This window comes from Scomber scombrus, chromosome 19 (genome assembly GCF_963691925.1).
Source record: "Scomber scombrus chromosome 19, fScoSco1.1, whole genome shotgun sequence".
Lineage (NCBI taxonomy): Eukaryota > Metazoa > Chordata > Actinopteri > Scombriformes > Scombridae > Scomber > Scomber scombrus.
In genome coordinates, this window is record NC_084988.1 from 16,444,837 (window position 1) to 16,516,925 (window position 72,089).

General features: G+C 40.0%; 4 protein-coding genes across 4 annotated transcripts; 3 read left to right on the forward strand and 1 right to left on the reverse strand.

The window, feature by feature from the left end:
* Positions 1–14,926: 14,926 nt before the first annotated feature.
* LOC134000509 (RAS guanyl-releasing protein 1-like) lies at positions 14,927–28,999 on the reverse strand. The gene is made up of 17 exons (XM_062439853.1): positions 28,831–28,999; positions 28,039–28,214; positions 23,356–23,461; positions 21,912–21,974; positions 21,692–21,823; positions 21,332–21,485; positions 20,976–21,149; positions 20,014–20,130; positions 19,601–19,876; positions 19,110–19,190; positions 18,659–18,763; positions 18,373–18,482; positions 17,773–17,917; positions 17,566–17,602; positions 17,014–17,139; positions 15,570–15,895; positions 14,927–15,468 (listed from the first exon to the last, which is right to left on the reverse strand). Exons 1-17 carry the CDS (start codon positions 28,965–28,967, stop codon positions 15,334–15,336), a joined length of 2,400 nt encoding a protein of 799 aa, XP_062295837.1. The 5' UTR covers positions 28,968–28,999; the 3' UTR covers positions 14,927–15,333.
* Positions 29,000–32,061: 3,062 nt separating this feature from the next.
* exd1 (exonuclease 3'-5' domain containing 1) lies at positions 32,062–35,879 on the forward strand. Its single transcript, XM_062439775.1, has 11 exons — positions 32,062–32,191; positions 32,347–32,415; positions 32,566–32,592; positions 32,697–32,777; positions 32,896–32,969; positions 33,089–33,175; positions 33,319–33,423; positions 33,512–33,592; positions 33,629–33,844; positions 33,935–34,126; positions 34,891–35,879. Exons 1-11 carry the CDS (start codon positions 32,062–32,064, stop codon positions 35,521–35,523), a joined length of 1,695 nt encoding a protein of 564 aa, XP_062295759.1. The 3' UTR covers positions 35,524–35,879.
* A 21,145-nt stretch (positions 35,880–57,024) lies between these two features.
* Positions 57,025–64,020, forward strand: LOC134000654 (delta-like protein 4). The gene is made up of 11 exons (XM_062440070.1): positions 57,025–57,439; positions 57,543–57,794; positions 58,437–58,494; positions 58,999–59,262; positions 60,103–60,163; positions 60,562–60,692; positions 60,797–60,966; positions 61,223–61,442; positions 61,574–62,282; positions 62,401–62,509; positions 62,603–64,020. Exons 1-11 carry the CDS (start codon positions 57,386–57,388, stop codon positions 62,606–62,608), a joined length of 2,034 nt encoding a protein of 677 aa, XP_062296054.1. The 5' UTR covers positions 57,025–57,385; the 3' UTR covers positions 62,609–64,020.
* A 1,132-nt stretch (positions 64,021–65,152) lies between these two features.
* LOC134000995 (glutathione-specific gamma-glutamylcyclotransferase 1-like) lies at positions 65,153–67,049 on the forward strand. The gene is made up of 3 exons (XM_062440531.1): positions 65,153–65,545; positions 65,680–65,715; positions 66,250–67,049. The coding sequence occupies exons 1-3, from the start codon at positions 65,375–65,377 to the stop codon at positions 66,667–66,669; spliced, it is 627 nt and encodes a 208-aa protein (XP_062296515.1). The 5' UTR covers positions 65,153–65,374; the 3' UTR covers positions 66,670–67,049.
* The last annotated feature ends 5,040 nt before the right edge of the window (positions 67,050–72,089 follow it).

Sequence of the window (72,089 nt, forward strand, 5' to 3'; positions counted from 1 at the left end):
AAAAAGTTAGTTTCAATTCAATGTCAGTGTGGCTCATTTTGTGACTAGTAAACAACACAAGGTGCACTGGGATTCTTGTAGTGTCAAAAGGTCAGAAAGGACTACTTGTTTGTGTGTGCCATCTTACCTCTAATTTTCAAAAGCCTCTAATGGACCCACAGGACATGTAACTCTTGTTTCCATGGTGAAAGACCAATCTGGATATAATTACAGCCTGCCACAAATCTATGATGTTCTGCTCCACAATCGTTTTCTGCGTCAATGACAGCTCACAACTGCTCCACAGGATATGTGTTGACATGGGCAGCCTTTTAAGAGAATCAATGCTCACATGTGTAACCCCTGGGAGAGAAGCAATCATCAGGATCCAAGATGAAGAGAGATGAATTCTTGTAAAGACTCATCCATTTGAGCATGCTAGTCCAAGGCCCTAAAATGAGCACTCTGCTGTGCCATATTAGTTTGGTCATCTATCCCTTGACAGCTGTCTGCTGCAATAGAGTGATCCTCTAAAAAGCAGTACAGCAGGGGAAGCTGTGGCTGATATTTTGTCATGATCAACATGCTCATCATGTCTTATTTCATGGCAGGAATATTCTCATGATCTTTAAGAAGGATAATGGTTAAGTTGATAGGCAGTGAAATCCATATGACGTTGACACTGTCTAAGAAAATGTGTCCAATGTGAGAATGATTACTGAAAGCTTCTGCTTGAGCTGATCTGACTATGGATGATACTTGACAACACGTACCTTGTTAAGCTGAATAATAGATGCCCTGTTATGCATAATTCATTTGAAATGCAGTATTTGTGGAATTTTTTTCCCTGAATTCAAGGCTGGAGTTGTCACAGCCTCTGTCACTGTGTCAGTTGTTTATTCTCGTCATCAAGAGAGAAACAGAGGCTATCTGCAGGACTTAATGAGAAAAACACAACCACAATTGGAGCAATCAGGTCAAGCGAGGGGTGTCGCGCTTTGTGCAATCTTTGTCTAAATTCTAAACTGATCATTCATGCCTGAATGTAAATTCATGCAATACTGGCCTATGCACCCGCTTAACAAGGCCCATAAAAAAACTAACTGTGACTCCAGAGATGCTGGACGTTAAAAAGTTAGGTCAGTTTAACTCTCGGGACTGCTGGAAGTATACATATTTTATTGGCATATCCATATTTTATTGAAGTGCTCATTATGTTGAGTGATGGCTCAGATGGAGATTTAATCAGTTCCCTTTTAATCTCTCATTCATTTCATAATGACCTATTTCTCACTTGACATTGAGTCAGAGGTGGCTGTGCGTTTTTAATGTGGCAATACGAATTATCAGTGAGAAAGTTCCACGTTAATTTTCCCTTTGGAATAAACAATTATAATGTGAGATACTATGTTTTTTTATTGATAGTTGGAAAATCCAAGGACTTCCCTCTGTCTTCAAGGATTGAAATAAAAAAAAATGAGGCCAAGTTCAGTTTTGCACAATCAGACATGTACTGCAGCGTAACAAAAACTAGATCATATTCTTACATAATACCTAAGATGACGTTATTAAAGATTTAGTTAAAAACAAAATTAAGAGTCTGTGGCCATGCTTGCAACCCTGTGAGGTTGCACTCAGACAAAGCAGTGCTTTAAGCTAAATGCTAACATGAATATATTCACAATGACAATGTCACCAGGCTGATGTTTAGCAGGTATAAAGTTTAACATGTTCACCGTCTCAGTTTAGTGTGTTAGCATTTGATAATCAGTACCAAACAAAACAAAACATACAGCTCACATTGATGGGACTGTCATTGGTTTTGCCTGTATTTGGAAATACTTGAAATTGTAGATGAAAAGTAAGGGAGTAAGTGAGTCATTAAGATGTATCCGGTTGGAAACACTGATGTCAGATTTCCATCCAATAGTTGTTGAGATATTTCAGTCTGGACCAAAGCGGTGGGCTGACTGACAAACCAGCATTGCCAAACCAAAACATATATAGATAAGGGAGTAAAAACAGTTCCATGGATTAAATCTTTACTCATCAGTTTACAAAATGTCAGTCTTCATGAGCAACTTGCACTGTCAACATAACTTGTCTTGGTGCTGTGTTTACACTGCCTGTGCTATAAAGAGATTAGCACAAGTTAAACATTATATAACTGAACAAAGTATCAGCATGACAAATAGAGTAGCTTCCTCCTACAAAGTGTGTGTGTGTGTGTGTGTGTGTGTGTGTGTGTGTGTGTGTGTGTGTGTGTGTGTGTGTGTGTGTGTGTGTGTGTGTGTGTGTGTGTGTGTGTGTGTGTGTGTGTGTGGTACTATATAAGAGTTGATAGTTTCTTAAAATAGGTTGACAAAGTGACACCTGGGGTAGCCTTGGTTACCAGTATGAGGTAGAGGAAGGGGGAGGAGAGATAGAGAGGGCAGACCTGTCAAGGATATACATGGGTTATCTGGGTACATCTAACTCACTAGAGATGCTTCCAATATTATGCGTAGCTATTTAATGTATTTTCCACATATAGAAGAGTGTATGTGTGTGTACATATATTGAGGTTTGAAACAATAAATGAACACAAACTGTTACAGCACAGACTGCTAATATTAATACTAAAGCTACTAAATTGGCATTGCTCCATATCAAAAGGTTCCTAACTATACAGGCTTGCTCACCAAGTTGTACTGGCAAGCAAGGAGGTGAGAAACAGTAAATTACGGAGACAGTCGTGAAGGGAAGATATACATTTCCATCATAAGCATTTGTTGACAAATGTAATGTATAGTTTGAGAAGTAGAGTATCTGTTACTGTTTTTCAGACATTATAAAAAGTGAAAACTCATTAAACACAGACACACAGACACACAGACACACACACACACACACACACACACACACACACACACACACACACACACACACACACACACACACACACACACACACACACACACACACACACAGACAAACAAACAATAAAGCAGATTTAAAACAAATTACAGTGTTGTTAACATATGAGTAAACAGTATTGAAGAGTAAATTATCTTATCTATATTTAAGCTATATTTACTGATGTACTGCATGTATATTCAAAGTGGCTATCTGGTGCTTGCTATTCATTATAACAATTTTTGTAATTTGAACAGTATGTTACCATAATATGCACAGAAGGATGCTCTAAAACATGTATACAGTATATTAATGTAAATAGCAAAGGATTATGGGGAAAATGTCCTTTACTACTGTCATTTTTCTCTGCTGTAAATCAATTTATAGTAGTAAGGCTGCCTGTGACAAACTTACCAATGGCAAAGGAGATTTCTTTTCTTTTCAATATTTTTTTTAAATGTTTTTTTTTGACAAAATACACATGATGGTGGTGATGGGAGGATGTGGGTTGTGCAATAGTAGTTCTTAAACACAGAGGACAGAATTGCAGTGATATTAACAAAGTGGCGAACAGTCTGATTGGCGAGAAGAACATGGCAACAAAGTTCATTGTCACAATTGAGAATAAAGGCATTTTGAAAGCTTGGGAAAGTGGAAGTGACACAAATAGAACAGAAGGAAATAGCAATGTTTACCCATTATGCTTAAAGGAAGATAGAGATCTTCCTTTTTGAACTTAGGCCAATGCTTCAATAAGGGGAGATCAATTGAAAGTGAATAACAATGTTTATTGTGATAAGCAACACAGAGATTTTCACATAAACCTGGTATCCTTTCACATGGCCCAGTGGAGCGTGCTAATGTCACTCTGCTCTCAGGCTCCTCTGACTGACGAGGAAACTGCTGTTCGTAGGTGAGAGAGAGAGGAAAAGGGAGATTGTGGGTGATGGCAGAGTTAAAGGTTATGCATATGCATAGGGGTTGGCAGGATTGCCCATTGGCATTTGCATTTAATTTGAGATACTTTCAGTTTGGAGTTCAGTTTCAGCCTGTTCATTTTATTAATTGAGGAAGTTTTATAGGAAAGGAAGGTATATTATCAGGTATTTTGTAACTATTGTCAATACATATACTACCATTATATTGTTTTACATTATTTGAAATGTAGGATTTACAGCAAGTTGTTTAGTTTTTTTTCAGTGTTTAAATGATACTATGAATTGTGGTGGCTACACTGACCTTGTTTTTGCTCATTATTTCTGTTGTTTCTTTTCTTCCTTTCTACTTCACTCTCCAATTTTATTGTATGTAACTCTTGCAATAAATTGCAACAATGCCCAATACTACCCAACACAACCTAAATTTAGTTTTGTACTGTTAAAATGTCATTGGGCAACTAGACAAAGTACTGGGAATGCACAAGTGTGTTCCTAGCTGTGTGCACTCATGTACGTAAATTGACTCGTCAAAATACCCCCAACTTCGGAGTCGACATGTTTGGTCCTTGAGTTTGTGCAGCATATTGCAGCATTCACTGAATCACACTGAGAGCTTTAGGTATCCTGACATGCCGGGAGAGAGGTTCCCAGGCGATGTGATGTATAAATGAAGAGCTGTGGCTTCACAGGTCTGAACTGTCTACTCACATTATCTTTGGGTTTCCTCCACTCACGCAGTCAGTGAGGCATATGGAAGGTCAGGAGTCAGTTATATTTCTAGACCTTGTGGGTCGATTGAAAAAAAAAAAAAGATTAAACCTTGTGAGTGGCTCCCTGATTCGTGTAGGCATTATCTTGTTGCAGCAATTTCAGATAAAAGATTGATGTGCAGTAGAGTTATGTCTCTGTTTTGTCTGTTGATCCCATTGATTCCAACTTTAAACATAAAGATACAAAGCAGGGCCATCTTTCACTTCCCGTCATCCTGTTCTGAAGGAGGTGGGTACAATGCTAATGGTCACTCTCCAGGGACGCTTGGAGAGAGGAAAGCGTCAAATCACATTAATCAGAACAGTTGGCTGCTCCCTGTGGGTTGGCTCCTCACAGATGGTGGTGAGTTGTGTGTGATGTGTTTAACTTCTCTCAAGTTGACCCGAATTAACTTGTGCCCATCACACAACTGACTGCAGGGATCAGCAAGGTGATACTTGATGATTACAATGAAAAACAAGTAGTGAGGTATTGATGATTGAAAGCAGACTCAGATGATAAAGGTGAATGTCCCGTGTGAATTCAATTCAATTCAATTCAATTCAATTCAATTCAATTCAATTCAATTCAATTCAATTCAATTCAATTCAATTCCATTCCATTCCATTCCATTCCATTCAATTCAATTCAATAGGCTTGATTGTCATGACATTGGCATGTGTTGCCAAAGCACGATTAACATTATAAAATACAATGTTATGGAATTAAGTTATCAAAAACAATGTGAACAGCAACAGACAGTAGTGGTGGTGAGTATAATATACTAAGTACATTTATAAATGTCTGTCTGCCTATTGTCCACTACTAGTTGTATCTTTTGTTTTAGCAGGAAGGGACATATTTAGCAGCCAACACTGCACATTCTTTCTTTTCCACCAGAATGATGGGTAATTTCTCCCTTACTGTCACACTTCAGAATCCGGGATAACTTTTGTCAAATTTTGGAAAGAATTCCTCTATTTTATTTCTGTTGTTTTGACACTCTGTTAGAAATTGTAATTCTGTCCATGCAGTTCCGATATCACAATGACAGTGCAGCCTGTCCTTTCTGGGCAGCCAGGTCTGCCTGTGTCTGCCCTTCTCTATTGGTCATTCAGTCTGAACACAATGTCTGTCAATGAGCTTCTCAGTTTCTCATCAGTTATTGTGGTGAGAAAGTCTGCCAAAGTATACTGTCTGTTTATGGTCAAACATGTTTCTAGTTTGTGTTGTGAGTGTGTAACATCATTCCTCACATAGCTACCTCACTGCCATGCAATTGCAATTAATTCTATAACTGATTTGAACTGAATTCTTGATGGCACAGAGAGCCCTTTTGCCTTCTCTTCGTGTTCATCACAGCAGAGCAGAAGTTTCCCGTGGAAATCATTTGTTAAACTAGTTAAGTATAGGTGTTTGTTTCTCCTATTTGGGTCCAACCTATTTTAAATTTTGGGTCATTTCTGTAATGTTGATCTCTTTTGGAAGATGATGATTTTGGTCTTCTTCCTCTTAACTCTCAGGGCCCAGGTCTGACAGTACTGATGGAGAAGGTCCAGGGTGTGCTGACGACCACATAGGAGACAGTATTACCATGTCATCTGCATAAAAAGGATTGTGTTGGGTACTTATTTCTGCATCTTGAAAAGTGAGATGTATATGAGATGATGGTGAGGTTGACACCTTGCTCACCCATCTACCCTGTGAGAAGAAGTCTGTATGTGTATCTCTAATTTTGACAGCCAATTTGTTTTTTTCTTATATTGATTTAATTACATCAAAGACTTACCCCATCTTTGAAATCAACACAGGATGGATGAACTGTGTCTTTCTGATTTACAATACTCATCAATTTGTGTGTGCAGAGTGAAAGTGTGGTCAGCTGTTCTATAATTTGGAAGGAATCCAATCTGACTTTTGCTTAAGACATTGTGCTCGATGAGGAAGTGTATAATTCATGAATTGAATATACTGCCAAATAACTTCCCCAGGTTAATCCTTACACAGAAGAGATGTCTTCACTGACCAATGCTTTCTGGTATTGTTCCAGGCATTTTGTGGCCTTATGTATTGCTTCATTATTTTGTACAGCTTACAGGGCTGAGAACATGTGTCTGCTCTTTTTTAGGACTGGTCTAGTGGCAACTGGCTCTGGCTGAAAAGAGAGGACAAGAACTGGGTCGCAAAAATGACCATTGCCCAGACGGAGGGGTGAAATTGGAGGTGAGTGCACCTGGGATGCTAGGTGTTACTGTTGGGCCCTCTGGAGGTGTTGTGGGCTCGTTAAAGAAACACCAAGGAAGGAAGGTGCCCACCTAATGACCCCAGTGAAGCTTCTACCCCTGCCCCCACTGCTAGTTATGATAGACAGTCTGCATAAACAAGACTGAATAATTGACAGAAGAAACCTGTTTAAGTTTTGCTGCCTTGTGCTCCAGTAAGCTAGTGTTAGCTTCGGTCCAAGGTAGCGAAGCGTGTTTCCAGAATGCAAAAAGGTAGCACTCCTTATTTGGAAGGTCCTGTAAATGGGTGATGTCACACCTCCCTACTTCCACCTTTATACACAGTGTATGGCTAAACCTGTCAAAATCCAATTGATGCAAGTGCACCCACTTTAAGGAATAAGGGAATACACTTATTTGGTTTCTTGCCAAGAGTTACAGGAGATGATCGATACCACTCTCATGTCTGTCTGTTTAATATGAAGCTACAGCCTAGAAACGGTTGGTTCAGCTAAGCATAGAGAGTGGATATTATGAAAAGAAGCTATCCACAGCAAGGGAGTGAGTTAGCATATTTCCGGAAATGTGTAAGTATTCCTTTTGCTGTCTTATACAAGTCTCCTGTGATCCCCTGAACAGTAACTGCACACAGTGTTTGACAGTAACACGTTTGCTCATGTACATCATTGTAGGAATTTATTACACTTTCAGTACAAATCAATACACACCAGTTGTTTTAAATCTCTGTAGACAAGTGTCCCTCTGTGTGCCTTATCTGCTGCACCAAGGCCACGCAATAAAATAAAACAGAGAAGGTGCAGCATTACAATCTGCTTCTTTCATCATGCAGTGACTATACAGCTTCTACTTCCACTTTCCTCTGAGATCTGACCTTCAAAGAGAGTAGAGAAGACGCCTCGAAGGAATGATAGAACCGTCTCTGCTTCTGACCTTTAAGTGATGTATCAGCAATGAGCAGTAAGTGATATGAATGGTTTTGTGCTGTTATGATGTGCCAGGTACATATGTCACTGTGTCCTGAGGCATTTTTGGTAGACACAGACATGTCCTAAAGTCCAGGATCATTGGAGAAGGCAGCCGAGGGTGGTAGACCAACAGGAGCCAGCAGACTCCTAAACTGCCTGCTGTCCCTCATTTAAGTCTTGTGGCTATTTCAGCCAGCCATGATGGAGAGATGGTGGACTGCTGGTGTGAGTAAATGCGCAGTCTTGCTGCTTTATTGCTGCTTTAAACAATTGACCATTATACACACATGCACTGCAGAGGCAACATGACGCTCCATTTAACAAATGATCACTATTCTGCAGTGACAGCACAGTGATTGTGTTTTTAAAGCTGTCGTCCCTAAAATCTAAGCATTACAATCAGTTTAATTGTAAAGTTAATGCGCTGAGGTGAATATCGCAAGCTCAGTGAAGTTCTTGGGTCAAAATATTAAATCAAAAGCCTGGAAATATTGGCCCACACCAAACTACGGCATAATTAGAGAATGAATCCATCAGAGTGACATAACTGAATATGATATGCAGCTCACTGTCACTGTGTATCAACGTACATCATTTTCACTTTTTCATAGGGGAATATTCAGTATTAATGTGAAAAAAACAAAAAAAACAAGCATTGCTCCCGTTATTAAATTTTCCCCTCAGTTTTTATTTTTTATCTTCTTCTCTGGAGTCCACAATGAATCTGCTCCTACTGTAACGTACATATTGGAACAAACTGATTGTTTTAAGATACACTCTGTCTACAGGGTGGTGTATGCAAATGAGCTGCAGCAACTGTAGAGGTCTTGCCTCAAGGAAAATAATAAAATCTTGCCAGTACAAGAAGAATGTGCGTAGAGGAATTAATTTAAAGTTAATGTTCTCAGTTTTATTGTACCTTGTATGACTTGGCGATAAGTGAAATGGAAAATCTACAAGCTTGTACATAATTTTAAAGTAATGCAAAGCCACCAAAGACAAATCATCATCATGTATGTGTTTTTTTTTTCTCTCAGAGTGCATCATGTATCAGTAATTATATTACATCCTGCATTATACTTTTTAGCATTTCTAATAGTTTTTAGTTTTTTCATTAAGAAAGTCTCCACTGGTTTTCTGGTTTTTAACATGTATATTCTGTTTGGGGTTTCTTGGGGTAATGTTAATGGTGTTGATAGTAGTTGTTATCTGGTACTACATGTAGCAAATTCTAATGAAATTGTTTTGTGTTTGATCTCTCATGAAAAAGTTTGTTCAGTCAGACCTCTCTGGAGTCTAATTGACCCCAAACACATTGTTACTTTAACATACTGTACATTTATTTGTCTATGAATAACTTTATAGCAAACATAAGGATTTTTTATGTATCGCACAAGGAAGGATTAACAATAGGGCAAAGCAGGCAACTGCCCACGGGCCCCATACCACCAGCGGCCCCCAAAGCTCAGATTTAATCCATATCATTTGAGTCTACATATTTAATTTATTAATTAGATTAATCATTAATGTGTTGATGTTTAAAATGTCAGCTATGTCATGTCCTTTATCCTCCATCTTGTAGACCTGGTCCTGAAAAGGGAATCAAAATAAAAAATCTTAAAAAATTAAAAAAATCATCAGTTCTTAAACTAGACTTTAATTGTTTTAGTTCATGTAACATTAATTTGTTATTGTTTCTTTTATCAAACTGCACACAGAAAATGGATGGCAAGGTATAGTATTACTCCATCATTGAATAATAGAAGACCACAACCAATCATTTTCATTATCAATACATCTCACAATTATTTTCTTAATTGATTGATTATCTTTCATTAAAAGGTCAGAAAAATGTGAAAAATGCTGATTATTATTCCCTGAAGTTAACAGATGATGGTCTTATCTGGCCAGCACTCAAAAGCTCAAAAATGTTGAGTTTACTTTCATTGAAAACTGGGGAAACAATCAAATATTCACATTTGATATGTATCAGTGAATTTTGGCCATTTTTGTATTAAAATGACCTGGATGATTAATCAATTATCAAATTGCTTCCAATTAATTTTCTTTTTAAAAAACAACAACATGTGTTTATTGCTTTTTCACAAAAAAGTAAACAAACATTCACAGCAGGGTAAACATTCATACAGTGGCCCTGTAATTTGTAGTTCAAATAAAGTTATTTAACCAACCATACAAAATACCCCCCCACCCTTCCTAATACAATCACTGTCTAACCAAAATTCTCTGTATGTCCAACTGAGTACAAGTGGATTATCAAGGACAAAGGTTCCAATTAATTTTCTGCTAATTGACTAATTGATTGATCATCTTATCACTTCAGCTCTAGAGTACCACCATGTACAGTGGGGGTCCATTGGGGTTTAACAACAAACTTTTGCCCTCGGGGGGCCCATAGAGGGTTAATCCAGCCGTATGCATAACCACATTACATATAAATATTTTCTCATTTGGTGTGACAACAATTCTTTTTCTTTTCTATCTTTTATCACCCTATTGAAATGAGCCAGCCCTGTTTGTAGCAAAGGGAATGTAAAGCCAATATCAAGAAAACACAAGGGATAATGCAGTAATATTAGAATACTGTCTCTTTTCCAGATGATATTTGATCCAAATTAGACTCACAAGAATAAATAAACAAGCTGTCTAGCACATCAACATATCACCATGGCAATTGATTCAGTGATGAGTACCACATGCTCTATTTTCGTGCAGCAGACTGTGGTTCCTATTAGGCAGTTTGAGGAGTCCAAATGTGTCCCACTGCTGGGTAGAAACAGAAGGAGTTCAGAGGGTTCAGATAGAGACCAGCTCAGACGAGCGCTTGGTTTGCTCTGTTTTGCGCACCTTCATAAGCAATTCTCAGTAGGGGAAACTCACTCTTATCCTACTGTTTCTTCCCGTCCTGACTATATATCTGTTCCTTTACGTTGCTTCATTTTCCTTGATCTTGGCAATGTGTTGTTTCAGAGGCTTCTGCAGATTGTCAATAGTGCTCTGTCTGCTCCAGCAGTGCAGCATATGATCTTCTCTCAGCTCCTCATTTTTTCCTTCTTTTTTCCACAAGCTTTCTTCCATTTTTTCATCAGTGCATTTTCCTCTTAAGCCGTCTGTCTTTGCAGTTCTGTTAGATACCGTTGCTCTCAGTTCTTGGCATGGATGAGTACTTTACATCAAACGTCATGATGTAATTTGGCAGATTCATACTGTACAACTTCCTGGCTATATATACCACATAAAACATCAAACGACAATCAGATATTGTAACAATCTTTAATTCAACTCACATGTGATCCAAAGAGCAGCTGTTATCTCAGCGCAGTTGCAACCTATAGAATTTGCATTCTGTTCATTATTTATTTTCATCACTTTCCCCCAAAGGAGCAATAAGAAGTCATGAAAATCCATCACAAACCATTCTCAAAGCTGCACTGGTGAATCGTGTATTTACATAAATCTCATATTACCTGAACAACATGTAACTGCAAGCTGCATCCTGTTTTCTCTCTCATTAGGCGTTATTATTGATGCAATGACTAAAAAGGTCACAGAAACACAGTGTAACTATAACAGGATGAAAAAAAAACCCAAGAAAAACACAGAATGTGTTTCTGGCTTTTTAAATGCATCATCCTGCGAGTGTCGTTAAGTATGTTTTGGTTTGGTTTTTTGTATTTTTTGGATCCAGCCAAATTATGAGCCTGTGCTAAACCCAGCAGGGAGTCATTACTAGAGAAGAAGTTGCATTGTCTGGGATGCCTGCAAGAGAAATACTATTGTATGAAAACACTCCATTGGGTATTTTCAGGATATAAATATCTGGACCCATAGATACTTTATGTGCATTTGCAGCTTAATTTTGTGGAATTCAGAGGCAGGAATGTAGACTCATGTCTCTGTATCAGTACTTTCACAGCCTACTACGTTTCCCATAAATTCATTACCCTTTTATCAGCCTCAGGCTTCACTTCTGTCTCTCTCTCTTCTGCATTTACTGGGAACTGATATGTGAATTTACTCTTGTTATGAAGCTAAAACTACATTATGTTAAAGGCCAAAAAGGGACACAGCTGAGCAATGATGTTCCTCCTGGCAAACTCCTGTGAAGCCCATCTCTTGTTATACTCCTCCGCTTTCATCAAGGTTAATTAAAATTTTCACCATGGCTTCACACAATTTTCAAGCCACCTCCAGAATTCTTTTTGCAAAACGCACATCTTTCTCTCTTCTTTAATCCTCAACACTCTCTCCCTACAGTTTCCAACATTCTCTTTCTGCTCTTCCCTTTCACTTGGGTCCTTTGGCCATCATTAGAACTTAATGAACTCAGTTTAATAATCAAGGGGATCAGTGGAGTTGTGTTCGACAGTGGCTTTGCCGTATCCTACAGGCATTGTGGTGGCTCTCTTTCGTGTTTGAAATGAGCATCGCCTGTGTGTGAAATGTGTTGTGTTCTCATTGGGTTTTCTGCTATCAGGGGGACATAATGGGATGTTCCACATCTTTCCCCTAATTAGTTTCGGAGTGTGTTCAGTGGACTTAACAGATTGAGTTAACTTATGGGTATCTCACAATGCCCCAATTCCCCTAACTACACTGATGTCTGGGTGATAAATCATCTCTGTCTGCCTGCTGTAAATAGGCTGACTTTTGAAGTATCGTATTTTGCTCTCAATGTATGAAGAGTCGTGTAACGCACCGTATCTGTTAGCGAACTTGTATCTTGCAATCTCCTTCAGGCTTAAATGCTTCACAATTAATCATGTTTACATTCTCTGTTGGGTTTGTAAATGGATTTTTGAACTGATTTATTTATCTTTATGATGACTACATTTATTCTCTCAAGCTTGTATTACAGCCTTGATGGAAACAGCAGCTCTTTCAGGTGCATCGTCCCTCAAGTTTAACATGTGTTCCCTCTGTCACTTTCTCTCAGCCAGCCATGATATTGGAAATTATTCTGCATTAGTGTGCATGGAGCCTGGTAGACTTGGGGTGTTACTCTCCCTGCAGCTGGGTGTCACATTCAAATAGAGGTAAATTAGCTGTCACCAATGCTCAGCTTGGGGGTTGCTGCCATGCCTCAGAGACTATCCTTTTACACTGGGTCTCTGCTCCCTGCCCAACCAATGTATGGCAACAAGTCATTACAGCGGCAAGAAATCAAAATGGCCAAATGGTTTTCTTTATCTGTATATTAATTACCACTATAGAAATGTATGTACTGAATCACAGCACCAGTGTAAGAATCACCTGCTGCAGTATTGTTTGAAGAAAGCAGAAGGATTACGGACTTGGTTTGAATCTTTGCTTCTGCTACAGCAGACAGTTGCCCTCTCATTATCTACAGGCCAACATTAACTGTGGAGCTGGACTCATTACCAGCAGCAAAGCCCCTGGGACAGGACAGATTGGCACAGTCTCCAGTGTGACACACAGCCTGTCTTGTCTGATGAATCCATCACCCATCTTTTTTTATTTTTTTTTATTTTTTAGATATTTCCAAAACTATGTAGACAGCTGTAGATATACAATTTTATCTGTTTAAGTCCTCTCCACTCCTTATTATTTTTTCATTTCAATGTTTCAGTCTCATTGTGCAGAATGATGTATGTGCAGGGTGTCTTTTTAAATATATCTTCTGATGGGGGAAAGCTTCTCTGTGCTCACTGAAAATCTGAATCTAAGACATGTACCTACAAGCAAGATGTGAGACAACACAGCTACATACACTACATTGACTTTTTAGTGAAGTAGTAAACATTTTGTGTCCAGCAGTCAAACATTCGAAATGCAAAAAATATTAGCATATTCATAACTTCTTGATTTTTAATGAGTAAGAAGATGTAGGCATCATTTTATGAATTTTCAGTAATAGTTTACTGAACTATTTTGTAGAAAATCCAAACACGGAGACAAGTTATGGGTCCAAGCAGAGCATCTTTATTTATCTTTAAAACATGTCTTGAGGAGATTTTCATTTTTTTCTCATGAAATTCTTCTTTCCTAATCGTCCAAGATATTTTTGAAATGTTAAAAGTTGTTAAAAGTTAAAACACATCTCAATGTTGATTCATTAACCACAGCCAATTATATCAAAATAATCTAATTGTTATGTTTTTGCCTTCTGATTTGACAGAAATTGCTTGAGTTTAACACACAGATACCTAATTAGGGTGTAACATTTATAGAGGTCTATGTGAGCCTTAAAATTGTGGATCATTCGCAAAAAGCTGAAGTAATATTATGAGGCTTTACTGACCCCTAGCGGTCAAAAAGTGTAACACAGGTTTTATACAGAATGTTCAGAATTTATTATCACAATAAGAGAACAATACTGTGAGAAAGGATGAACCTTGAAATAACTATGATGGCACTGCTGTATGATGGCACCATGGATACTCTGTATTTACAGCACATCACACATATTACAAATACATGCAATCATGACTCCCATTCACAGTACAACACTGCTACAGTGGACTACATAACAATACAAAAGACATGAATGCACCATAAAAATAACAAGCATAAATAATTAATTGAAAGTACCAGTATACAAAATGCAATTATATCACTCTTTGTATGAACTGTGTAGTGTTTCAGACAATAAATATTAACAGAAAGCACTCAAAACATTTTATGCATCGATATGAATGGAGACATTGATACAGAGCAACAATAGGTCTGTAAATCTGAGGCCATCCTGTCTGCAGAGAAGTCATCTGTCTGCTGCAGTTATCAGATAAATCTTAGCATTACTACTAATCTTAATTGACCTGTCATATACTCCACAAAAACTATTTTGCTGAATACTGCAGCCTCTGATTTCCATTTTATGTGTAACATAAATATCTAACCTCATTATTGACCAAGGGCTGATCAAGCACATTCTGCTCTTCTTCTCTACTTAAAATACTGAACCCCTTCATTCAATCATCCTTGTTTTTGTATAACTTTAACACAGAAAACTTGAATTAGATTGCATCTACTCTTAATGGTTCAGTAAATTGAGTAATGCTCATATATGTTATATATATGCTACATATACATATATATACATATATATACACACACACACACACACACACACACACACACATATATACGTGTGTGTGTGTGTGTGTATATAAACATATACTTTTTAAGATGTAACACTCCAACTCTAAATTGACTTTCTTAGCATTTCACAATATGAAATAATTTCGATTGTCATTCCTTTTAAAAATCATGTTGTAAAAATCTATTTCTACTGTATTAATAACAGACAAAAGAATTCACTGCTGCTGTTTTACTTCAAATAAATCCATACTCACCTCAAAAAGGACCCTCACTTCATTATTGGTGACACACTGATTGGCTAGTGTGTTGTAACTATAATTACAACACCTTGACTGGCTAGGTGAATTTTATCCCGCCTTAGTAATGCCAAAATGTCTGGGTGTCATTAACCTGATAAAATATTTGCACTGTTCATGAGCAATAAGTTGGATCCAGATTTATACACATGCCATACGGGGCAGCTCCAGCATATGAATGTGTCTAGGAGGAGGAGGAGTCCTCCACACGGTGGAAAGCATGCCTTTTCAGCAATGTCCTTAAAACTTCCACCTCCCGCTCAGTCTCCTTCAGCTTCCTACGTAGTGTCTCGTTGTCTTTACAGAGCCTCTGGTTGTCCTGAGAGAGACACATAAGATTTATATGATGCATTCATGCGCAAAAGTAAAAATATTATCTGCTTTGGTTTAAAAAATAAAAAAACATTAAAAAAAACATACCACTTCCAGAGATTCATAGACAGGTTTGCTCTCTTCATCTGACTCTTTGGGCTTTTGCACAACAGAAGCTCTGTTTTCCCACTTGACACAGTGTCGCACCTTTCTCTGGGGCACCGGGCTGGGACACGAAGAGAGAGCAGGAGACGTTGGGACAAGCAAAGCAGGCTGAGGGCGACAGGCCTCAGGGGCTGTAGAAAATAATTGGGGTCCCTCTGTCTGCGTGCCACTGTGGACCTTCCGTGTCCTCAAATGTGAGATGACTGGGGAGTCTGGGCTCCAGTCTTTGCTGTCATCTGAGGCATAGGTGAAAGGACATTCCTCTGAACCTAGAGAGGGGAACAAAAATCATTCAAATGAGACCAACTGCAAATCCAGATTGTGAGTCATTACGTACATAACTTTCCACTTTTCAGTTAAATTTATTTTTGTATCCTGTCATCACAAGTGTGTCTCAAATGAGAAGAATCTCGCAAGATCTAAGCAACAAATGACCACAAAACAAAATGACTAAGTTAATGCGTATTTAAACACAAACCAGTCAAATAATTTGGAGATGTGTTGTGCAAATAAAGCCCCCATGTTTTTATGATATGTCAATCCATATTTAGTAAAATCGAGAGTTGCAGTAGCTTTCTGACGGCAGGTGGGCAGCCTTAGTATTACTGTAAGTGAAACAGTTCCTGGTGACAACTGGAGGGAAATCACCCAGACAGCAGGCCCTGCACTCTGCAGTTGTTTTCTTGTGTCTACTGCAAACTAAAATGAAATCCTGTAAATACTGACATTTACAGTTTTCTTACAGTGTGGCAGGCAGTGATTACAGGAAATACCATATACAGCATGCCTGCAACATATGCTGCCACCAGATGGCACATTCCATACAGACTTATTGATGACCTTCATCTTTCATGTCACTTGTCTTTATAGCTGTAAGTGTACTTGTGACAGTGTGTGAAATACTGTGACATTTGGGGGGTAGTGCTTCCAAAACAAAATAGATATACAAGAATAAGCTTGGTTGCGTTTGTTCATTGGTCTACTTATGTTTGTTCTGGACTGTTTAAGGACTTTTTTTAATGTTTTCTTTGAGATAAATACATTATTAATAATAATACTTATTATTATATATTTTGTTTTATTATAAAATTATCCAAGATTTCAATAGTTACACAAAAATAAACCTTACTGTGCAGATAAATAGAAAATAACAGACCCTTTGCTGAGACCTAAAATATTATTTGGGGATTTTCAGGGGGTCCAAGCTGTCAATTAATGGGTCACAGACCCCCTGAGCTCCCCTGTATTTCACAAACTGACGTGTAGACACCTGTGTATCTAAGTGCTAGAAGTGAATATTTATCATTACAGATTTGAGTGTGTGAGAGTGTGTCTGTTTCTGTGTGAATGTTTGTGGTGGTGATGAACCTTTGTCAACCCAACCCACCCTCTGAAGTGCCCGTAGTCACAGGCGTGGAGCTCGGTGTTGGACTGTCTGTGGCCATTTTGATGTTCTTCTTGCATTCAAATGCCACCTGGTCCTTGCACAGCTTATGGCAGTTCATCCCGCAGTCTGAGTAGGCCAAAAGAATGCAAAGCATGTCAGAACAGGAGCTCAAGTTAGTCTAACTCCAACAACTGACTTTTCTTTGAACACTAACTGTTCTGCAAGTGCAACTATCAGACCTTTGCATGCTTACTGTCAAGCAAACAAATAGTTCTCAGATCTTTTGAAGGACGGGGGAGGGGGAAAAACTGTGGTTCTGACTGCAGAAACTGTCGTTTTTTTTCATATGCTGCAAGGTTCAGCTCGCAACATGCAACACTGAAAACCACACTACACATTCTTAAGATAGCTTCTCTTTACCTGCTCCCCACAAGACACTGTGTGCACCTCTATGCAGTACCATCTCGTTTGTATAAGCTATGCATAATGCTGACTGACATTTGGCCCAAGATAGACCTACCAAAGTTGCACAAGAAAAAGTGCAATAATTACCTCTGCACCTGTAGCCTTGCTTGATGACACCCCACAACTGTGAAAGACAATATGGAGAAAAACATTCACGTTCACATAACTGAATATCAACAAGCGAAAGCAAAACTAAAAGCAAGATTATTGTAGATTTTACAGACAGTGACAGTAATAAATCAGTATCCAGATTTCATCATACACCCTCATCTTTCAGTTTGTGTGATGACGTACAAATCCTGAGCAGTTGTCACAGAAGGTGGGTTTCATGTATGTGGTCTCCTGGAAGTTATGGACAAAGCCCAGACCCAGTTTGGAGCAGATGACACTGGCCCGCATAAAATAGGCTGTGATCTCCTCTCTGCTGACAAGGCCTTCCCTGGATAACCAAAGCACATATACAGTATAATTTAAGAGAGAAAATAGAGCTGTAAATGATACAGAAAACATGCAAAATCAACAGGCTATTACAGAACTTGATATTTTTATGTTTAGTATAGTAGGGCTGATTTATTTCTGACTGCACCCACTTAACTGCCCAATATGTTAAATACACTTCCCAAGAGTATAATGTAAAAAATTTGGAAACATCAATTGTGGTTTACATGTTTAGGCCTGATTGAAGGATCACATGCTTTTCTATGGTCTGTGAGCTTTATGCATCACTGGACGTGCATGAGAAATAAAAGTGTGAATATTTTGTGGTGTGCTTATGGTTAGTAGTGCAGCTATTTTATGTTTCCTGTTCCTACGCTTGTCACTACATATACCACTTTTACTTCCTGTCCTCTGAAGTCACAAATGAACTCGGCCTGTGACCTGTCAAACACTCACTTCTCTTTGTCCATGACACAGAAGGAAAAAGGAAAGCTAGCAGCAATTTTCTCAAAGTCCTCTTGAGAAATGAAGCCGTTCTCGTCGTGATCGTAGTTTTTAAACACGGACTGTGGGAAACAAGAGACAAACCCCATTGTTGTTTGACTATTAGTGAACAATAGTTGCCTGAGCAGGCTGTCAGAATGGCAGCATCCTGAAGAATAGTTCAAACAAATGATTATGGTTATATAACAGCATTACTGAGTAGCTATGCAGAGGATACACTTAAATAGGAAGCACTTACATCCACCATTCTCTGCACATGTTTGCTGATGGTTCGGGGGTCAGGTTTAGGAGCCACTCCTGGTGCCCAGTCCACAACCACTGGAGGTCTAGAGGGCGTGGCTGGCTGATATAAAATGAATTACACATTCAAAAAAACAAGCCTGCACAGGCAGATAAACATGTAAAATATTATATAGCACACAAAACCCATGCACAAATGTCTCTTCAGATGCTACTGAGGGGTCAAATAACATTAAAATGATTATTAACATCCCCCCTGTTTCCAGTCTTTTTGCTAATCTAAGCTAACTGGCTGCAGGCTGAAGTTTCATATTTAGCATAAAGACATGCGAGTGGTATCACTCTTCTCACCTAACTTGAAAAATAAGCATAGTTCCCTTTATGTCAAACTATTGCTTGCATACAAAAGGGTAAACAGGTGTTAACTTGTGTCTGCTTATATCACTCACAGGAGCTTTACAGTTCTTGGGTTCCCGAGTGTAAGACAGTTCATAGATCTCATCCTCAGTGTAGTAAAGGTCCAATGACAGCTGTAAGGAAAAAGAGAACAGTATTGGTACATGGGAGGGAAACAAGAAGAGAAAGAGCTCTCTGTATCCCTAAACATCTCCTTGAAACATGTTCCTGATGAGGGAAAAATGAGGTCACAGGGTAACTATTTTCTCTTCATGGGCATTCTGTCGTTCAAGTACAAACACCATACACAGATAACGCAACAATACAGCAATCTGAACTCACTCTCATTCACACTCAGTTCATCACCCACACACTCATAGATCATAGACTCTCATCACACCCACACAAGCGCAGACAATCCACATGCTGTAACATGCTCATTTGCATCTGTGCTTGTGTTCAAAACAATCTCAATGAATCACACGAGGCTACATGACAATTGAAAAGGTGTCGACATAAAGAGTTGCACTGAAAGGTGCACTACCGTCAGCAGATGGACCAAGTCCTTGTTAGCATCCAGCCTGGGTGGGATCTGCTGGAGCTGGATCAGCTCATTAATGTGGCTGTAGAGTGACTGGAGCTTCTGGACATTCACTTTGTTGTCCTCCACATAGTCTGACATGGCCTCATTGACTGAAATCAGGTCTTTTAGGTGGACGCCAAGGATAGGGATTTTAAAACCTGTACACCTGTTGTAAGCTTGTCTATAGTTGTCATAGTTTCTGCAGGAGGACAGCAGGTCTGTCATCTCATTCAGTACCTGAGGAATCAGAAGGACAGCTTTCACTTAGTTTTCATAGAAATAAAATATTTTGTTCTTTCCTGTAATAATTCATGTGATAACATCTTTAGCTCTGGCTCTAAAATCAGCACATTATGGCGCTGGTTGTCTGTTACCTTGGTGACCTCACTGGGCACATGTGAGGTGGTATCCTTCAGTCTAGAGATGGAGCTGTGACAAAGGCCTCCCACCACAGCCATTAGCGTGTTGTAGTTGTGCATAAGATGTAGACTCTGGTGGATGCACACAAAAAGCACACGTATCAGTACATCCACACACACACACACACACACACATATAAACACACACAATTAAACTTGTTTCAGGTAACCCTGGTTATATAATCCACAACACTGCAGTTACATAAGCCACTTATATTGTTGGCTTTTTCTTACAGCTGATATGTCACTCTTTTTTGGAAGTGCCTTTCCCTCTCTTTTCAGTTTTGTAATTCAATCTGTTACTGGAGCATTATGGTGTGAAATTCGTTTCCACACCCATGGGTTTTGAGGTTGACAGCAGTGAGCAGCAGCAGACTGGTGCATTTGTGTTACAGTGCAAGAGGTCCTCTAGAGTAAAAGCCCGCCTAACGGCTCCCTGAAGCCGGCACATCACTTCCCAGCAGGCTGCATGCAGCTTCACAATGGTTTGGTTTAACAAGCAAAGTCTTATCAGCAACTGCACTCACGAGTCATTTCTCTCTTTTCCACTTCCACAAACTCCTCAAAATATAAGTGTGTTCAACTTGATACCTCCATTAGCTTCATTCAGTTAATATTTTTTCTATTGGTAAAATCTTTTAATGTGCTAAAAGCCTGCAGCGGAGCTCTTGAGAATCCCAACCTGCTCTCTGTGAATATGCATTATGCAACTGACAATTATGCAGCATCTATAGTGTTGTTCAGAGTGTGACAATAGAATGTCATTAGTTGAATAAGGTGTGTGAACAATAGCACGTACATGCAAGGAAAGAGGAAATGTGCTAAATATGGTTCCTTTTTCTTCTTTTTTTTAAGCTTATCATTGAACTGAAAGGTTAAGGTTAAAGATAGAAGCAAGAGGTTATTTAAACCACTACCTTTGCCACGTGGATAAACTTGGTAAAAACTTCAGCTCTCAGCTGAGCTGTGGGTCTGCTCAGCACCATCAACTGAACCCACTGGGAGATACCATTACACAGGGCGATGGAACGCTCCATAACAGGGATGTCCTTCATGCAGCAGCTGCGAATGTAATTTTGATAGTCTGCAAACTGGTGGTGAAAGCAGAGAGAGTAGCGTAAATAGATGCATGGAAACTGCGAGGTATTTCCCTTGGGGAGGAAATAACCTAATAGTTCTTCAAAGTTCATGAGGAAGCTTGTCAAATAAACAAATCATCATTGTGCAAAAGATTTAAACCTTCTTTTATATTGACATGACTATGTGTACTCACTGTTATCCTGCAAAAGGATTTAAACTCCAAGAAGGTGAGATGCTCAGCCAACTCGATGGGCTCCAGGTGGTCAAAAAGAAGAGAGACTTTCCTCTTTTTACTGGTTTTAGCTTTGATCTTCTGGCTGGCTTTCCACGACCAGTCCCGCTCATTTCTAAAGTATAATATGACCACATTCACTATCAGCAATGTAAAATGTTACGAGTGATATAGTAGTAGTAAATTACTACTGCTTTAAAGTTATGTATTTCAAAGTTATGTATTCTTGATCATGACTACTGAGTAGTTTCCATGACTGAACTGAAAGTCGTGTGTAGGCCTAATGTCTCAGTTGACAGCTGGTCAGAGATTAACACTTACATCCATTTGGTCTCTAGCAGAGAGCAGAGATGCTCCTGTCCCTGCTCTCTGATCAGCTCCCGGAACTCCTCCAGGCTGTCTGACAAGCTGTGGTGCAACCGGAACATCATCCAGAATTCCTGGATCCAATGCCTGGAAATCAGAGATGAGACCACATCAATGATGCAAAACATACAACTGAAGTGAGACTCTAAAACGATATGCAATGTGTTGAACTGACTTGATGAGGTAGCATATCCTCTGGCACTCTGTTGGCTGCTCGTTGTCCATTGCTGTTTTAAATGTAAGCACTTTAGTTAAGGAACTGATTGCAATTTGGTTTTGGTGGCAACAAATTGTCAGTAAATGTGCTGATCTACAATATTATCTAGGAGAGGTATGTTTTAAGTAAAAAAAAAAGAAAAATGAACATATGGTTGATTTGACCGCAGAGTTTCTTTCGTACACTCATAAATAAAAAGCCTCCAGCAACTAAACTAAAAGGCAAACAGAAGTGACATTTGGTAATGTGGGAGGAGGCGGGTGCATGAAGCAAAACTATGATGAGTATCACTGAATGAATCATTCTGGTGTACAGAAGTAAGTGAATAACAAATATACTGCAGAACAACTGTTTAATTTAATCAGTGTTATAAGACCAAAAGATTCATATTTATTTATTATTACTATGGTTTGCACGTTGACCACAAATCACTGGCCTGTGAATACAGTACATCCAAAAGCATTTCCTTGTTATATGTAGCAGATTTTATAAACAGACTGACACTATGGCTGTCCATGGGCAGAAATCACTTTAAATGATGCAGATAAAAAAGGCTAATTGCGTCATGGGAGCAGAAGAGGTGCCCACGCAATCCTAAAGCCAGACTGTGATGAAGGCTGTTAATGGCCCCCGTCTCTTCCCCTGATCCTTACCGACACATTGAATTTATGTGATGTATCCTATTGGGTCTTAGGCTCAGAATGAGAGAGATAAAAATAGCAGAGGGGCATTCGGCGTTGTGTGAACTCTGACGTGGGTTTGTGTGAGCAGGGGCCTCTTTAAGCAATAGAGGGTCTGTGTTTATATATAGTTGAAGAGGACTTGTATGTGAATGAGGCAGAGGTAATTAACACCTGAAGCCCCAAGGCTGCTCACCAGGCCAGTGAGCTCCTCTGAGAGGCTTCATGACGCCACTGCTGTTTCCTGAATGGAAGCCTAGATTACAGGCCCTCCAGTCAAGTCACAAGACACCAGAAAAATACATGCTTTTTTGGGGGGAAAATGAAAGAGATGGAATAAAACATTTGGAAAGAGACCCGATACACAATGGTAATAGACTCCCTGTTATGATACACCGGGTCCAGAGAAAAAAAAAATATACAGCTAAAAATGGCCGAGATGTAGATGTAGATGTAAAAGATCTACAGCAACTGACAGCATTAGTAAACACGAACTGCCACTTGCCTATCACATTTTACATGGACAGCTACAGGCTGCATGTAAGCCAAGTATCAGCTTGATTGCCCGTTGCTGTTGACAACCAAACAAAAGTAGCATACAGCAGATCCAGTGATCTGAATCCATGTTACAATGCACTGGCCAACTGTAAACACCAAGTATCCAATGCATTGTTGAATCATTGGGCTGTATTAGATCTTTATGCTGGACTATTGAAGGATATAGAGTGATCAGTCTATCCAGCAGATCACTGGAGGAGACGAGGAGACGGTGCATGGTCAGGGTGATGTTCAACAAATGGCTGTTCCCACATACACAACCATCTGAGTCTGCAAGAAAAAAAAATGGACAGACATGTTGAGTGTACCATCATCGCTATAAAGTGGAGAGACATTGCTTATTACAAGACATGTCATGCCCTTAAAATAATACTTGCAGTGACATGTGGTTTCCCTTGTAGGTGTTTTGTTTTTTGTATTTTATACAAGGACAAAGGGGTACACTTACATGAAAAGGAAAATATTAAGTGTCACTGACAAATTCATACCAAGATAGAAAAAGAAGATAAAGTTAAAATATCTGTATATGTGGTTTTATCATACCAGACATTCAATATTTTGTATTTTTTTGTATATATTTTTTTAAACGAGTATGTTTAAAGATCCCCTCCAGACATGTGTGAAGACATCAAATACTCTTTTTGGAACTATAATGATTTTTCCACAAAAAAGTATAATTACCATATTAAAATAAAATGGCATAAACTTCTCTCTAATTAAAAATGACATCATCTATAAATATGCAAATATAGAAGTTTAAATGCTGGACACAAGATGTCTCCTTCACTGTAAAGTCTATTCTTGGTATCAGTGAACTGGAGGCTAATTGGTCTTAATTTGGACCAGAACAGATAGATCGAGAAAGGGATTGATTTACTGCGATGGACAGACTGTTCTTTACAAACACTCTAATGTTTATGTACATAGTGCTTCGTTTACAGTATACTGAGGAAAACAAGAAGAGTAAAGAACGACATAGTTGTTTAAAAACCTCAGTGCTGTCTGTGCAAACCATAATATAGATATTTCCAATCAATAGACAGAGGAGTAAGTTGACAAGGTCAAACACCAACTTATGTATACACTCAAGTAATAGTAATATTATCCACAGACCCCATCTCTACAGATCTGCCTTTTCCTCTGAGTGTGTGAACCTCTGCGGCTTGCTTGTCTCACTACCTTATTCACTTCCTTTTTCCTTGCATATATATCGCTTCCTCTCTTTGTGACCAGACCACCTTTCCTACTAATACAACTGACATCTTTAGACCCACACAGTTTACTTTAGAAAAAAGAACTACAGTACATAAAATATTACATAATGTCACAATGCCAGTGCTGACCTGTAATTGCAGAAAATGTATTTTTCTGCCCACTTAAATTAAGTAAAATAATTTTCCTCTTCTGTAAAACTAATACCACTGCTGGATGAAGTGAAGGAGTGGGTGACATAAAGAGGAAGGGAGTCTGATTGCGTGTTTGAGACTATTATTTATATGCCATGGGAATATGTAGGCTCTTTACCTCTTCCTTCCAAGGCCACAGACAATCTGTAGAGAATGAACACTGAGGAGACTGCGCTTGAGGAGACTGAGTGTTCACACATTGTTCAATTCACACTGAAGAAGAGCACGTATGAATTCTGAAGTCTGAATTTGCCTTCAAGGTTTCTTAACACCATGAAGGACATCAGGCATCTGTGGACCCACTTTTAAACCATATCACCTTGGAAATACCTCAGATGCCATGGCAACATGCTTTCTAATCTTTGTTATCTGTAAGCAATTGCCCGCTCCAGCTGCAGCTGACTAATCCAGCCCTCATATCCTGCATGGGGTGTGTTTCTGTTTGAAACACACAGCCACTACCAGCTAAACCCAGCGAATGTCAATGATCTCATCAGTCAAGTCAATGAGAGAGTAAAAGAGACAAGTGAAACAATATGTGGTATATTCAAAATAACACAGCTGCTAAAGTATCAAAGCTTCTGTGTAGTTACAACACATTTATACAAAGCATTACTCATTTTATCTTCTAAATCCAGTTATTAGCTTGTTAAGTAAGCCAAAGTGAGACCTATGGCAAATGCACGACAGGAAGTCATGACTCCATCAGGTAAACAATTGCTCAATCCTTTTTTTCACAACTTTCCAACCACTAACCCTCCCTGTGGCGGGTTAATTGCAGAAGGAAATCCCCTCTGGACTGTCTGTTACTGACTGGAAAATTAGGAAAGCCGTGTACTGCTACACTGGTACTCTACAATACTGGATGATGATAAACACTGCCGCGGGCACGCAGCGCCTGGCCTATATCAGAGGTTATCTCAGACATTCATCAGTTGCTCCAAGCGTGCGTTTCGCTTTTCCTTGTTTTGACAGAGGCCATCAGACTGGATGGTTCCTTTGTTTAAGAGGAATCCAAGTCAGATACAGGATGATGGTTATCGCTCTGTACTCAAAACAAACTTCTCTATAATAACTCAGGACTCACTGAAATTTTATGATTAACACTGTTTGCATCCACATTTTAAAGCAGTAGTGCCACATCAGGGATACTTCTGCAGTTAGGGATACATGGGAAAATTGTAGCTCAACTAATTTTAAATTTAAATTTAAATTTGATTTAAAAAATATATATATGTCCACATGTCGAATCAGCTGTAGCACACAATACACAGGCTGCGAGGAAACTACTAGCAAGTGAGCAGAGATGTTGAAAATGCTAAAAGTAATATATAAGCTAATTAAATATAATGTATATAGACCATATAATGGAAATGGTTCAAATAGATAGCTAAACATAATGGATAATAATTTAAACAGCTAGTTAAGAGTAGCAATCAAATCAAATGTTAGCAAAAATGAATGGATAAACAGTTGAAACTGTTAGCTATAAGTAATATACTGTTGTAACTGTTGATAAAAGTAATGAATAAACTGTTTAAATAGTTAGCTAAAAACATAAACAGCTGAAACCGTTAGCTAAATGTAATAAACAGTTGATGAAAGTAATCGATTAACAGTTGAAACTGTTAGCTAAAAGCAATGAATAAACTGTTGAAACAGTTAACTTACAGTAATATTTACATTGTTTAAATAGCTAAAAGGAATGGATAAATGGTTGACATAGTTAGCTTCAAGAGTTGGATAAACTTATTGAATCTTCTGGCTTTTAGCTGCCATTCCATGTAGCCTAGTAGTTGTATCAAATTCTAATATCTTTAATTGTTAAACAATGGTCTAAAATCCATTCAAATGAACACATCTGGACATGGCAGGTGTTGAAGGTGTACTTGAGTCTGCAGAGATGTGGGTAAACAGCTGCTTTAGAGGCAGAGTGTTTTCTATTTGGTCAATAGAAAAACTTTTCACTATAAAGAAGTATTTATATTTAGAAGCGCAATGCTACAACTTACATAGGCCTACTTTTTGTTTTAAATGTAATCACATAATTACAGTTGACACTGAGCACATTGCAACAGTGCCGAGCAGCCCAGTGCAGTGTGGTCTAGGGAGAGGGATGACGTCAACAGCAATTGATCCACACCTCATAGTGCTCTGCATTTCAAAGGCTGGTCAGCATCTAAGGACCACTGTTCGGGGAGCTGACCTTTCAGTGCAGCCATGCTTGAAGCTGCCATCAGGTAATCCTTCAAATAGCTCTTACGTGCACTGTCACATTTGAAAAGGTGGCAGGACTTGTGGACCTTAGGGGTTCGCCTGTGATGTGGGCCAGGAGGAGCTAGAGTGTGCTCCTTTTTATCAGGACAAGCCATTCAAGGAAAATCTGACAGTCACCTGGAGCATGTGGACACTGATCTCATATTTTGCATAGTGACACTAAAATTACTTTTTTAAACCAAGTGTTCAGAGCATTGTATGATATTGCCTGCATTATACACATTTTTAGCTCTTCTTCTGGTGAATTCTATTCCCCTCATTTTATCACAATGACTCGTGCATCTGAAATGAGCAGCAGGCTGTCATTTCTAGCTCTCTACTGATAAATGTAGTTATGGGATGTCATTTTATGTGCAGCCCATTGTAACACCTCTCCATTGCTCCATTTGTGTAACCAGGCAACTGCAATTTGAAAGCTTCTCTCTTCAGAGACGCAATCACCATAACTCTGAGAGCACTCCAGACAACTTGATGAAGCCAATGATCTTTGCTTGATTGATACAGCTACAGCCTACTTGATCACTGCTGTTCTTTTTTTTCTTCTTAAAAAACACCCTCCACAATATGACAAAATTATTACAGCTTGCATGCAGTGAAATATTATTGCATTGATTGACATATTTGGTGCACCATATGATTGTGGAAACAATTATAAAATAAGCAATCCTCAAAGAAATCCTCCACATTTTTAAATCATATGAAGCAAAATTACAAAACCAGAGTGGCAAGCATTAATGGAATCGATTTCATCTTTAAATCACAAAATACATTAAACATTAAACGAAAACCAAAGCAGCTACTGCATTAAGACTATCCATTTTACTTTCAAATGCAAAATCCATTTTTTAAGAGGCCTGTGCAAACTAGCCAGAGATTTGCAGGAAAATACCAAGAAAAGGGGAAAAACCAGAGACTTCTGAGAAATTACAACAGAATTATATGATCTTATATAAACTAAGGTTTGGCTTTTCCTTTTATAATCTTATTGTTTCCCAGACAGATTAGTAGCAAAAGTCTATTTTAAAAAATCAATTCACATCCATAACATTCCAAGATTTCAACAGGCAGCATCAGTACAAACATATCTGTGCTCCTACTGTGTACTTCAGTATTTCACCTTTTCAAACTGAACTGTGGTGCCAAGGCAGGTCAGCGTGGACTTACCGAAGACCTGTAAACAGGCCTGGATGAGCTCCTCCCAGCTTGCCCCCTTGGTGAGGGGTCCCAGGGACATCATGGATTTACCAGGGATGGTCTGGGCTGAACTGGGTTTGTGGAACCTGTGAGGACGGCCTGGTGGAGAAACTCTAGACCTGGAGCTGCATCCTGGAGTCACCCTCCTTAAGAAAACACCAACACAAGAAGAGTGAGGGGGAGGAGGGACTGACAGGAGGGCTTGTTCTTAATGAAAGTGTGTTATTCTCAGTTTGTGTATAATGATGTATCTTTTATGCTTTCTTTTGCGTTTCAGGCCATTTTCTCAAGACAACATATTACATTTTTACACATGTCAATGTATTTGTTAAATAGTCATTAAAAAAAGTAGCGCTATTGTTTGAATTTAAGAAACCCCCCTTGGATTGTAGTATTCATTGTTCTCATTTCCTTCCTTTAATTTAAGGAAATAGCGGATGATTGCGGACATCCAGTTTATTCTGTTGAGTGACCAGTAAACAGTTTGTTTTAAACATATGCAGTTAAGTGTAGCAGGTTAGAAACTAACGACAAATTAGGTTACGTAGCTTATTTTGTTGTGCGTAAAATAGCACCAGTTCACTTTTACCGTTTTGGCACGAATTCAGACAAACACCTGTATAATTTCTGCTAAATACAAAATAACACAACTCTGACAGCTGAAACATCCAAGTTACTGTTCAGCAGCCCGTGTATGCGCGTGTTTCCTATAACCAAAGCAGAAACTCCCCAGTAAAAAAACATGAAGAAATTGTTACTTACGCATCGTCCTTTCCCTTTTCGTCAGTCGCTACACTTTCATTTTGGCTGTTTTCTTTTGATTGGCATCCCATGGCGAGGTACTGGGCGACGAGCGGCTGAACTAAGCTGTCCATCTGTGTTCTCCTCGATGGGAGCATTTCATCGTTCTGCTTTGCTCGGTGCGCCTCCGCGGTCTCAGCAGCATTGTGCTGACTCGTCAATGAACATTACACAATTAAGATTTACCCAGTTTGTCCGTGAGTGGGCGGCCGCGCTGTCGGGCTTGTCACTCACTCAGAATGGGCTATGTACTTCACCAGCAGTCACCTTTTTCTTCTCAAATCATGTTCTTACATGTTCTTACACCTGTAATCAGGAATGTGATTTGGTCTCTCTTAGGGGGGAGGGCGATCTAACAAAATGAGAGGCAGTTAAAAGTATAACTATTATCATCATTTTACCCACTTTGGATTATTAGTTTGATCACATTTCTAACTCCCTACTCCACATCTTAACGTTTATGTTGTCCCATATCAAATCATATTCACCAAATATTCCATTAAATTCACTAAAAATCATGCAGGGTCTCTTGGGGGTGTTAAACTTTGAGATGTGATTCATCCTGTAGTTTACTTTTTTCTGTTCAGTTTGCCGAACAGGAAAAGGGTGGACCTTCCTCTGAAGATGTAGTTTCCATTATGAGAGATAAACTGTACCATAGGTGGTCCACATAGGGTGCTTTTGAAGTCTTTCAATTACTTTATGGAATCTGCTGAGCCTTTTGCGTATATATCTGAGGATGGAAAGGTGCCCAAACACACACAATTTTAGAAATAATATTTTTTGATTATATGATGGGATTTAGATGATTTTTCTTCTTCTTCTTTGTGTGTGTGTGTGTGTGTGTGTGTGTGTGTGTGTGTGTGTGTGTGTGTGTGTGTGTGTGTGTGTGTGTGTGTGTGTGTGTGTGTGTGTGTGTGTTTAGTTTGAACCTCTTTCTCCACAATAATCTCTCCTTAATGCAGCCCTGTAGCTAATTGCTGCAATAGATGTAAAAACCCATAAAACCGTAAAAACCCATCATTGGAACTGGAATTACAGCTTTTCTTTGGCCATTAAAGATCCAGTTTATCCGAAGGGAAATTTTGTGAAATTAGTTCTGGAGCTTTATGTTTGCCCTTTTCCATTATTCTACTGAGTATAACCTCAGGGAGAGCAATACCCACCGAAGGACAAAGCATATAAGGTGCATACAGTCAGAAATAAAATTCCACAGTGCACTCCTTTGATTGGGTGTTGGCCACACATGAACAGCAGTTTGGGTGCATCTGTTTCCAGGCAGAGTAAAGTCATGAGAACATGTATTTGTTGCTGTCTAGTTCTGATAAGATGTCTGCTCCCTTCTCTGTGTCACTGTTGTTATCAGGCCTGACAGTGATGCCTTAAGCCTGCCCCCATGTGGCTACAGGCACATCTAAATCTGAGATCATGTTTTTTTGTCATGACATTGAGCCCCAGCCCAGGAGGCTAACAGAAATCTACTGCTGAAGTCAAAATAAAGATTGACACATTTTGTATGAGTTTTCAAAAGATACAGTAAAACAGTATTACCACTTTGGGTTTGTTTACCTCTGACCATTCCCTCTTGTGACGAGTGAGTTTCCACCGCACCTTTAACCAACAACAAACCAAGTCTGATAAAGAACATTTAAAGGTAGATTAGCAGAAAGGACTTTTACTTATGTTCGAGGAGTGAGTTAATTCAACATATTCCAATCTTGTTAACCTTATCTCTCTTATGTAATATCACTCTGTAACTCCTATTCAGCATTTCATGCAGACCTTTGTGCAAAGTCAATCATCCATGTGTGAGTGAAAGAGTTTTAATTTACATTTATATTCTAAGTCTGATTATTTAACATAATCATCTTTAAGTCATTGTCTTTTATTTTGCATTCAGACATCTACAGTCAAAGTATACTGATAGGAATGTACTACAGACATACACACATAGAGCAGTGACAACACCCACAGGCTCACAATAAGCACACACACAGAAATACAGGCTGTGTATGGTTGGATGTTCACAGCTGTGGAATAGAGTTAATGGGCATGTTATGTGGATCGTTATCATCAGATGAATACTGTAAGAAAACTGTCATTTTCATTTTCATGACATTCAAGTTCTAGCTAAAAGAATGAAAAACCTGGGGTTGTGGCCTCACCTGTGGATATTTTGAGTTATCTACTGACCACCTGGGAACATATGGCCTTTAGCCTCAACACCATGACAGCTATATGGACATTTTCAGCATTAAGAAATAAAGCAACTTGCTGGAAACCAGAAACATTGGGCTACTGTTTACAGGTGAATCTACATGCAGCAATCATCTTTGCATTTCCAAAATCTTATTTTCTACCATGTCGATTTTGATAGATAGATAGATTTGATCCATCAGCTCTGGCTAGTTTCCCTCTTGGGAAAATAACCATTGAGGCACCAAAACACATTAATCTTCTCTCTACCACTGCACTGTCGAGACATCCTGACTGTCTGCTTCAGAGGTTCATATAGTCGAAACTCCCCTTTCTTACCTCAGGCAGTCAGACTGATTACCAGGTCACACACATGTTCTACACTGATGTAATATGATCTAGTGTCCATGTAAGAAGCATACGGAGTACACTGTTAAGCACAATCTTTACAGATCTAACAAAATCAAATCTTATAGATTCAAATCTATCATAACATAATAATGTTAATAATCTAAATTGATATCATCTATTCTAATAAATTATTTCAAATTCAGATTAGAGTAGTTAGAAGAGAAAGAATACTATTTTTCCCCCAATGAGTGGAGTGGAGGTTTAAATAAAAAAAGGGGAGAAAAATGACAAAATAACAATAGTTTGTGTTGTCCAACACATAAGGGAACATAAGGCTTGGGGAACATAGGGCTGTGAGAACATAGATGACCCCCCCCCCCCCCCCCCCCCCAAAAAAAAAAAAAAAACTAACTAACGAGATGGCTAGTTACAGTTTTGTTAAACTTGTTCAGATGTTTTAAAATGCATGTAATTTTAATTACGTCATGACGTCATATCTAACCTAGGCCACTTCCCTGACTGACGTGACAGGCCTCGGTAGAGACTGCTGTGGCCAACGGACGAGTGTTGACTGGTGAATGTTACTATCAAAGCTAGCACTTTAACTGTTTGTTTTGTTGTTGTTGGGTTTTGTTTTATTGAAAAATGGTTGTGAGCGACGTCGAGTTCCTGAATATCCTGAAAGGGAAACGCATCAAACTGACCCTTAAGAATTCATCTTACCTCGGCGTCCTCCAACGTATCAACCACAACAAAACGCTGATATTGTCTGACGGTTAGATACATTTATTATCTTAATGTATATGGTTTAACCATTCTTTTAAAATGTAAAACTGAGCAGTACATGTTTGGGACTGTCAAAAGGCTTTATTAAAAAACATCCTACTGATGCTAGGTGTCCTTCTCTTCACGCTACATGTGTTGTTTCAGTTGTAAGTGGCAGTAATGGGTGCAGATGTCCTGGATCCAAAATGTTCTTTGGGCATGAGATTCTCAATGGTGAGCTCACTCATTAGACGTTATGGCTGCATCTAAAAATTCAGCTGTACCACACTGTACTGTATATTTATACTGTATATTTAGAAAATATAATTATTACATATAATGTTTTGGTATGAGAAATAACTTTATCTCTTACTTAATTTACAGTGGAATTTACCAATGAAGCTAACTCTGCCAGTGGGTAAGTTATCAAACTATTTATAGTGTCTGTTGTCAGCTATTAGCAACAACACAATGGGCCAGCTTTGACTCACTAACTGTAAGATGTAATATATTGCACAGAAATATTCATGAGAACAAACTTGAAGACCACTTGACTGTGAAAAAGTTTCAGCCATACAGGAACCCAATCACACTGGGTGAGTCATCATGGGATATATTTTCATAGTTCTTCTCCATAATGCTCTAACAGCTACAAATTCATGTATTCCAAAGAGAAATCACTAATAATTGTTGAAATTATCTCTCTTTTTGTAGATGAGGATGAGGATGATGAGGAGTTTATCAATTTTGTAGTCATCGACGAGTTTCATGAGAAATTTGGACCTGCTGTAAGTTAGAGTTCATATTGGCACACATGCTTGGAATATATTTTTGAGTAAGGCGAAGACAGGCGTGTACAGAGACATGTAGTCTTAAAAACTGTAATGCTGGAACTCCTGTCCTTTAGGTGATGCACATCAAGAGGCAGCATGTGATTGGTGTTGGAGTTGATGGAGTTGAGGTGTATCAGCATGGGAGACTGTGTTGGCTGCAGGTGAGAAACAGCTGTGAAACACACACTTAAGTTAAATTCCTACTTTGTTGGTTTCTTTCTTCTGACCTCCTTTACTTCCCTCTTCCTCTCTTCCTTCCTTCCATTATCTAAAAAATTACTTTGACTTATTTTCATTAATGCAGATTGCCACTAAAAACAAGGTATACCTATTTGATATCCTGTTACTTGGAGCTCGAGCCTTTAAGAACGGTCTCTCCATGATCCTGGAAAGTAAGCACATACTAAAGGTGAGCAGCGCAAATAGATTTTAAATTCTGTTAAGTCACACAGATGGTTATTACCATTATGTCTTTGTTCACTTTACATTTGGTGCAGGTCATTCATGATTGCAGAGCAATTGCTGGATGTCTGATTACTCAGTTTGGAGTAAAGTTAACCAACGTCTTTGACACACAGGTACATGTTTGCATAGTAGCCTACACATTTCAAAAGTTACAATCGCTCATGTCATATGCCTCACTTACAGTTTTCATGTGTTCTTTCTCTATCTGTGCACATGTTAAGGTGGCAGATGTCATGTGCTTCTACTCAGAGACGGGAGGTTTCCTCCCCGATAGAGTCAGTACTCTGCAGGAGGTGGTGAGTCTCCATCTGAAGGTACCCTCCTCCCAGCTCTTATCCCTGCAGATGAAGTCACAGCTCACCAAGGTACTGTTCAAGTTCTTCCTCGGGGGGATAATGGGATTGGTTTTTAATCGTATACTTGTATCTGTGATGTGGTGTGATACGGTTTTGCAGGAGGAAATGGAGATGTGGTACAAACGTCCGTGTCCCATACCCCTGCTGAAGGTGATGGCTTTATCAGTGATCCACCTGCAGCCACTCAGACTGGTGCTGTTGGATGCTCTGATGATTGACTACATGGCGCTGGTGGATTCCTACCTCAACAGCAGCCACTACACGCCTGATGAATTGGGGCACGTACGCATGGTGGGTTCGCTTACAAGTTAGCCGTTGAGACGTGAACAAAAATATGTCATATTGACATATTGTGACACATACAAATGCACACATTCCCTGAATTTGTAATCCTCACCCCATAAATGTTAATCCTGGCAAAATGGCTGTTTGTTGGACACTGACAAACTAAAAATGCTTCACAGTGTTTTTTACAAAAGAGAAAAGATAAATCTGATCTTGTTGTTTTATTACTTATTTTAGAAAGCTATGTTAAAGTACAAAATAAAATCAGTCAATTAATCAAATTTGTCAGTCCCTTTTAGGTGAACAAAAAGTTAGTTTTAACACTGCTTCATAAGAGGGCTGCAACTAATTTATATTTTCATTTTTGATTTTAATTAATTGATTAGTTGTTTGGTCAACTGAAAAATTGTTATCATAGAGTTTAAAAACCAACAGAAAATATTGACATTTCAGAAGGTGGGATGAGATTTTTTTAAACAATGACTTAAAACAATGAATCGATTATCAAAATATTTGGTGATTCATTTTTTATTGATTGAATAATTTATTATTCGTTGCAGCTCTAATTTATAATAAGGCCTTCAATGTAAGTGTTAACTCACTATGATTACAAATGGCATATGCTTTCATAAAAATCTTGCTGAAGCTCATTTAAGTACATTTAAGTATCTTCTCATTTTTGGTTCATATTCAATTAAATTGTTTTATGGTCAGTCTGAAATAATACACAGTAGTTCTGAAGCATCATGTCCACCTTTTTGGATCCACAGGAAAGTGTGTTGGAGTTGCCCAGAGAGCTCCGGCAGCTGGAGCAGATGCGTTGTGAGCGCCAGGAGTGGGCTGCCGACCAATACCCTGTCACTGAGAAGGGTTTGCTGGCTCGCTTCCATCCCAGAACCACTAAGATTCCATCTCACACCTCGCCTGCAGGAGATGCACAGCCAGAATCTTTTGAACCTGCAACTGTGAAGTCACCTTCATCAACACAAGTGGACTCTCTCCTTCAACAGCCACACACGAGGCCCTCAAGAGTCACTGATGTTTCCTCCGCCCAGTCTGTGGATGCCCCAACAACTCAGGATCCAGTCCCTGCCACTGTGTCAGACCTCAGTAAAGAAGTGTCTGGCCTGTGTCTGGGTGTAGGCAGAGGACGCACAGAGGTACTGATGGAAACAGTAGGTAGAGGAAGGTCCTTTGGGAAAGAGCAGTCATCCATTCAGACCTTGCCTGCCATAGGAAGAGGCTTTCTTCTCCAAATACCACCAGCTCAGATCCCCATAGAGCGAATGAAAATTCCTGGTAGGATGGAGGTGGGTCCTTCATGCCATAGCCTCAAGCCCTCCCAAGTAGGAATGCCCCAGCCTGACACTAGTGCTACTAACTTACCTGAGGACATTTTGTAGCTTGAGAGGAGACAGTTCCTCAGAAAGTTCCAAGTTGCTCTTATCCTCATTCAGGTCTTTCAGATAGGGGAAGTTGCCCTAAACCTATGAGGACATGCCTTATTAATGTTTGCTGTTCCACACTTTGTGATTTCCTAAAGTGACCAGTAGATGGCAGTAAATATTGTGTTTTGTACAAAGGTTTGTTTGATACCAGCTGTTTAACAAAAGTCATTTATGTTTGAAAAAAATATTCTGTTGTTTGGACTTTGGACAGTTTACTTATGCAGTTTGGACAGTTTATATATTTGCATTGTTTGCAACTAAAAGCATTCCTGTCTGTTCCTGTATTTGTATTATGTTACTTCTATGACATTAAACCCTACTCACTTTTGTTTTGATTGAGTGGTAATTGATTGTATACTCAATCTAGATAATTAAAACGTATTATCAACTCAAATCATATTCTGAGATGAAAAAGAAGCATCCATTTTGACATGGAAATTATTTTGATTATTTTTATCATACAGAGTACATTCTGATAGCTTATCACATTGCCTCTGAGTGCCAAGAAGTAATAAGCTTTGACTGTTGGAACACAAACTATAACCAAAAACAGCACCACATGCCCATTAAACCTTAATGTGCTAAGCTTAGCGTGATTGATTACCTGTACAGCTTGACTTCTGTGTTGCAGTTAATTGATTGTGAAAAGCAGAGATGACCCTTGATGGATCTGCTGGTAATTGAGCAAAAACATGGCTAGCTGACACTTCTTTTTTATTATTGATGACCAAAAAAAACAACCCAAAAAAACATTTGACTTGGCACAGGCAGAACAGTGAAACTGAACAGCTTCAGTCATCGCTGTAGTTCAGTGATCACAGGTGGCCAACACCTGCCATGTCCTACATAGGCACAAAAAGCAAATCCATCTAATTTGCTGCTTGAGGTGCCTTGCAGAATTTGCAGGGTAAAAGGGGGTGGGGGGGGGGGTTACTGCACAGCCATTTTGCCTGGATCATCAGAGGTGGTGTCTGGGATCAAAACAAGGCATGGACACAACAGCAGGGCATTGCTGCAGCCTGCAGCGCAAATGGGCCTCCTGTATTAATCACATCTTATTGCTATGGTTATCTACATGCAGAGGCTTGGGCCCTTTCCAGAGCTTTCTAATTGAAAGCATGAAACAGATAAAGTAGGATTTTAATTAACTGGGAGGCAACCCGGCACAAAGCCTTGCATCTCTCTTAGCAACCAGCTCCTCCTCAGCTTCTGCTAAACACAAGCAGGATGGATCCTACCCATATGCCTCCTTTAGCCCTTTTGACAGTCTGTATGTGGGTGGGTTCAGTGTGGAACAAAGGTTTTTACACATCATCTTAAAGCTGATTCTCTTCATGCTCTTTTTGAGCGGCTGCACACAAATCTCCCCAAAGTCAATGCCTTGAGAGTGACTTTATGTGTAGACTCAATAGCATTGGCTTGTGTTGTGTGTATTGTTTTTTGCAATTCGTCACATGCACATTTCCTGTATGGGTCTTGTTTTTTTAATATTTATATCTGCGTCACTCAACAGTGACGTGGTGAAGGGGGGCGATGTGTGTGGGATACAGGTCTCTATAGGGCTGTGGAGGACAGGCCCCTGTCATTGACAACCAGATTGAGGCTCTTATTTTAGAGGACCTTGCATTTCCTGTCCGTCACAATAATGCCTTATGTGCAGCACTTCCTGTTTCTCAGGCCTGGGAGGAAGGAACAGGGCGCTTGTCACACGGTAGTCACCGCTTCCTTCTTCCCTCCCTGCTCCCAAACTTCAGACACTGTTGTGTCCTTCAGGGGGAAAGATGACTGCACCTTCAGCATCACAGCAGGATGCTGCCGAGCTATTTTTAGAGGCAAGTCGGAAAGGTAGTGTACAGACATAAACACAAACTTTAGGATGTCCAGCTGTGTTGATTTAGCATCTGAAAATGGAGGTTTGACTGTGTAAGGCCAATTATTGTTTTGACTGAACAGTGGGAACGAGGAGACCTGCTGTTTGCTCAAGGTGTAATGAAAATAGGTTACATATAAACAATTATTATCACTTTAAAATGACTCACAGGTTTTCCTATTGACAGTTTTAAACTACACACAAACACAGATATTTTTATCAATCAAAAGTTTAAATTCTGTACCATTATCAAACCACATACAAGCATGTCAGTAGCACTATACAAAAAACTGCATTATTGATCACATGGATTTGTGGCACCCATGTGACAGCATCCAAAACAAAAGTATTGTGTCCCCCTACTCCACCACCTTATTTACTTTCCGCCATATTACTGTCATACTGCAGGGTCTCCAGTTACCAACAACACCAAAGCGACAAGGTATTGAGAACAGGCCAATGCTCCTAGGCAACCATCCCTCCTCTTGATGAGTGTTAGGCTACAGATTTGTTCATAATTGATAGGCTTTCGTTAATTATTAAGAACTGAGGGATGATGTACCTGAAAACCGGCCCCTTTTAATGGCACCTTGTCAGAGTTGTTGTGTTGTTTGCTGGTTTGCACAGCGAAGCATATCATTAAAATGAATTGCTGAGTTTGCAGACCATGTGTGCACATTCAGATCACGGTGCATTTCTCTATTAGGGAAGGAAAAGCTGAGCACAGTTTCGACCACTGGACCATCAATAATCACATTGTTTGTGAGCTTTTTTAATTTGTACTCATGAGTCCTTTGAGCCCTGCCACATCGACATTTCTCAGTTAATTAAACGCTTTGTTTCATCTGGGAGTTGCTCTGGCCTTAGGTGGCAGACTTGGCCAGAGGTGACTTATTTGATTGGCTTGTTGGAAGAACATGATCTTACCTGAGTAGTGCGGTACAAAGAGACAGAGTGATGGGCAGTATTCAGCAATTCACAACTTTGGCACAACAAATTAGGCGTGTGTCAACAAAATAATCTCAATTTCATTATTCATGTAACCACATGTAATCCCTTTGTATTTATGAGGTGGGAGAAATATAATCAGATATCAGGTTCTTCTGTGACACTGAACTATATCCCTGCAGCCAATCTTCCATCTGTTCGGAAAAACCCATTGTTGAATCCCACTCAGCACCCCCACCTTCACCACCTCCCCCCAATTTCTTTTCTCACATTACAAAATGACCTTCTTTACTCTCCCCTGGTCATATTCAACAGGAGAATGAATATTTAACATGAGAAAGGCCGACCTATCCAGATGGCCTTTCAAGTACAGCAAAAATGAAAACAAAACACAGCATCCATATTTCAGCCGGCCTTTACTAACAGTATGTATGTATGTATGTATGTATGTATCCCTGCAGTCAGGAAACCCCACTCAGGAAGACCCCCAAAAATGTGCACATGCATCCAAACAGATGCGGGTGCACAATAGCATCTTTATGAACTGCTGTGCCATGTTTACTCAGGCAGCATGGAGCATCGGGACCTAGAGGGCCTCTCCAAAGGAATCAACCATATTGTGACCTTCAGCTGGAACAGATGAGCTCAGATAGAGGATGAGTGACATGGGAGGGAGGAGATGAGAATGTGTAAAAGGCGGAGAGAGCAGTTCTTAGGAATGTCAGGCTTTCAGCTGGCCTGAGACACCAGAGTGTTTTAATCCATCCTTTTTATGTTTTTTTTTAAAAGAAAAAGTTTGTCCTTGTAACCACAAGCTTAGCTCACGGCAGAAGTGTGAGGACACAGCAGGATTTAACCACTGAAACTCTCTATCACATCAGAATAGCAGCTGAACGCTTCTGAGCATGTTGGCTATCACTTAACCAACCACAGAGTAACTGGCTCGGCCTTAGTCCCTGGGGCTGTGCAACTACACTCTCATTCATGGGAGATAATGATAAAACGAGCGGGATGTTAATGATTTGTGCAATGAACATGGACATGTTTCAAATTAATGATCCAAACCCACCCCGGAAAGCTAATGTTCAGAAATAATGCTGATTCCAATTTTTATAACAGTTTGGGGTTTAAACTATTGTCTATATGGTAACTTTGGATATCTAAAAAATTGTCCGTGTGGCTATAATTAATCTTCTGCAACAGCATCAGTACAAAATCTGTCTTTTTTTTCATCGCTGATTTTGAGAGATTTTCAGGCTTTGCTTGATTGAGAAAGGCCACTGTTGGTCAAAGGAAAACGTGTTTATTCACCAGAATTTCTGGTAATTAGTTATTAGAATATTGGCAGTCTCCTCACCTATAAATGTCTTTGATTAAAAAGATGGGAGATTAGCTTTTGGCAAGTTTGTCATAATTACAGCCTGCATTGTGATAAGTGTGTGTGTGTGTGCATGCACGGATGAGGGGTAGTTGTAGCCACAGGGAGGGCCTAGAAAGTGAAGCGGTGGAGGGGGCTCCCTGTGGCTGGCTGAATTAGTGCCCGCTGGTTTTGCCTGGCAGCTGCTCTCTGGGCCTGGCACGCTGGCAGCCTGGCACTATGGCACGGTGTTGTCAGGGCCGACCAGCAGACTGTTATGGAAGCGGCAACGCCAGACACACCAAACACAAACTCTTTCACCATAGCAGGCTTTGTCTTGCAACCAGCTTGCCATACTTGCATTGCTTGTTATGTCAATATCACTGGATTAGTATGAGATTAAATTGAGTAATTAAAAAGGGCAAATTACATTCATGTCATCAGGGAATGTATAATGTCATTCTAAAATAAGCCGGTTATGACATTTAACCATAATGAAAAATCTGACCATGTGTTTATTTTAAGAAGCTATTGGTGGGGTATTACATTCACTCCGCCCTGTCCCATTGTTGGTTGAAGTAAAGTGCCTGTCTGTATGATTGAGTAAAATGAAATTCAATTTCAACTACTTTTCTTTGTCAAGTGTGCTCAACAAAAGCCCTAAATGGTAAATTAAATGCGATACACAAAGAAATGCCATCTGTTTCAACACCTGCTTTTAACAGCAGTTATATGAAAACCATGTTGCCAACCATATGCAGAGTCTTACTGAACTGTAAGCTTGATATGATGTTGGTGCCATATATCTATCTACTTCATCACCATAGTTGGGAAGTAATGAAAATGTCATCATGTATCTGTGGCAGGCTGCTAACGGTGTTTATAGTGTCTTTGACCACTCTTGAGTAGTGGGTGTCGCTGGCGGGATTTGGGGAGATTCTGGGCCTGGGCTGGCCTGCCAGGGCCGGCTGGGCCTGCTTTTGGCCCAGATGCAGCGGCTTCTGTCCAGGCATGGCACTGGGATATCTGTGGGGCCCAAGCACACCAGCTGCTATCTCCATGTCACAGACAGCTGTGTCTGAATATTCATACAAAGTGCAGATTAATGTGTGTTTGTTTGGCCCCACACGCTATGCCATCAAACAGGCCAAAGTGTGAACCTGCCTAAAGAAGTCGTAGGCATCTACGTCTACATCTACTCCTGAATGTAACCTGTCTGAAAGGGAGGAGATGAGAGTTAGATTAGATTAACTTTATTATCCCAAAGGAAATTTGTCTTGGGCTAAAAGTGCCAGGCGCAGCTGCACATATACAACAAATACATAATAAGCACAGAAAAACAAACATACATGACAACACAAAATAACACTGTATAGCAGTAGAATGGAGTTGTACTATGTACTATACTAACTAGATTTTATATGTTGTAGCATGCTACCACCTTAACTGTATATATACTGTATATTTGCTGTATTTTGGCTATTTCATGTCTGGCTGAGAGAGGACAGGGGAGCAGCTGCCCATCTGTTTTACCAGTGGCTATTCCCGTGGCTGTCATGCTTCAACTCTTGGTCCGTCCAACTCCTCATTTGGTGGATGCCATTCATCTCCCGCCAGTAGGAGACAAGCAAAGACTCACACAATCACATTCATCCGTGGCTTGATCAACCTTGGCCTTCTTTGAGATGTGTTTTGGAGGGAGTTTGAGTGGGTGTTTGGTCAAATAATCTGCTGGCTAATGGCAATGGAAGCAGTGAATGTGCATTAGTGAGTGTTTTGAGACCAGTGTTCTATAAAATGAGCAGATGGTCTTTACTTCCCTGCCTGAATAAGTGGAGTGAACCAGTGGGCACACAGAGGGAGATTTGTGGGTAAACTGTTTTACCTCCCCTCTCTTTGTGTTGTAATGGGGAAGGCAAAATGGTTGCTAACTGCTGACAGACAATAGCTCGGCCCTAATGATACCAAAGTGTTCTGGTGCTGCTGGTATAATGAGGATGAAGTGGGGAAGCTAATTATTGCAACCATCTGAAAGTATCAGTGCCAGACGAGTCTACATTTAATTTTTATAATAACATGATACAAATGTTCCTCCAGTAAAATGTGTATGATCAAATCAATAATTGTCTTATCTGATTTAACAGGAAATACTGTGAATCAGACAGGAGTATCTTATCACTAAAATGAGCAGTCTACTGTATGTTAATCCATCACAGGATAGTAAAACCATAAGTTGATTCGTAATATAGTATATTTGCTCAGGTAGGTGTGTTATAGCCCTTATCTGCTGTCTGCTTCTGACCCTGAGAACTTGTAAGCCTGACACAAACACAAGCTGTAAAACCCTCAGGTCCTCAATGCTAGGGTACATTGATTCTTACTGGTAGGAAGGTGGTGTAGCAGTCATGTTTGTCTGGTGGGTGTCTTGTTGATTTATGGAAGAAATTGTCTGTGGGTTTTTGTCTCCCATTCCACCCAGTGTCCTTTACAACTGGGTGCCTTTCCTGGGTGTCTGACAAGGACACTAAAATTATTAGTGCACTCATTTTACAATCACCTTTTTACTGTGTTAAAGCCCTGATCTCTGCCAGTTGTGTTGTCCAGAAAAACTTGTTTTCTGTCCATGATGCATTACATCACTCCACTGTAATCACTCAGTAGCGATCTCTCGTAATGAGCTGGTTTATTACTGACTTTACTTGACTATTGGTTGATTACAGAGTGGGTGATATCCTTGGATACGTAGAGTACACTCATCAACAAGTTTGGAGTGATTGCTGTCCCAGCGCCCAGGCAGAATCAAACTGAATGGTGATGATTAGCCTTGCAGAGTGGGCACAACACATAAATAAACAGCTCATTTTATTTACAAAAAAAGACCTTCTAATTGACTTGTTGGCAATTAAAGTGCAGAGTCATGATAGACACTTAAATTGTAAGGCAGCAAAGCAAAATCACATTTTTATCCTGTATGTTATGCTTTTAAATTTCAAATCTAATGTACATTTATTTAATTCATGCTAATTACTCTAAAATACTCATAACGTGTTTGTACATGATAATGCTGCAGCAACAAGCACCTATTTGTTTCAGTGAGACAGTGAATGCAGAAATCTGTCATTTTTCACTGTATGAAAAGAGTCATCTTTGCCATAGGTGCTATTGCGAGACAGTGACAAATCATTTTATAGAAGTAGATCAAGTCGACTTCCTCCATGAGAAGTTAGGGCTCTAGATCCCTTTTTTTCATTCTCCCTTAAGTAGAGAAAATACTTTATATTGTGTAAATAAAGATAAGAGCCACATGCTATTTCATCTTTTGAAATTTATGGTTGCAGAGTGTGGGTGTAACAGAAACTTACAGAGCCCTAAAAGGACGCATTTTTGCTGAGACTTACAGTTTCCCATCAAGCCTCTGCCTATGCTCTCTGTGGCAGCGAGGCAGCAAGGCCACTTTCCTGTCATTATGAGGGCTGCGCCTGAAAAAGCGAAGCAAATGGTTTCCAGGTTTTACTTTAATCTGAGGAGGGAGGGGTGATACAGGGTGGGGGCTCGGTCACAGGTAGCTCTGTCAACGGAGGAGATACTGAGCTGTGGGAAACAAGAAGGAGCTGGGACACCATAGTAGTGTGTCACAGTGACATGACATGACACAGAAATGCCTTTTTTTGCTTTATCCTGCACAAACACACATGCATACACATTTGTGCAAAAAAAAAAGAATGGGAACCTTTGTACACATTTACTGTATTTTACAGTAACCAAACATATTTCACTACTGGAGTTATCAGTGCATTAGTCTTTCATGCATTATTCTCTGGTTGTCAATTGAGGCAGCCGACAGAACAATGCACATTGTGTGTCTGACAGTGACAAACCCCTACAATTCTGTGAGTTACACTGGGGGATGACACCCATACGGGGGGGGGGGGGGATGGGTGTAGATTAGTAAAGGAAATGACACAACTTCCAAATTTAATTGTGTCACAGACAAAACTACAGCAGGGGTCCTAACTGTCTGTAAGCTTCATGTCAGCGAGTTTCAATAGCAACGTTTCAATAGCAACATGACATCATTGACGATTACGTTGAACTGTGTAAGGAAATATAATCTCTGAGGATACAGCTATTGCACACATTTCTTAAAAATGTTCACAGTTTTTTGACATATTAATGGAAAGAGCTTCAGACTTCAAGCCTCTGTGTGGACATTTTACTGCCAACAATGGAGCTGCAACAATTATTCGATCTACAGAAAACGAATCATTACATTACATCCAGAGAGAGAACCTAGTTATCTTATTGCTACATTAGCACTGACACCCAATCAACGTTAGTTTTTGTTCATATTATTACAAATGAACTGTAGCCTAAATGAAAAGCTTAATTTGCTGTTTGGATTTATTGTTGTCTCTTTTCAAGTTTTCAAGCTAAAGAATAAAGACACATTTCTGTGCACTGTTGTGTTAATGGCTACATCAAAGGAAATAAATGCTTCTAAATCTTCTAAAACTTTCATTCAGCACACTCAGCAAGAAAAGAGGGTTATCCTCCTGCAGGATTCCCTCATTTTCCAGTGTCCAAAGGAGAGCCTTATTGTCTTAGGAGGAGCCATGTTGTCTACAAACAGTCCTGTTCTCCTTTGTGCCCTGATAGGTTTACCAGCAGCAGCACGGAATAAGGAGTCACTCTCTCCCATAGGACAAACAGGAACCGGCTTCAATGTGGCCCTGATGCTTATCTTTTTCTCACATGACTACTGTCTCTGCCTTGGAAATTAAATGTCATGTATGGTATTTTGACAGTCCTTCGAGCCAGACAATGAAGCCTCCTGTGTACAGCACTGAAGTACTGTGAAGTTAAGGTTTTTAAGTTTATGGAATCCACAAATACTACAGACCATATTCATTTAACTAAATCTCCCAATTAGACTATCTTAAAGAAACAAAGTTAAATTCAACAAGAGTTAGATGAGAAAATCAATGCTGTACTCATATCAATGTAAATATATAATAATAGCTAGAGTCTGCAGCCTGTTAGCTTAGCTTAGCATAACAGCAAGAAAGTACCCTGACTGTGTACTGTAATTTTCGCATGGATTAAAGGAACAAGATACAATGTATTGATTAGTGATTGTAAGAGGTGATTGAGGGCTGATTTTGTTAACTTTAGACGGTGCCAGTGTAGCTGTTTCCCCAGTTTCTTGTCTGTGCTAAGCTATCTGATCTCTGCCTGTAGCTTTAGTTTAGTTACTATACAAACATTACAGTGTTATCCATTTTTTTCAACTGTCTCTCGGTTAGAAAGTGAAATGTCTTTCCAAAAATGTAAAACTATTTTTTAACCTTTTGTTGAACACTCAGTAGATGAAATCTAGAAATATAACCTCAAAATCACAAACTGAAACTAATCAACGTAGTTCCATTAATATCTTTTGTTGATTTTACTTTTTCACCTTAATTAACAGCCTTGAATCATGTTCTCTATCTAGATTTTGCATCTGCAGTGCTCCTGATACGTCGCCAGGTCTGAGGCTAAAAAACATTTACCTCACACACTTAGGATGTCCAAAGAGCACTGAGCCAAACGAGCAGTCCCACACCATTTGAATCTGTTTGTTCTCCAACAGACACCTGCAGCAAAAGGGAACAGAAAGCCAACAACATGTTTTTGGGCTTCCACTGTTTTCCAGCATCACACAAAACATCACCCTCTTTCATGTTGTCATCCTGCCATCTTCCCCTGCGGAATACGGGGTGCCATGGTAACAGCTTTTTAAGGAGATTGATGATGGGACAAAACAGGCCTGGCACACAGGAGCAGGAGGAGGCCATCTTCTTTACTGTGCCGAAACCCACATGGGACATTCCAGTTCTTGTAGTAAGAGCTGGATTTGTCTGGACCAAATTAATATGTGTAATTAGCCTACTTCCAGACCAAGATAATACATTTTAAGTTATTTTTGTGGCATTTTGCCTGTACATGACAGCTAACAGGAGAGAATGATAGAGATCATGGGAGAGAGACTTGAAGCAAGGACATTGCAGTTAAATAGTGCATGTCGTAAACTGTTGTCCCAAGAGATTTGATCAGAATTAAGAGATGTCGAAAACACTGCTAAGACAAATAAGGAGCCAAAATATACTGAATCTAAAATATAGTGTGTCAATTGTTGTGTTCATGTGTGCTTCAATTTGAAACCTTTTTCAAGACCCCAGGGGTTAATCTTTGCTGATAAGGAAACCAAGAGATGCCGAGCTAAACAAATGCACGCTCATTCCAAATGAGGCATGCAGTATTTGTTCCTGTACAAAACTAGAAGCACTCTTGTGATACATTGTAACATAATTTAAAGCAAACATGCTTAGCTTTGCATAAACAATCAAAGCCAGAGAACAATCCACTCTCCTATAAGGGAGGAACTTCCTTTTGATTTCCCCTACACTTGCAGGAATACTGTTATTTTACAGTGGGGGAAGTTGTTTTCCTACTGAATTGCGGCCATTTTTCATGTGCGTGATGACTGCCAGGGTCCCCTTTCCCTTGCCTTGCAACATTTCCTTATCAAAGCAATTTCGTAAAACGGTTACTTATTTGGCTTAATGTCAAATTCTGTGTGAGGTTCTGTGTGTATCGAGAGCTAATCTCATGGTTTTTAGTTGGTTCCCAGCATAATTCAGCCTGGCATGAGGCAGCAAGGAGTGATCCAGCTGCAGAGAGGGCCTCATGTGTGACCTGCCCCTGCCGTCCAGGGGGGAATGACTACAGGCATAGTTTGGGGTGGGGGTTTCCCATGTCACAGCAAAGGGCATACTGATGTTGTGGGCATACTTTACAGTGTGTTTTTTATTTTTGCTCCTCTGACAAGCCTTCTGACTCTACAGAGACCTTTAATTCCTGGTCCCTCTCTGCTCACTGTCAATCTCTGCATCCCCGGGGGTCTTTTCCATCCATGGGAACATTGGTTGTGACAGTAGGATACCCTGGGGGGACGCTACAGGGAACCACTTGACAGAAAATTACGGTTTGACCAGAAAGGCATGGTTTTATAGTTCAGAAATTCTCTACAGCAGTCAGTCTGAGGTGGGCTGAGGTTAGGAGGGCACATTTTGTAAGTAGCCGGCACTCAGCCACCAAGCAGCTCCGAGTATGGCCAGGCCGAGTGCTCCTTCCGGGAGGATATGTAACCTCACCCTAGATAGGTCAGTGCTGCAGGACCTTGATGATATAGGTGAGAGCATGAGCACTGATTAAGGGTCAGGATGTGCGTTAGACATCCTCTGATGTTCAGGAATTCCCTCATTAAAGAGGGTCATGCTGATGGTCAATAGGAATCAGCCTGTTGAATAAACAGAAGTAGGATTTCAAATAAACACACTTTTCATTTACTGAACATGGAAACAGTTGTCACAAATATGTACATTTATTTATTGTACCATTTCCTGTGAAATGTGAATGTATGAGCTCCCTTTGTATTATAGAAGTAAAAGTCAAATTGACCATTAACCAGTAAATATATATTTTAGCCATATAGTCCATTCCTATGTACAACAACCTCTCACTGTATAACTGTCAGGTAGAATAACGACAATGGAAATGCCATGGAGTTTAAATAGTATAAAACACTTTGAGGAGAGCATAATATTTGAAATTCCTTCCAGTTTGTCCGTGGTTAAGTGCTTTGGATAATACATTTTTTAACAGCCTGAATTGCCACAATTAGAGTGACTATTATATCTGTTCAATGTATGGTTAAGTGCTGAGGCCACATCAGGCTCCTGATTTTGTTGTTGTATTTTTCCCTTTCCTGACTCTCCCCCCTTCTCATGTCTGACAAATTGTTTCCAGCTAATTTACGATGACCAAACTGTGGGAGAACAATACCCCGTGGACGTAACACAGCGAAAACTCCACCACATGTACCAAAGAAGATCGAGGTGATCGCAGGAAACACTTGCTGAGATAACAAGATAGTAAGGAAAGCAGGGCCACTGAAAGGCCACGTAGAAGACTGCAGAGAGGAGGGGGCTTACTATGGAGGGAAATGTCCTTGATGAAAGGTTTATTTAAATATTCTACACATATTCCCAATCTATGTTATCAATGTACTTGTTATAGAGTTGTTTATAGAACATTTTACCGACTAAATAACTCTGCTGGTTGAGATATGAAATTATGGATAATATTCCTGTGTCTAACTCAGAGTCTGTGACGTCACAAGAGCTGAAGCCTTGCCAGGACAAATACATCTATACCAATATGGTGGGCCAGTTAGGGTAGGACCTCTGCACCCAAGCAGAAAGTCACTGCCAAACGGGTGCTTGTATATCCACACATATGCATGTAACGGACAGTTTTCATTGTGACTGTCTCCCACACACACATACACACACACACATGCACGCACACACACACACACACACACACACACACACACACACACACACACACACACACACACACACACACACACACACACACACATACACACGCTCAGCCCTGCCTCCTGGTGAGAATAAACATTTGATAAAGCAGTCTAGATGCACATCTGCAGAGGTTGATTATATGTATTTAGCCCAGATAATCATTTCTGGATCTCATGTGCACTACAATTACAGAAAGCACCTGTGCCTGTCCCACCTGCAGTCATTACCATGAATGCCAAGCAGCAATTTAACCATAATTATATCAACAGGGGAAAAGGAAACATTCAGCAGCAGCACAACTCAATAACTTCACTATCAAAAATACTGCTACATTTTTATTGCAACAGGAAAAACACTCTCAGTGGAATTCCTGGAATAATGAACTACTAGAAACCAGTGCATGAAAACATTTTAAAAATCCTGACCCACCCCAAGTCAGATCAGTGTTTAAATCTTGCCAGCTGGGTTAGGGTTGAGCAATACAGGTGACATGGAGGACAGCAGGATTAAGGCAATGAGTCTTGCTAATTGATGAGCCTACGTGTTTTCACTCAGCCCAAGTATAGGCAAGAGGAGGAAAAGGAAGGCAGTCTTCAAGGCTGCCATGTTTGTGTTGTAAGGACAAAGGTGAGAGGTCACGCAGCACTTTGAGTTTCTGTCATATTAAAGCAATTCCTCAGTTTGCCAGTAAGTTCCAGGGTGGTTAAGGGCGAGTTTCTCCTCTGTACAGTGATTCTGGTGGGAAAGAAGTAATTGGGAAGTGACAAGCCCTCTTAAGATCAATGAATGTGGTGGAAAAAGGAGTGGTCCAGGGCAGGCAATAGGGGCTGGGCCACAGGGAGCTACAGGGAGATAACGTAATCAAGGAAACCACCTGATGTGAGAAGGGTCAGATAAATGCTCAGCGCTCCGCACAGGCAGGTGCTTCCTGAGTCCTGCTCCCTCAATTAGTTGAGCCTTGCTGCCCTTCACACTCGCTTTCCTCATTCTTTTTCTGTTTTCTCAATCTGCTGCAAACAGTTTTCCTAAAAGTATCATTCATGGCATGATAGCAAGGTTTGAGATCAGCCAACAATCACCGCCTGTTTTCTTCTCATTGGAGCCAAAAGTAAACATTGTGAGACAGTATAAAGCATTGATTGCATTGAGATTCACTCAAGTGATGACGATCATACAGGCTGTAAAGATAAGACCAGCTTGTGTCCAGCTACAAACACACAACCTGCACAGACTGAGAATACCTCTTCAAATCACCCACCTCTCTTTATTCCCTTCTCTGTCTGTCTCCCACTCTCTTTTTTCTTCTCTTCATTTCTTTTTCACTTTGCTAGTTGGTCTGTGATTGTTTTGTGCTGTCCAATGAGAAAGGAAATTAGTGTGAGAAAGTGCCTGTTTTTTTGGGACCAACAGGAATTGGCCTCATCACAAGCGGTTCCTTTTTTTGCCACTGGAACAATGCACTGGCGTCACACCCCTCGACTGGACCTCGGCATTTCACATGGAAAAATGTTCCCAGAATTCCGCTCCCAGGCTCGAGGTAAGGCTGAGGATGGGGTGAGGGTGAGAGGGCGGTAGGTGGAGGGCGGAGGGTAATGGCTGTTAGCGGAGTGGGTGACAAGAAAGTGACCAATGGACACTTGTCACTACCACAAACCAGCCAATCACAGAAAGTACAGTAAAGCACCACCTGCAGGAAAGTGATGACATGTGGACAAAAGAAAATAAAACCTCTTTAACATTCTTTATGCTTGCAATGCAAACCTTGAAAGTACAGCAGAGTCATAACTGAAGTCCTCATATGATAACCTCACATAAATCACAGCTTAAAACTCTAAAAATCACAACCACTTCAGTAACATCCAAACACTTTCCTTCATAAAAGCCTCCTCAGCGGACCTGACCTGGCGCGCTGAGCCAGCGTCTGACCACACAGATGAAAGGCTCAGCAAGTAGTATTGTGTGACAGGTTAGCTAAATGCTCCTCAGGGGTTACATAAGCTTCTCATAGCACCGTGTTTGTAATTACCGTGAGAGGGTACACACTGCTGCTCTCTCAGAGCCTTATCAGCTTCCAGCATATCATACAGAATTTGTGTGCATTTTATGGTGTAAACACTCATTTTATAAACTAAGAAAATAATACTAATTTTATGTAAGTCATGCTGATAAAGCATTATAATTAAATGTGTGATCTAGGCCTGAAAATATATTAGATGTTTGTTCACTTCTTCAACTTTGAAGCCTTTGCTGATACTGATTCAGCTGGGAGAGGTTCACATTTGAATGTAATATTATCCCATTTGCCAGCAGATGAAGGACATAAACCATTTTCTTCATTGCAAAACATTACCCTCATTTGATGATATATTGACCTTAAAAACAAACACAAATCTGTGTAATATGGTTGGCATCACAAATTCCCTTGATCCTACAGCATAGGGCTGCAAAATAAACAAATTACTGCTTAAATCTGCTAGGTCTGCACTTCTACTATCAGTGTAATTCATCACCCACGTTAATAAATCATTATGGAGGGTATGAGAACAGAAATGGTGAACAAAAAGATTAATTTGTGCTGTACAGTCAACTAAATATCTAAATCAATTAGTGTTCAAGCTATGAAAGAAAACATTACAAATCCATATGTGTGCATTTCACAGTGGCATAACGGGAATCATTATGTCACCACACCACTGGCCAGCAATGAGAAATCACTGCTCTTAAACATTCGTTTTCTTTGGTTTTTCCACATAAGGAAGACATTTGTCATTTAAAATGCGAGCATTGTACAGAGAAACGATGGAATATAAAAAGTATGACATCTATCCAGTGAGTACAGACTAGAGAGCACAGAGTTCTTGAGAGATGTCAAATATTGGACAGAGACATGAAAATTGCCTTGAGAGCCAAGTCAGGGTAATAACTGGGGCAACTTGGGACTTATGGGGTCAAGCTGGAACAACACTCCGCAGCTATGAGGCCTGGCAGCAAGGGAGCTCCTCCTGGGCTGCAGGGCTGACTGAAGAAATTAGACCGAATACATCACCGCTGCAGTCCACTTGTTAGGCCCTGTGAGAAAATATTCATCACTATAAACATGACACCCTTTTACAAAATCTCATCAGTGAAGATCCAACCTCAATGAGCCTTTACAAGACAAACATGCTGCACACAGACTCCTCCACCACCAGGCTCCCACAGAGAGAATTAATCAAACAGCCCCCAGTCAGCTCCTGTTGTCTCTGTGCGAGGCTGGGTGAGCATGAACGAAGGTGTAAATGATGTCAACCGTGGCATGAAGCCCACTAACCCATTGGCCACAGGAACACAAACTGGCCATGGAAATGTATACATCTTCCATCTGTGCGCTACACTGCTGTTAAAATCATGGCCAGGGCTTAAGTTGACTTGGATAACAATCCGTCTACACAAAAGGTTTTGCATCTGTTGTTTGTCCTGCAGGGTAGAGATGGGGTTTTGTGTGTATGTACACAGTGAGCAGTTATGAGGTCAACTACAGTTCAAGCAACTAAATGGAATCCAAACAAAAGGTCACATTTCATTCTGATGGCAGCTGAGAGCTTCTGATGACAAAGAAAAGGCCATTATCAGGTAGAGTGTGACAGAAGGTGACATAAGTTCATCAGTTTGGGTTTTTTTTTTTGGCGAGTCCTTGCCTTCAAAGACACGTCCGCATTTGTAACCCTAAAACATAACACTCCCACACACACAAGGCCAACGGAACAAATTCCCAAGAGTTGCTTCTTGTGAAATCGGAAGCAAAGGTAGGAAACTGCCCGAGCGTAGACCAAATGGGAAAAGGACAAAATAGGAATTTCAAATCGTCAAAGGAAGAAACAACAGGCCTTCCCAAAATACTTCTAGGCCTGTTTACATAAATAAACAATAATATATGTGGCTGGACTGCAGAGGTCACGTGCCCTCTGGTCAGGAAGTGGGGAAAGAACAGCAGATAAGAGATCATTAAGCCTCTGGATAATTAAACCAGAATCACAGGCCCTTATCGCACCAAATCACAGCATCTAACAGCATGGCATGCCAAGATGAAATTACAAGATGCTAATCATGCTCATAGTGTTGAGTGATTGTGGTGAATTTACCCTACTGTGACACTGAGGCCAAGATCCCTGCAACTTTGAAGATTAATATTTAACTATCGCTTTGATGAAAATTTCCCCTCACTCAGAGAGCCTGGCAACTTTAACAAAAGACAATCAAAAGGAGCAATTTAACACTGCCTGTGGTGCATTTGTGCTGCCAAATCCACTTGAGGACAGAGAGGCATAAAGGGAATGCACCTGTTCGCACCTTGTACTAACAGGTAGATTAGTGTGTGAATTGAGGGTTCTGTTCCTGATAGTCCTTTTCACACCAGCACGCGCTTCCCTCTGCTCCATTTATCTCTTTCCTTTTCCTGCTGTGAGGGTTTTGTCTTGTGCAAAGCAATAATGCTTTGACTCTGGCAAGAGAGGATTTCCTCAAGGCTACAGTGGCTTCTTCCACACAGACAGACACACACACACACACACACACACACACACAATTAGCCTTGCCGTGGTAATCACTCAAGAACCTGTGGACACAAAAACATGTTTGGTTTTCATGTGCCTGGGAGTGTCCTTCACATATTTATTTTCTGTTCAAGTGCAGTAAAAAGATAAACGCACGTCAATATAAACAGCAGCAACAATGACAAATGTAGCAGGATATGACATCATCATTCAGCTAGAGTGACAGATGTGGTGATGCCTGTAGTCCCTGCTGGCACAAACATGTGTCAAAGGTGGAGCTGGTCTGTTGGTATCAATATCAAGTATTGAAGGGGATGTTGTTCCTGCTGGCTGGGATAATGAGAAGTGTGCTGCTGCCTCTTGGCACACTGGCACACTGACACATGGCCTCAGATCAACCAAACCTGATTTACACTCTTCAACCTCAGCAGAAGCCTTAAAAATATGTTTTGTTGAGCTGTAAATTACTCTGCAGGCATAACAGATGTCAAAACACTGCCATCCACCAGACGCTCTTTTTAATAGTCCAACAGCTCTACTCAGGTGTAGTGACACCTACATACATCACTAAATGATGTCAGTGACCTCAGTGTGTTGTTGGTTGTTGTTGTAAGGGTAAAGGAGTGCTGACATGACTGTGTTTTGCCAACACGATAGCAAGAGGGTGTCTGGAAAGTTCCACAACAGTCCAGGGCTCTTATTAGACAGGCAACCATAATGTCAGGGTGTCAGAATCCAACTGAAAGTCTGAAGGTTTAAACTCAGTGCAAACAGGCATCCATCACACTTTTTTATACTGTATGACACATGTTTAAAAGCTAGCAAACATATGCCAATCAGAAATCACACATGTAGAAGTGTCAATTTAAATAAGTCTCATTCAGTATAATTTAGAGCGCATTGAAACACAATGGCTCTCAAAGCGGTTTCCTGCAGCTGACTACTGGTATGGTCATGTTTTAGGACAGGAAATTCAATTACAAACTCAACCGTTGTCTTGTACTGTATAATTCAGAACACACTGAAGAGCATAAAGCAGTTTTAGAAATTTACTTTATACCGTTATTTATACACACACATTAGATGCTTAAATGCCCCCCCCCCCCCCCCCCACCCCCCCCCCCCCCCCCCCCCCCCCCCCCCCCCCCCCCCACCCCCCCCAAAAAAAAAAGTAAAGACATTATTTTCTGTATATGGAGTGTGTAAAGTTAATGCAGGACAACAGGGTGCTGCGAGGGAGGGAAAACACCCCTTTTCTTTCTAATTGTGGCAGCAGGTGATTTCTCCTCCGAGGGCGACATGCTTAGATGCCTCAGATCCATTGGCAGCGCACATCAAAAGCCCCATTGATTGGCCGGGACAGATTGGGGCATAGAGATCAAATGCTCTGTAAAGAAGTGTTAAACTGCTGTGCATTAAACGGGGCAGATTTCTGGACTAAAAGGGGCCATCTGTTAGCACTGTAGCTAATTTCCTATTGCACTTGCCCGGCCTGTTGATACTATTGGAACTGTGGCCAGAGCAGGCCCATATCAGGCACATCAGGCCCAGTGACGCTGGAGGATAGATGAAGAGGAGAAAGTAACCAGCTCAGTCTGAGTGCGACTAAGGACACAATATAAGAATAAGCACAATACACAAAATATAAACAGTACTTACGCCAGTAAAGTGACACATAATCACACAGTTGGTTTGGTCTCTGGCCTCCAGCAGTTGATTACGCCATTACGGTCACTGTGTCAGTCATTTTCTGTAGAGAACAAAACAGTAAATATATACTGGCATTTAGCTGAGGACAATGTAATTTAATATGGGCTTTGATCCCGATCATATAGATGAGGGTCACAATCTCCATATGTTTTGGAAATAAATAAGTATCAACAGTGTGTTGGTTGGTGTGACTGTTGGCCTACATTATGAGTAAATGTGTTTCTAGTCAGTTGCTTGGATTTAAAAAGGCTCAAAATACAGCTGAAACTGCACTTCCTTTACTGGATTAATTCATTAGTATTTCAAGTGATGATATTTCAAATGTTTTGTTAAAATCTGTATTTTAATGATAGGAATAATGTTGAGGAGGCAAACCTTCTAGGGAGCAAACATTAATGTGCAGCAAATGAACCTCACAATTGCATCAGACAGTTTCTCATAAATAGCAAATTGCCTAATAAATTCCAGTCCAAAGGCACTTGCATACCTCCAATCAAAATGTTATTTTTATGGTTTGGATGCCAGCTAAAAAGCCATAGAACAATCAGAAGTCAGCTTTACAAAACACTGTCACAAAGAAAAATGACGTCCTTCACTAAGCTGCAGATCTAACTGTGGAGGGCCGATGTCTGTTTCCAAAGCTGTGTTTATTCTAGAGTGACACAGCAGAAAGAGACGGTTAGATTATTGTTTGCATTGGCCAAAAGTAAATAGCCCATACAGCTAAGTACTAAAATGCCCCACTATTCATACCAGGTTTCTGTCTATTTATATACAAATTATAAAATAAAATAAAACTGTAGATAAAATCAGCACATTAATAAGTAAATATTGAGAAATCTTGGTGAGTGAATCACCAGAAAGGCACTTTTCAATATCTGATCCAAGCAAATGTTTTCCTTCATGCTGCACCAAGAACCTCCAATCCAAGCATCACTGCTTGTTTAGCACCGCTCAAAGCTTTATAAGGACTTGAAACCGGAGCTTCAGTTAGGAAACCTTAAACATGGTCCATCAAATATTAAAGTGTATGGATGTTTTGAAATGTAGGAGGGGAAGGCAGGAGCACCATTAATCTATAAACGTCTCTCTACAAAAGAGATTGATGATGCTCTAGAGTCTATGGCAGGCATATAAACCAGGGAGATGCCTCAGTGATAAATAGGCGAGTTATAGCTGTTCACATACAGTAGGCAGAGCAGGAATATGGGGCCTAAACCACTGTACTGCACTGTGCTGGATTGATCCTCCACAGGATCTGTGTGATTCAGTCAATGGTGGGAACGCCAAATACTTCAATACAGCAGAGGTATGAGATGTCCGGGCCTCTTACTCACACTGTTCCAGACTCAATGGTCCATTGTCTCTGCCCTAAAGTGGAACCTCAAACCTATAAGTCAAAGGTGGGGGGTTAGAGATGAAGTCATCTCGGCAGGAGAGCTGTTCAGCCAGACACCTTCGTGGCCAGGGAACAGTTCCTAAATCCTGTTCCCTCACTGTAAATCCTCACAGACAAGTTGGCCTGTTGCAGGGGTGATAAAGGTAACAATGCCTGTGCCCAGCATGAGTTTACATGTGATAAAAATGTATATGGCATCTGAATTTATTTACTCAACAAGCTTTATATACTGTTTTAGGTTCATTTTTTTTCTTTGCCTCTTGGAAACAATTGCATGCACTTAAAAGGAAAATAACGTTTTTTTCAACTGAGTTTAGTGTATATTAGTTAAATAAACAGTGGGATACAATCTCTACTTTAATTTATATAAATTTACTTTCAATCGGTGGCATTATGATGTAAAATCAAGTGCCTTAACAGCTGGGTGCTTACATTTGTTATGCTCCTTTTACTAAGCATAATAAACAGTAACTTGGAGTAAAATGTATGGTCCCCCCTTCCTCTCCTTCTATGTGCATCACAGCATGCACTGTACTATACATGCATGTGTCTACTGTGGGTCTTTCCTCAAATAAGCTTTCCAAATAAACATCAAATTTTGAAAGACAATAAAGTCTGGTTATCAGACCATGTGGAACAGATAAAGTAAATATGTTCAAAGCAACATTTTTATATGTATCCATTTCTAACCTTTACAATGTCTTGGCCGGACCATCTTCATCCAGATTTGTAAAACGCGGTTTCATCGGATGATTTATGACTGAAATGTTGTGTTTGCAATGAGACTCCATTATCATACAACTGTGACGTTATCTCCCGCTCCATCTTCCCTATCTAAAATAAACACAGAAAAGGTTGGGAGGTCAGAAGCACATCACTTCTCGGTGGCTCTGCTGACCTGTATTTTATATCTTAAATTAATTATTGTTATTTTATTTTTGCAGCGCACTCTATTTTTTTTTTTTTGTGGGGGGGGGGGGGGGGGGGGGGGTTTCATGTGAAATTTGACATGTTTTATTCTGAATCAGGTGAGGTAAAGCTCAGTCTCTTCCATTATAATAATGCATGTTGATAACTATTGGAAGAAAAAAGAAGGTAGTGAGGAGAGTGGGCGGTGTTTGTTGACTGACGGTGTCCGTGATGAAACTAATCTGCGGTATATAAACTGCAGGGACGTCAAACATCCTTTACTGGGAGTCACTATGCGCTGATGCTCCGCCACATGCTCGCATCACTGTTGGCAACACAAGCCTCGCATCAGCACAGCAAACTCAAACATCTGACCGGCACGATGGATGGGCAACATAAAGACCGCAGAATGACTCACTTGTGGATATTGACGTTACTGATATTTGTCTAACCTCAAGCACTGGATAACTCGGTCTTTTCCAACTTCTTCGTCTGGATACGGATTGCGGAGCTGGATCTTGCCCTACAGGTTTTGGAAGAAGGATTATATTTATTCTGATTACTTTATTTCTTTTCACTCCACTTTCGCCATCAACACTTGGAATAGGAGCGTTTGGTGGGAGGACAAATTACATTTCTAAGGATACGCACATCAAATTCTAAAGGATGGCCGTTTGGTTCACTTCTATCCTCGCAATAGTTATAACATTATTCACTCAGGTATTATAAAAAAAAAAAAAAATCTTTTGCAAATTAGGAAAAAAATATTCAGGAAAAAAAATGTTGCATTCTTTTTCTGTGCTCACTATTTGGTTCCTTTTAGGTTCTGGGATCAGGTGTGTTCGAGGTAGAGCTCCATCATTTTCAGAATACTAAAGGTTTGCTGGCAAATGGACTTAGCTGCGGCATGACTGGCTGCAGGACTTATTTCAGGGTTTGTCTGAAGAACTTCCAGACGGTAGTGTATCCTGGAGACTGTATATTTGGCAAAATCGCCACTCCTGTTTTGGGCACCGACTCCTTCAGCATCCAGCAGGACGCCAGGATTCGGCTGCCGCTCAATTTCACCTGGCCGGTAAGAGCACCTGTCCTGCCGCACCGACAAGAAGGCTTACGCAATTTATCCTAATGAAAATAAAACATATAGACACTGAAACGTTTTTGTTTTGTTTGTTTGTTTGTTTGCATGCTTTTTACAGATTATTTGTTGTTGGTTATTCCCTAATGAATACAATACGGCGAGGAAAAAACACTTTCCAAAGTGTAATTTTAATAGAGAAAAGTGCCTAACTTATCATCTTATAACCTTAAAATGTAATTGAATTTGAACAAACCTAGGCCATTTTCTGTACTATGAACTGTGCATTTTTTAATGACTCAGAAATATATTTTACTGACATATGTACCACTAAATGCATGCAAGTCAATCATTGGAGTTTAAGTTGATCTTCCTCTGCATCCCTGCATTGTCCACACTGCGTAAAAATGAGTAGTGCTAAGAGTGCAACGACAAAATAAATTTTTTGCCTCTAATCATTTCTAATAAATTATAGTTAAATGTTTCCATTTACTGTGAAATAACCCATAAATCCATTTCAAAGACATTGCATCGCAGTTTTAAAGAAATAAAACTGGCGAAATGGAAATAAATTAAGTGTGCCATTATATATATTTTTTAGGTTTTTGGTGACATTTGTTTCCTCGTTTGTCCCAACAGGGTGCTTTCTCATTGGTAATTGAAGCCTGGTATTCTCCTGCAGCGGACCTACCTGGAGGTGAGAATATGTACACTGTGTGTCCACCACTAGAGGGAGACATGCCATGTGTAGCCTAAAATGACTTATTACAGGGTCAGGGTCACCATTTCATCAATAACCCTCACTTAAAACTATTACGTGCCAACAAGTACATCTGGCATTTTCAGCCTCATGGATCCGTGTTCGTTAGGATGCCTTGTGAGGCACACAACAATTCTTTTCAATCACATCTCCTCCAACACAATTGGACTTCCCTTGTTTTATTTCTGGCATGCATGGGAAAGTGTACAGCCTTAAGCGAGAATATGAAGCCCTGCCAAAAATCCCATGACAGCCTTTTCCTGGACTTTACACCTTTTTGTCCTTCGTTACACAGGGAATAATGGTCACATGTGAAGGGTATTGTCACACAAATCACTAAATTAACAATTGTAAGATGTATCAATGTCATAGATTGTTGCCACCTTTTCATTTTAAAATGTATCAGCATCATATAAAACAATCTTCTTATTCTCTTCACAGATATCACCAACCCTGATTTCTTGATTAGTTCTTTTGCCATCCAAAGGCAGTTGGGAATAGGGCCTGAGTGGTTCCCGGATGAGCAGAGAGTGATGCAGACGGAGCTAAGGTACTCATACCGGTTCATCTGCAATGAAAATTACTACGGGGACACTTGTTCCAAAATATGCACTCCGAGAGACGACCGTTTTGGCCACTACACCTGCAAGCCTGACGGGCAAATAGCCTGTCTACCAGGATGGAAGGGAGAATACTGCCAAGAACGTAAGCAAGATTAAAAGACACCATATGGACACTTTTCTTTGTATATGATAAAAGGTCACAAAGGTCACAAAGTCAGATGTACGTTCATTGCTTCAAAAGGGAGTAAGACTACCCGCCATAACCTGCTTTACATAATATAAAATAGGGTAGAATATTATGTAGCTTGAAGTCATTTGTAGCCTAAATTAATTTTAATAAGACTGGGGTAACTTTTTTCTTTTCTTATAATGTCCTCCCATGAAGCAGCGTCTAAATAAGATGCAGTGCCACATAGAGTCTACACTTCATAATGAGTTTAGAGCTTTCATTTCGGTGTTGCCTGTGGCATGATAACAGGTGTGTATTTTTCGGGTGTGAGGCTGTCAGACACAATCTGAGAAGTGAAATTTGAAGACAGACGTTCTATAATACTTGGTGCGCTTTCTCTCCGGGCGCGTGCGGTTTTAATCCAGGGCGGTGGACGGCCCCAGCAGCACGCGCCGGGGTTAATCGCGGCATTATCGCCCGCCACGCGCCACTAAATTGCGGGCTCTATTGTTGAGGCGGTACAGGGCAGCAGCTGCAAACAGGGCTCGCGCTGCCCACCGATAACAATGGGGCAGCTGTCCCGCTTTTTTTGAGAACAAGCATCTGCTTCACACTAACCAGCCGTTTAACACTATAAACAGTGCAAGATCAATGTCACATATAGCACTGAGCGGGCAAATTATGCTTTTCCACTGAAACGTCAGGTAACAGGTTTTATTGTGAAGTAAAAAAAAAAATTCAACGGTGATTAAAAAAAACATATTACCATGAAAGAAACACTGAGCTTTAATATCCTTGTGTTGTTTCTTACAGCAATCTGTCTTGAGGGGTGCAATGAAAATAATGGAAACTGCACAATACCTGGGGAATGCAAGTGAGTGTTCATTTATTTTGTGTGTTTATCGTCAATTCATAATTAGGCTATCTAGTTAAATGTTCAGTTATCATTCTCAATTGGTGCCCAGCACATTACACACTTAAAAAACCTGACATTATTACTAACAAGAACAAAATAACAACCATTAAAATCAATTATACTACTAATGCTGCTCTCTTCTCTTAGCCTATTATGTAACAAAAACAAAACATTGTATTTGATTGTGTGATGTTTTTCCTTGTATTTCTCTATTTCAAATCTAAAACATTCAATAACATACATTTACTAGTGAGTTTTCCTTTGTTGGGTATGACTTTGGTTGTGAGACAGCAGACTATGACCGTTAATGTCCATGTGAGCCAGTACTCATGTTGCACTGTTTTATGTGTGAACAGATGCAGAGAGGGCTGGCAGGGACTCTTTTGTGATGTGTGTAAACTCCATCCATCCTGTAAACATGGTACCTGTACAGAGCCGTGGCAGTGCACCTGCAAAGAAGGCTGGGGAGGCATCTTTTGTGACCAAGGTAACTTGTCTTCTTAAATTATTACTTGAAGCTGCAAAGGGAAAAAACAGAACCTGAATGAGATGTTAGTACTGTAAATAATGTTTCCACCCATTTGTCTACAGATCTGAACTACTGCACCCATCACAAACCCTGTGCCAACGGGGCTACGTGTATGAACACGGGCCAGGGCAGCTACACCTGCACCTGCCTGCCAGGCTTCACTGGAGTTAACTGCGACTCAGAGGTCAGGGAGTGTGACAACCAGCCCTGTCGCAACGGAGGCCACTGCATGGTTAGTCCGGAAGTCTCTCTCTCTCCTTTCCCACAACACAGGCTTTCCTGTTTTTGTTTTTGTCTCAGTCTATCTGTTAGTCCAGGAGGATGCTATCGATTGTCAAGTCAGTAGATGACCCAGTTCACAGACTGTGTACTGTAAATAGAATTCAAACTCAGGATAATGGGGTTCGTTAGGGCAGTCATGAACAGGATACGATAAAAAACATCTGACACAGAGCTTTTTGATAAACTTTATATTTTTTTGCCTGCAGGAGTCTGAGAACGGCTATAGGTGTGCATGCCCACAGGGGTTTGAAGGGACACACTGTGAACACAGGATGCTGACCTGCAAAGATACTCCCTGCTTCCACAGTGGCAAGTGCAGAGAGACGGATAATGGACATAGTTACATGTGCGAGTGTCCAGCAGGCTATACTGGACTCAACTGTGAGAAGAAAGTGGATAAATGTACCTCGCTGCAATGCACCAATGGTAAAACTCTATTATCTACACATGTAAGAAAAAAAAAAAAAAAAGAAAAAAAAAAAAAAGTCTGTATATCTGCATTAGAAATAGTCTGAAATCAGAGGGAGGCTATTATCATACTGTTTTGTGTTGCTAAGGTGGACACTGCGTGATGCATGGTAACCTCCGGCTGTGCAGCTGTCGCTCGGGCTTCACAGGACTGCGCTGTGAGATCAACATCAATGAGTGTGCCAGAAACCCCTGCACAAACGGCTCCACCTGCATAGACCGTATCAACGACTACACCTGCACCTGTCCTCCAGGGTACACAGGCCGCCACTGTGAGAAGCCGACAGACCACTGCACCTCTCAGCCCTGCCTGAATGGAGGGACCTGCACCACTGGCGTCGAAGGCGAGCCTTTCTGCATCTGCCCCACTCAGTACAGTGGCCCCCAGTGCCAGACCATCAATGTGCCTCCAATCAGCGAGAAGCTGAGCTTGGCAGCCATCAGCATGGGAGTAGGCTTGGTGGCCATTCTGGTTCTTTTCTGCATGGTGGTAGTGGTAATACATCATGTCAAGAAGCAGAGAAACAAGGAGCAGGACCCAGAGACCATGAACAACCTCTCCAAGGTTGACTTTCAGAAAGAGAACCTTATATCTACTCTAGAGCTCAAGAACACCAATAAAAAGATTGATTTGGAGGTGGACTGTCCCAGGGAAAAGTCGAATCCCAACCACATCAACCACTACCACCTGGACTATAAAACCTCCACTGGGTACAAGGATGAACTGTCCCTTTTGGACAAAGATGAAAACTGTGAAAAGACAATAGAAGAAAAAAAACATTTGAGTAGAATGTACAGGTAAGTTCACATTCTGCATAGTGTCAAGTCATCATTTTTTACCACAGAACATTTGAACATTTTGATTGAACTTTTTTTTTTAGCTCAATCACTGATACAATGTATCCTCATTCCACAGTGAAAGGCCAGAGTGTACAATATCAACAATATGTTCTTCCAGAGATTCAATGTACCAGTCTGTCTTTGTAATAGCAGAGGAAAAAAATGAATGCATCATTGCAACTGAGGTAAGTTTTTTCATAATCTATTTTACTGTTTCTGTTACTGTTACATTTATTGCTGATATATTCACTAACTTTTTCAATCTTCTTCTCTCTCAGGTATAATAAATGGAAGATATTATTCATTGTCAACATTGGATTTCTTGTGGACTGTTTACAAGTGTGGAGAGACTGGGATTTATTTAAATGCAAGTTGCTGCTCTTGAAAACTTGATAACTGGATGGAGCCCGATGTGCTCTTTGAATGCAATAGAACTAAAGCTACTAATCTTTTGTTAGAATGTAAAGACTGAAAAAGACTGCGGGAACTAATGAGCAAATCTGACTTGCGGATGCGCCGTCAATGTTTTCCATTCAAATCCTTGTCTGCTTCATCCAAGATCATCCAAGGGCAACAGGCCAGGATGTTTATGCCTGTGTGTTGATTAGAAGAAGAGGACTGTCTGATGTACTCCTTGCCACCTTATTGCAGTAATCAGCAATCAACAAATCAACTTACTGCCAACAAGCCTGTGGAAGGAGCCAGCCTTTGCCATTTTATTTGTGGCTTGCAATGCCCTATGCAAACAATAATCAGCATTGTGCTCAAATCAAAAGAGGGACAAAAACTACTGAAAACGGTTCATTTTTGAAGGATATTTAGGGTTTATCAGTTTTGTAGATCAAATCTTTTTTCATGAGAATGTATGCAGCCCTGATCAAAAGCCTTATACTGTATATGTGTTTAAGAGAAACGTTGTGCCCTGCCTTATCTTCTCTTTGATTCCTTTGCACACCAAAAGGGAGGTAATAAAAAGTTCAAGAGATGCAATATGCTATTGCAGCGTGCAGGGAAGTTCATGATAAGGCCTTGTTTTACCTTATGCAAGATCCCCCTTAAATAAAGACAAAGAAATGCATGAAGTGACTATCGTACCAAGGACGCCTTCAATGGAAATTACTGAACCAATAATGTTATTCTGTAAGATTAGTATTTCATTAGTAATTTAAGAAGATGAAGCACTGATCTTTCTATGTTTTATAAGATTATTTTGTATATACTGTATATTTATATGTTGAGATTAGAAGTATGAACTGTTTTTAAGGTGATGCCCCAAAAAGGTGAATTTATTTTTAAAGTGTTGTTGGTGTTTTATTATTTTTTTGTTACAAAAAAGAAACAATGAATACATATCTGGTACACTGTTTGTTTGTTGGTCTTCAATGGTTGGGTGTACAAGTGGTCAAATAGAGATCATAATTCAAATGTTGGGATCATCTAGAATCTTTATTTGTGTCAGCTGGTGTGGAAGTGGCTTCATTGTCTATAGATACCATAATATTTGGCCTAGTAGCTTTTCTAATGATTCCATGTCTATGTCCATGACATCTATCAATCAGTGTGATGTGAAATCAATGTGCTAGCAATCATCATTCGGTGGACAGTACTGTAATTGGCAGCAATGTAAGGAATTACTCAAACAAAAAGATATATATTTAAAAACAAATCTGTATGTCAAAATAAAGAATACTTGTGTTCTTTCTACTTAACTGCTTCTCTGAGCTGCTACTGTATGTTTAGATAGCATATCTCTGTGTGAATAAGGCACTTGAGAGTTGATATGATTTATGATAATAAGTTATTCCATTGCTGCAGCCAAAAGCTGGAAGAGGGAGGGGACGGGGTGAGAAATGAGGAACTTCATTCAGCACCTGCTTACGCTTGTGTCAATGAGAAAATTTGCATATGCCCTTTTACTACTGGACCGTGAGCAAAGCCAACAGGCCCCACAGTCAAGCCACCAACAAACCAGTAAATTACACTGTCATCTGTCTCTGTACTCAGATGAACTCCTAATACCAAATCATCATGTTAGATGACAGTTGCACAGCAATGTCCTTTACTGCCACTTGAGGGCAGTAAGCTTTGTGTGAAGTTTAAAGAAAGGAGTATCTCTCTCTTTCATATCTTAGCTCATAAAATATCATGCCATTTGGGCTGACAGGCAGAGGGCACATCATCCCAAGCAGTCATTCATAAGTGATCGGCCTGCGGGTCACAACAGGGTGCCACACACCTGAGCTGTACACAGACACCTAATGAGCTTAAGAGAGCACAGATATAACAGTCCCAGGAGCTAAAGCTCTATTTATAGGTAATGTAATTACCTGCTGGACAATGTCTGGCTGTTTGATACTGTGTAAACAAAATAGAGAGGTGTGCCAAAGAAGGAGTAACAATACAGACCCCTGACCATGATGTGAAAATCAAGTGTTTTACAGTGAAAGGGAAAATTAAAAGAATGCTGTGTGACTCATTCACTATAAAAAAAAAGTTCTGTCACATGAATTAATACATACAATCAGTAGAGGTCAGTTTACAGTTATCCAGTTTGAGGAAGTTTACCCCCAACAACACCAGTGCGCTTGCGTAACTCAACTGGGTGTTTAACGCACCACCTTCTCCCTTTTTCTTTTTTCTCGGATCTGAACGGGCTCCAGCATTATTCCTAGAGTGTTATTCCTAAACTGATCCTGATTGGTGGACGTTTCTCCAAAGCCCGCCCCCTCTTTGATTTCATTGGTCAGGTACGTCTCCTTCTGACGTGCTGTGAACAACAAATACACGTGTTTGTACATACAGTACAGAGGAGACAGAGTCCGCACATCCAAGCAGTATTTTGAAGACACTGGCATAATAATAGACACCTTCTAAAAGACTGCATTGAGATCTGGGAGATTTATTTGAGCTCTTTTTAACAATTGCAGTGTGATGTGTTGGAATGTGTGAGGCAACAGAGAAAAGAGAGGAAGCATTGGAGAGCAAGTATTTGTTGACAGTAGCGACATAAACTTTGTTTTAGTTTTTTAAACCACAGCCGAGAAACTACAATGAAACCTCAGGACATTTTAAAGGAAAAGAGCAGCATGTGGATATTTGGTTATGGCTCTTTAGTGTGGAAACCTGATTTTGCATACAAGAAGAGCACAATCGGCTACATTAGAGGATACAAAAGACGCTTCTGGCATGGAGATGATTTTTATCGAGGAGACAAGGAAAAGGTGAGTTTTGAATCCATGATACCGTTTTTCAAACTTGTAAAATATCATCATCTTTTACTTGTTGAATGTTTTCAGCTGCATACTTTCTTCTTGTGCTTATGTCCTAACTGTCTGCGTGCTTAATCTCTCTACAGCCAGGCAGAGTGGTCACATTGGTGGAGGATCAGGAGGTGAGACTTGTGTCCTTGTGTTGGATGTACTCACTCTATTTTGATTCTACAAGCATGTAACGTGCAGTGTAGGCTATAGTGGATGTCATTTCTATATGCCTGCCATACCATTACACTCCTTAAACTAACATAACAGGGAGAAAGTGAAATGTTATGAGCAATTGTCCCCAAGAACCTGCCAGTTTTGGTGTATAATATTTATCCAAACCGTTATATCTAATGATGTCAAAGCAAAACGTTTCTCAAGAGACATTTTTTCTTATACTATTCACATCAGTTTGATGCAACATGCTTACAGTTACTACACATGAACTAACTTTGAGCTGATATATATCTAACTAACTAATAGCTTTTAACTGATTAGTCCTCATCCATGATCCACTGTGTTGTTTTTTTCACCTGTAAAATTTCACTAATTAACATTAAGGTTGTCTTGGGCATTAGCAGAGTACTTAAATCAATTAATATTGACATTCAATGTTATTATTGACAATCGATGCTAACAACTGCGTGTCCACTTGTTTTCCCCTGCAGGCTTGCACATGGGGAGTAGCCTACGAAGTGACCGACTCCCAAATTGAGAAGTCCCTTCAATACCTGAACATGAGAGAGGTTGTGTTGGGGGGTTACATAACAGAGATGGTGGAGTTCATTCCTCAAGAGAAAGGTCAGGAACCTGTCCTCGCCCTTGTCTACATCGCTACCTCTGACAACCCCATTTACCTCGGCCCAGCATCAGACACAGAGATTGCCACCCAAATTGCCATCTGCAGAGGCAATACGGGCCACAATATTGAATACCTGGTCCGCCTGGCAGAGTTCATGAGGCTTTACTGCCCTGAGGTAGAAGATGATCACCTCTTCTCTATTGAGGCGGCTGTTGTGAACATTTTCAGTGACTGTGAAGGGATCAAAGTCCTAGAACAAAATTCCCTCCTGCTGGGAGCTATATAAAAGACTTAATAAGGCACTCCGCATCATTAAACTGTTCATGTTTTTGAGCTGGATGGAAGGAAAATGAAGTGCTGCCATACATGTGTTGGGGAACTTTTTGCTTGGGGTATTCTGTGCTTATCTGAATTGCTTTCAAGGTAAATATGAAAGTGTTGACATGTTTCAATCTTTCAATCATGACCTGACATATCTTCTCTTTTTGACTGTGATTATACACACTGTACTACATACTGTATACAAATTCCATAAGCATGTGATGCTTTTAAAATTTCACGCTCACAGATGATTTCTCTTTTTGAATGGTATGATGTTTTACACCTTTGTTGTAAAAGGGTGACACAAACTATTGTATAATGTGTACATTTTTGAAATTTATTTAAATAAAAACACTAAAATATATACTAGATAAATTGTGTTTATGACTTTCCTTTGCTCCCACATACATTTGAATAAGTAAGCTATATGTTTATGTTTGCGGCTGAATGCCCCCCTTGCCTCATTCTCTCTTATCACGTGGCTGAGGAATGCACAGCTGTAGACTCTGGCTTATAGGAACTGTTGACTCTTCCTCAAGAGAGCTGTTTCTGCACAAGCCACACTTTTAGACTTATTTTGTGCAGTTACACTGTATTGTATACAGTACAGGCATTTGCACTAAGTAACTGTTTATTCCGGATATTTTGTGGAGCTCTGATATATAAATATGTATATGTATGGCGGTGTTGGGTTTGCTTGTTGGCAGAGTTCTGTACAGTTTCTGAGAAGCAAACATTTTTTTCATGATGCCAGGGTCTTTAACCTTTTATACTCTGCCAGGCACAGAGGTGGGTCCATATTTTAAAATCCCTGTTGTGCAGGCAAGCATTCCTAAAACATATTCAAACGTTTCTTTAAAATCTACTTCAAATCCCAAAGATCCCAGAAACAACAAATATTTCAGGATGAATTGCATGGGAATTCATAGATACACATGGCATTACATTTAATGATAAAGTGTAAGGAAACCTACACTTCAAATTTCACAACAAAATCTGTGTATCAGATTATCCAAAGTCAGCAAAACAGGAAGCCACAGAGCATGGAAGACTGAGTCTGCTCTTACAGTATGGACTGAGTGTATGCGGGCTGAGATGGGACGAGGTGGGGGTGCAGATAGGGTTTCTTTCCACATCTGAGGTTTGATCACGTTGCAAAAACATGTGCACATGCCACATGACAGACACAAAAAAAGCAGTTTCATCTGTGGATGGACAAGCCCACATTTTAAGCAGCACATTTCTGTGGCACACTGTTGTACATTCCTAGAAATCACCCTAAAACTGGGTCAAAGGTTTGAGCTTGAAGAGAGCAACTAGAGCTCACATGCATAGCACGTAATGTGCAGCAGAAGGACAGGGACAGAAAGTCTCCTGGTGTCTGCAGAACATTACAACTTTTTCATTACATAATGAAAGTGACCAGGAGCTCTCCCACCCCCAGGCACTGACATTTAAAGGAACTATTTGTGGCTTTTGCTGTTACTAAATGTACATAGATAAACTCTTTACTACTCTGAGCCATTAAGGCACACCAAGTTCTCAGAGTTCTCTGATGCACCTAATGTTTCGTTTTCACTGTGCCAATAAGAACAACCTGTGACAGACAGCCATTAGTAAAAACACAAGTGTTTTTACAAGACCACATGGTACTATGTGGTATACACAACAAATCTTGGTACATGTAGTACACAAAATATCTGAAGGCTCAGTGTACTTTTGCCTCCCAGTACATACCCTACATTTGTTTTCTCCACAAATTCCTTTTGTTTGTTTTTTAGTCACCATTAAGTGTTTCTGTCAATAATAATATGATCATGATGACATCAGTTCTCTTAATCTACTAAATTACTTTCCTTTCCCTATCATTTGGGGCAGCTGTGGCTCAGGACGTAGAGTGGGTCATTCAGTAATTTGAAGACTGGCAGTTCAACTAACAGTTCCTCCAGTCCACATGTCGGAGCATCCTCAGACAAGATACTGAATCCCAAATTGCACCTGATGTGTGGTAGCTTGCCACTATCAATGTGTGAGTTTGTGTGTGAATGGGTGAATTTAGCTTGTAGTGTTTAAGCGCTTCGAGTGGTCAGAAGACCAGAAAGGAGCTATATAAGTGCAGTCCATTTACCATTTATTTGTTAGATGTTGCAGTTACATACCAACAATAGCAAGGCTTATCCTGCAGCCATGCATCTGCATCACCCATTCAGACAATGTGATGCAAAGACAGATATTCAACTGTCTTCAGTTCGTTATCAAACTTGTCAAAATCAACACTGTATGGAGAAACTTTCTAAAATATAACTGCTCTGTAAAGGCTGTCATCATGTATTTATGAAGGCTGGAATTAGCATTTTATTTATTTACAATACAATGAAAGCTCAGTTATGTGGCATTACAGAATTATAATTTACACTCCTGCAACTCTCATTAGAGCTATAAGACAAGGCATTCAATACATGCCCCTCACCAAACTGTGTTAGGGCTCCTTTGAGAGGTGCAGAGGGGGTCCCTTGGGCTACCAAGTTGGACGTTATTTGCTGAGAAGGATAGGTGCAAAAATGTATGTAAGTCTGACTTTTTCCATTATTTGTACATTGTCAGTGTATACGCTAAAATTGTATCGTATTCTATCAGTTTACAACTAAAATTGCAATACATAAATACATAATACATAAATGGATACTTGAAATGGATGGATGGATATTTGAAACCCCAGTCAATATTATTATCCTTCCTGAGGTCACTTGCTCTCCAAGAGAAGATGTCAGTCATTATCTTCTGAATAGAACACACAATGATGATGAGGAAAATTCACAATACCACAAAGTGGAAATTGAGGTCATGTCCTCAGGATGCGCGTTTAGCCCATCACCACTCAGAACAGCAGACACACATCCAAATATTATTTTCACTTGGAGCCTCCACCTGCATGCTAATGTGTACCCAGCCTGAACCATGACCCTTGACCATGGTTTGGTCAGTGAAGGGCTGAAGGTCAGCCTGGAAGTGTGTTAAAGACAAAGTAATTGGGCCACTAATGGAGTCCATTCGTTTTAGAGTCCTGATCCCCCCATACTGGGTTGTCCTACAAGGTCAGCTCTCTGCGCTGAGGGTCACCTCTCTCTGGGCTCCTGCCAGTGGACATGAGTGCCGTGCGGTCATGGAGGCTACTTCAACACAAGAGGAAGACTGTCCATTAATAAGGTATAAACAATGTCTAATGATTTAGCAGTAAACCACGTGCCTTCTTTCAACCCTCTATAAATCAACAACATAGAAACTGAAACTAATGTCCCATATGCAATATATTTGACCAACAGAGAAGCGTTCTCAATAGTGGAGATCAAAAGATTGGATCTGGCTTGTGATTTGGGCGTGAGCTGCTACTCATCTTATTTCATGAGGCAGATGAGAAAGATCACAGCTCAGACTCATCCATCATATTGCGATGATAAACACCATTCTTTAATCCATGCATCATCGCCTGCACGATTGATGTAAAAATCGTTTCTTCTCATCTAAACAGAACGTGACTCATACCGACTGGATCTTTTAATCCAATCTGTTCGAAGCAGGACTGGTGACTGAATCAGGCTTGACAAAATTAAAGCTCTAGCCAGAGAGCTGCCTCCTGCTTCATTAGCCAGCTCGATCCCTGAGGAATGTCACTTTTGCTGCTCTTAATTTCATTTCCCTAATCTCATTTACACTCAGACCCACCACAGCTGCCTGGCTCAGGGGTGTCAGGCCCAAAGGGGAAATGGCTGTATGAGATCATCTGTGAATGAACTTTCTCTATCAGTTTCAACTTAAAACACCATCACGTATTTTGAAATGGAATACAATCACATGGTGTTTTGTATGATGTATAAACATGAGTCCTTGTTGCCCTGATACAAATAATTAGAAGCTAAGTACAATGTAGCATACCATAGCTGATTTAGCAACACTAATAAAGAGGAACTTCACATTTGCATGTGATGTGTGGATGATATTACTTGTTTGTTTAGGTATCTTCTTCAGAGGTGGTAAAGCAAAGTGCCATTGTGTTCTTGAGATGGTGGAGACATGCTTTCCCATTTTCACTCATTTTTGTTAGTCACATTCAGGAGCAGTAGTAACATTTACATCCAGAGTGGGTTTCCAGACTATTCACTACAACAGACCACAGAACTCAAATGTTTTGGGCAAGTCTCAAGCATTGAGTGTGTATTTGGTAATATAGTAACACAGGGAGGACAGGAGGAGATACACAACCTTTTTCATTGATGCAACCCTGCCATGATAGAAACATTAGTTCATCTTCAGTTTAGGAATATAAACCTCCTACTGTCACATGAGTTAGTGTGAGCATTGACAGCTTGCATGTCAGCAACCTCTAATAGGTGTTCAGTACATGAATGAATCTTTAAAACCCCATACTCAAATTGAACTGACTATACTGACTCATCATTGTCAATGACAGAATCAGTAGCAGTGAAGTTCCATGTTCACTACTACTACTACATACCAAACAAACCACATAGTCTGAAGACAAATCTTTGAACTGAACTGAACAAAAACATTCAGATCAGCAAAATGATTAGTAATTAGGAATAGTAGGAATATTTCTACCAGTTACAGTTGTTCTTTTTATAAACATCAGAAACTTAAGACCAAACTTCATAAAACATCCATCTTTAATTATTAGTCTTTTGCGATTAAAGATTCATAACAGGCAATGTCTGTGATTAATTTTGACCATTAAGTAAAATCTGGTTTTGACTGGCTCTTCTAATGGTGGAGAACAATCCCTGATGTAACACTAAAACCTGTCAAGTCCAAATTTTTGTTTAGCTATACGGTGGGAGAGACCAGTCTTCGTATATGCACAGTTGGTGAGATGCTGGCAGTCGCTTTTTTTCAGTTTACTTTCCCACATTAAATGAAGAAAAGTACCAGTTTAACTGCTGTATAATAATACAAGTGAATGATTTTGTAGTGTATACATGTTCTCACTGTATCTGTAACTGTTTTTATATCTTTCTGAGGGTTAAGAAAGCTGAATCCACTGAGGCAGACCTGAGAAGTTTTCAAATTGCTTCCAGCGATGCTATTGTTCCAAAATTTGTTTCAGTTTTACAGTTTGTAAGGCATGAGACCAGACTAAACCTTTCATTAAAACATATTTCAGCTGACAATGGTATTAAGGGGAGGTAGCAGGGTGTGCGTATGCTTCCTGGTTTACTTTGCAGGGCTACCAGGAAACATCTGAGTCCAACTCAGTTCAGCACTTCAAACCTCTTTCACTCCTGCAGATGGCTGTGTGTGAGCATTCACAGGTGCAAATGTCTTTCAGTGTTACGCAGTGTAGTGCTGCTCTGCTTAGGCAGTATGCAAGTC

Coding starts and splice junctions, on each gene's coding strand:
- LOC134000509 (XM_062439853.1), bottom strand. CDS start 28,967: ATGCTCCCATCGAGGAGAACACAGATGGACAGCTTAGTTCAGCCGCTC. Junction 21,486..21,691: donor CTGCTAGAGACCAAATGGAT/GTAAGTGTTAAT, acceptor ATTATACTTTAG/AAATGAGCGGGACTGGTCGT. Junction 17,918..18,372: donor TGTGTCATGGACAAAGAGAA/GTGAGTGTTTGA, acceptor TTGGTTATCCAG/GGAAGGCCTTGTCAGCAGAG.
- exd1 (XM_062439775.1), top strand. CDS start 32,062: ATGGTTGTGAGCGACGTCGAGTTCCTGAATATCCTGAAAGGGAAACGC. Junction 32,416..32,565: donor TGGGCATGAGATTCTCAATG/GTGAGCTCACTC, acceptor CTTAATTTACAG/TGGAATTTACCAATGAAGCT. Junction 32,593..32,696: donor TACCAATGAAGCTAACTCTG/CCAGTGGGTAAG, acceptor GTAATATATTGC/ACAGAAATATTCATGAGAAC.
- LOC134000654 (XM_062440070.1), top strand. CDS start 57,386: ATGGCCGTTTGGTTCACTTCTATCCTCGCAATAGTTATAACATTATTC. Junction 57,795..58,436: donor CGCTCAATTTCACCTGGCCG/GTAAGAGCACCT, acceptor TTGTCCCAACAG/GGTGCTTTCTCATTGGTAAT. Junction 60,164..60,561: donor ACAATACCTGGGGAATGCAA/GTGAGTGTTCAT, acceptor ATGTGTGAACAG/ATGCAGAGAGGGCTGGCAGG.
- LOC134000995 (XM_062440531.1), top strand. CDS start 65,375: ATGAAACCTCAGGACATTTTAAAGGAAAAGAGCAGCATGTGGATATTT. Junction 65,546..65,679: donor ATCGAGGAGACAAGGAAAAG/GTGAGTTTTGAA, acceptor ATCTCTCTACAG/CCAGGCAGAGTGGTCACATT. Junction 65,716..66,249: donor CATTGGTGGAGGATCAGGAG/GTGAGACTTGTG, acceptor TTTCCCCTGCAG/GCTTGCACATGGGGAGTAGC.